The sequence below is a fragment of the Choloepus didactylus genome, chromosome 12 (assembly GCF_015220235.1).
Source record: "Choloepus didactylus isolate mChoDid1 chromosome 12, mChoDid1.pri, whole genome shotgun sequence".
Taxonomy (NCBI): Eukaryota; Metazoa; Chordata; class Mammalia; order Pilosa; family Megalonychidae; genus Choloepus; species Choloepus didactylus.
In genome coordinates this window covers 9,054,246-9,115,193 of record NC_051318.1, presented here as the reverse complement: position 1 = coordinate 9,115,193, position 60,948 = coordinate 9,054,246, and the positions used below count along the sequence as shown (strand labels likewise).

The following is a 60,948-nucleotide window of genomic DNA, read 5'->3' as shown; positions in this document are numbered from 1 at the left end:
AGGCTGAGCCCTGGTGGGGAGACACTGCCCGAGCACTGTGTTGCTCAAGGTTCTGAGGCATTTCTGGGCCTGCAGGGAAAGGGCTGTGGTCAGGATCAGGGTGCCTGCCCTAGGGAGGACAAGGGGTTGTAAAGATGCATGGAGGTTCCCCGTGCTCCTTCCAAGAGTCAGACTTAGGGGTTCAAATCAGGTTAAAGGAGGCCTTCTTTGAAGTGTGTCCCTCTGCACGATTTTTTGTTGCTTACTTGTCCATACTTGAATTTCTCTTAACAAGAAACATGTTGTGCTGCTACGGAAGTGAAGCACTTTTCTGCATAATGAGGTTCTCATTAAAGTAGAAGCATCACAGGATCCCGACAGAGGCTTTGCCATTTTCCAGCAGTTTGGGATTAGACAAAGGTAAAGAGACAGATGATGCGGGGCTAGGGCTGTAGTGCTCAGGCTGGGGAAGCTTCTAGGTGGATGGGAAACTAGAACCGGTGTCAAGGCAGCAGGTAAATGGTCACGGCTGGGGCGATCGAGCTGCCTGGCTGGCCCCAGGGTCTGTGATTTAGAAACGAGATGTGGCTGGCAGGGATGGGCTGAGGGGCAGGGAGAAAGCAGTGACAGAAACTGCGCATGTTTGGCCAGGCCCCTCTGTGCCAGGCAGTGGCTCTGAGATTTCAAGAACACTGGGACCTCGCAGAAGTGCCTGGGAAAGATATCTCACAGCAATTGTACACAGGATGCTCGAGTGGAGCAAATACAGGCCAAGAGATGGCTACAGTATTCTAAGGGGGAGGTGACAGATCGCAGGTAGCACAGTTCACTCAAAAATTAAAGAAAGCATTTCCACCTGGGTTCAAGTGAAATGTAAGAAGCAACAGGTGACTGCCTAGATAGGAAGAGAGAGAGAGGAGGCCCAAATTAAATTTAAAATTAGATTTCTAAGCAATGGGGGCTACCGTTGTTGATAATGGGATATTGGGGCTGGTTAACTGTGCCATCGCTAGCGTCTTCCCAAAGGGTAATTCGCAGACCTTGTTAATTCGTGATCCCTCCCCCTTTCTGGAAATATTTTCTTCCTTTGGCTTCCAGGACGCCACGGCCTTCACCTCCCTGGCTGCCCCCTCTCAGCCCCCGTTACTTGTGCACCCTCATCCCCCAACCACACCGCAACCTTTAGGGGCTTCCTGTCTTCTCCAGCTATCCTCCCTTCCACCCTTTGTTGATCCCATCCTCTCTCACAGCATTAAGTAACATCTATACTGCAGAATTTTGCACAGCCATGAAAAAGAATGACCGAGAGCTCCGCAGATGAGTCGGAGGGTGTTTCTACAAGGCTTTGTTGACCGACAGATAAAAGAATGTTTTGTGTAATATGATCCCATTTTGTAAAACAAAATGATGAGAACGAAAACCCAACATGGGTATGTATTTATCTATGTATATGCATATCAATCTGTATGTGACGATGGCAGCATGTGTAAACATATGGAAAGAAACAGGCACAATTGTTAACATGGGCTCCTCAGGAAGGGGGTGGGAGGAGGGCGAGGCTGGAGCAAGGAAGGAGTTGGACAAAACTTGACATGTACAATATGATCCCCTTTGTGTAAAAGCATTTCTTATGTGTGTATGTGCATCTAATGTGATGCCTGACAAGTTGGTCAAGATGATAACATTTCAAACAAACTTTACTTTGCTCTTTATAATTTTATGCATTGCTTGAATTATTTAAAATAGCATGTATGGAGGCTCAGGAAAAATAATAGACCTATTTATATTTGGGGAGGAGGACACTAAGTTGACCTTCCCTCTTTCCAATGAAGGGCTGCAAGTGGCCCTTTATTCTTTAGACTCTAAAGCATAGAGTAAAATCACTATTCAAAATGTTTTCCTCTTGCAAAATTATTTTGGTTTTTCAAGCAGCATTTGATCAAAATATTCTGGGTTGCCACGTGCGAGACTGCGTTCTTGTCCTCTCAGCAGGTGATAGCGACTGGGATCCCTATGCCACGACGATGAAGACCGCGTTCACGGGCAAAACGGGGGCAGCGCCTGTGTCGACTCAGTGAGCGCCTCGGGCCAGTCACTTTGATTCGTTGATTTGGGTTCTATTGTTTAGTATTCAAAGTGAATTTAGAACATCATCAGGGAAGGCTTATAAAAATGTCTTGGGAGAAGAATGCCTTGGGTAGGATGTAGTGGGTGCATAGATCAAATGCCAGAGAGAATTCCTCCCCTCGGACAGTACCCAAAACTCCTACAGGAAAACCCAGAAAAAGGACATATTGATCTTCAGAAAGAAACTGTGTATGATAGTTTATAACAGACCCAGTGTATAGGTTTCCTAAATATTGAGTGTGAATCAAATCTATTCCTTAACATACAGTAGACAGCCAGTGGCTGCTGAATGAGCAGATGAGATCACTACCGTCACCAACCCCTCTTGCTCCTACCTCACTCCTCCGGTTAGTACTTCCTGAAGCAACACTGGCTTGCAGCTCCTCCAATTCCACCTGAACTGAGGGCAGTGGGAATTTGTGTCCAGCAGCCGCCTCTCTAAGCCTGTTTGTCATGAGTGAGAGTGGGACCAGGGGCCCTATCAAATTTCATTGCTTCAATAGTAGGTGGGAACTCGGCACAAAGAGCCTTCAAGTGCCTGTATTTCCTCTGCAAATAGTCTCCAGTAAAGAGGACCTTCACCTTAAAAGTTCCAGTTGTTGGGAAGGTGATGGAGTATTGGCAGCACCCAGCCGTGGAGCCGGGCAGCCGCGGATCCTCCCTCAGCTCCCTGGTTGTCTGTGTGGCGTGGGGCGAGAACACGTGAGCTGCAGCTCAGCTTTAATGCTGGCAAAATGGGAATGATGACTCCCGCCTAAGGCAGTTATTCTGAGGATGCAAAGCGCTAGGACAGTGACTAGCACAAGAAGTCGCTCAATCATTTCAATTCTATTCCTCAGCGTAATAAATGGTAGATTTCCAAAGAGCGCAGGGCTGCATGACGCCTAAATTCCGAGTTATTGGCCATCCCACTGTCACATTATCTATCTTAACCGGGAGACTTATCATCTACTGTCACGATTTTTAAGTTTGTATTAACTACATTTTTTCATCTTGAATAGTTGCAAAGGATAAATTTTCTAGCACTTCCTAAATATTGACATTCTAAAATAAAGCTGTTATGTCACTTCTTTAATGTAAATACCTTAGCAAATTAATATCCATTATGATTCTTTATATATATATAAATACATAACAAGCTCTTTAATTTATTTCATGCCTTTTCCTCCATAGAATTTTACCATGTCATAATGTACTTTATGTTTGAAAATAACTTATTGATCACTCTAATATAACTTTCTTTGCAACTATTGTAGTGCATTAAAATTAATTTTTAAACTGTTGTGTGACCCTAAGTATGGGTTTTTAGTACACAAATGCTCAAAACAACAAATACCCTTACAAATATAATAATTGTACTAAATGCAAAAATAATCTTTCAGCACTGTATTTACTGAGATAAATGGGTCTAATTTGTTTTCAAATGATCTTTTGTGGTCCAGTTTTGAGTCTCACTTATTTTTAGGATGTGACCACATACAGCACATTTTTTCTGTTACTTTTTCCAATTTATATTGCAAGTATGAGAATCTGTTCATAGAAATAAGTATGCAAATGAAGCATTTTATATGGCAATGTCATTCAACACTCTCAACTCTGAGTTATGTGCCAAAAATCACAAGGTGATTTTTATGATTGATCAGCTGACAACTTGGTTGGGTACTCTCCTTCAGTTTTTACTTACGAAGTGAAGAATTAGATGATTTAGTCATCCAGTTATTGAGCCTTTCCTATCTCATATCTGAGAAGTACCACCAAAAAGGCAAGTCTCAACAAATGACTATTAATTATATTTACTCTCTCACTGGAAGCAACATGGTTTAATATTACACTACTCAAATGGACTTGGAAAATAGAAACATAATTTCAGTAATGGCTCCCATACAAATCTCTTTTTAATAAAAGACTTTTTTCATTAAGGCTTCAAATATATTTTTATCAAAATTTTGGAGCTGAAGATTTAGCTCATACATTTACACACTCTATGCCTATTTGTAAAATCCATTCTTGTTTTCAACTCAATCAGCCAAAACAGGTTTACTTCCTGTCAAAATAAAGTCTGAATACATTTTTAGTTTCACTAAATGTTAATATGTGTTTTTGGCGGATACTATGAAAATTACTGATCATAAATTTGGCAGGATTTTTTAACAAAGATTATTAAGGCAACATTATTTTAAAAGATACAGGTCTAACGTGATTATTAATTCAGTAACAAAAACAATGCATAAAGTGAGCTTAATTTGGGACATTATTTGCAAAGTGTGAAACATGACAAATCATAATTCTCCTTGGTTATATTGAACTTGTGTGTTTAGAACTCTGGTGCTTGACTTTTGGGGATAATTAAATAATAATCGTGTATAAAAATCAAATAATTCCATTGATTTCATTAGACATTATAACTAAATACCTACTAAGCATTTAATGAAAGAGAAAGTTGTATATGTTAAAAACTAATTGGTCTGGCAGGGTAGCGTATGCTTTCATTTATTGCTAAATATTTTATAATGTGAAATAAATTGAGGGTTGACTGTATTTTACAGTTTTCATAATATGATTCAATTTAAAAATAAGATTTAAATAACATTGAATGATGAATACAAAATCTGAACAAAATCACTTACGATTTTTATCTACTGGTTTTATCCAGTGAAAATATTTGGTGGTCCCAGAAAAGATTCCAGTTGTACTTAAAAAAAATCAACATCTCCAGCCTGTATTGCTTCACCGTATTTGAAGATGCTTTTCTTTCTGGCTAATGACATGTTCTAGGGATTAAAAAAAAAAAAAAAAAAAAGCTGAAAAGATGCTTACCCTTGTAAACATATGGCGAAAAAGAAATTTTAAGCATCCCATGTTCTCTGCTATCCTCAGAGGTGTCTCTCTAAGGAGGTCTGAACATTTTATAATGGTTTGGAGATGCAAAACCTGGTGTTACTGTGACATGCCACTCTCTAAAATACCTGAGTTCAGAACATTCCCCCTTAGGCCACTATCTCTGGTTATAACACCTCCACTCTCTGCACAAATAACTTGTATGACTGAGAAAGACAAGTCCTCGGCAAGTATATGGCACCTGGATGACGAGGACATTACTATGACAAATTTTCCCTTCATTTGGTGGGGGTTCACATCTGAGACAAAGCACCATAGGAAGATTCCATGGCAACGTGGGAAAAGGAGAATTCTGAAACGGTGTGGGAAAGAAAGGACATGCATAAATTGTGCAGGCTTGTCCTTCAGGTAGACACACTTTAGGAAAGAATATCTAGAAACTGAGATCTGCCCATTGATTCCTTAAAAGCTATTTGTGCTGTGTTCCTTTTGGAAAATTTTCATGTGCCTTTGATTACTCCAGTTTGATTTAAGACCACTGTCTGGCATGACCCCAAATATCTGAAAGACAAAGTAGACAATCACCCAGGTGAATACAACTTTTCAGATGTTTGATTTCTTACAGATATAAACTGTACCTCCCAGTCCTCTCTTTTGAAAAAAGTTGTCATACAAAAAAAACTTTAAACGTATACAAAGGAATATACATTGAATCTCCAGCTATCACCCAGGAATCATAGGCAAATGGAAACTTTTTATCTATGCCCTCCACCCACCCTTCCCACTGGGTAATTTTGAAGCAAATTCTAGGCATTATATCATTTCAATTGTAAAATATTTTGTATATATATACACACACACACCATTATCTCTACTTAAAAAAAAAAATTCCCTAATATTAAATACTTCATCAGCAAATTTCCCCAATTTTCTCACAATTAAAAAATAAAGAACATTTCAAATTGAATCCAAGCAAGGTCTGCACATTGCACTGGTTATTATGTTCCTTGTCTCACTGAATCTACAGGTTCTCCCTCTTTTTTTTTTTTTTTTTTTTTAACCCCTGACAATTTCTTTGCTGAAAAAACAGGATCATTGTTCTGGATTTTTTCTGATCTCATTCCCAAAAGGTCATTACAAATATTTCTCTTTTTACTATATTTTCTGTAATCTGATCATAAAGACTTCATCTGAAGCATGAGGCACGTCCACTATTTGGGCAAAATGACTCAACAAGTGGTGTTGAGTACATCCACTCAGAGGCACCGAGTATCTGGAAGTGGGCCCTCTTTTTGAGCTGTGAGTGGCCACTGCTGACCACTGCCTAGATGCATTATTTCATCAGGGGTTTGCAAACCAGTGATATCCCAATTCATATTGCACCAACTCTTTGGTTATAATGAGGTACCATTTGTACAGGAGAGTACCCAGTTCTTTAAAAAAATTAATAAAATGAATTTCAGATTGTTATTCTTCTTAATTTCATCCCAGGCCTCCCATACTTTTGTTAAGAGCCATCTTAAGATACAGGGTTGTTTCTTTTTAGGTGGATCCAGAAATTAAATTATGTCTGACATCAAATCTTAAGCCAGCCAATCTTTTAAAAATGTAATGAGTAAAATTACTTGGCATGTATAGTGTTGTGAGATTTGGCATTTGATCCCTTATTCTAATTTCTACTGTCTTTACTTTTCTTGTAGTCAAAAAGGTATTAGAAGATTAGGATATGCATATTCACTTAGTGACCCTATTTACAATCAGACTCAATACAACGATGAATATGTTTGGAAATCACATTCCAAAGAAGATTTGCTTAAATCTGGGACCTCAAGAGGACTTGGGGGCCACAGACATCACCCCGGTCAAGTAAGAGAATATCTACATATCTGTTACATTTGATGCCATATCAACAACCTATAAGAATGTGAGTTTGAATACGTTAAAAAGACCCTTCATCTTCCGTAATGTTGGGATACGCTGTCCTTCCCGGACTCCTTCCTGCCTGCTTTCTCGAATTATTTCCAGTCACTTCTCCCCATCTCCTAGACCCCACATACTATGTTTTGTGCACCCTCAAACCTCATGCCTTTGGTTGTTCTCTTTCCTCCATCTAGAATGCCCTTCACCTGTCCACCGAGAGAACACCTGTAGTTCTTCAAAGACCAGCTTAAGGGGAGCCGTCCCTAATGCCCTTCTCCCCCGGGTAGGAGGAATTACTGCTGCCTCTGAGTTTTCTTGGCACTGCGTACCCTTCTTCATCATAAAAGGCAAAGCTCAGTTGTGTGTTAAAGGGTTTCATTTACCCAGCAGCCCCCTGGGAAGGAGCCAACTGGATGCCCTCCATAGATGTTAAGGCAGCCAAAATGGAGAGAGCTGACTGAAAGCTATGAAACAGCAGGAAGTGGAGAGCCAGGGGTGCCTTGGGTGACTGGGCTATGCTTCTGCTGTTACTGAGCTGAAACATGGCGGAGATCAGGTTTGTGGGGAAGGACAAAGAGAAAATGAGCAGTTCAGTTTAGGACAATGGTTGAGGTTATGTCCAACAGGCAGTTAGGGGTGAGCTGGAGCTGGAAGCTTGGGAATTACCAGAACACACACACACACACACACACACACACACACACACACACACACACCATTTAATCTGATTCCTCATGGCAATGATTCATTATAACTTTACTTTTGTCTTTAATCTTCCTTAATAGTTTAAAATTAAGGTAAAATAATCTATTACAATTTCATACTGTAGATGTGAGCATACACACAGGATATTCTTCCCCTTCTTCTAAGTGTTATTGGAAATTCTCAGCCAATGAGAGCAGCGTGGCGGGCTGGCTGTGTGTTCTCAGCCAATGAGAACCAGCATGGGAGCGCTGCAGCGGGATTTCAGCCAATGAGAGCCAGAGCGACGGGCCGGGCTGAGCTCTCAGCCAATGAGTGTCCTCATGCGGACCCCAGGCCCGCCCAGGTGGTGGACGCGCTCCTTATCAACCCAAGTGGAGGGTGTGCCGCGTGGTTTGCTCTGCGGAGGCCTCTTTTCCCGCCATTTATTTTGTTATATGCTAAGCAGTGTTGCTGTGGCTCGGGCCTGGGCTAGGATGAGGCCGCCGAGCGCCCGGGGCCCTCCCTGTCTGCCGGCAGGCGATGTGCACGGGATCGTGATGGCGCCGCCCCAGGGAAACCAAGGAAGAGCGTCAGGCTGCTCACATGCAGCCCCAGTGCTGGCCGCGGGCTCCCTCGAGGAGGTGGCCGTGGGAACCCGGCCGGGAGGCTCCGGCGTGCGCCGCGTGTGTGGGCAGGGCGCTCGCGGGGAACTTGGCCCCTGAAACAGGCCTGGGACCACCACCCCACACACAGGGATCCCAGCGGGGACCTCCGACCCGCGCGGGCTGACGGCGACCCTGGGGCGAGGCGGCCTGGGGGAGGGTGGGGGAGAGACGGAGCCCGAGGGTGGACGCGGCCACCGAGGGGAGCGTGCGGTCCCCGCCTGCCAGGTGCCCAGGAGGAGAGAAGATTGACCATCACGTCAGATATCATCAGCTTTGTGTTGGACTTCCGGTCACGAGGTCGCTGTGAAGGCAGCTTCTGCCGAAGACAGTCGGGTTGTGGAGGAGCGCCTGAGAGGGAGAAGCCTTCCTCACTGGCGGCGTGTGCCACTCTTCTTCATTCATTGAAACAACCTGCATTCACTGAGAGCCTCCTGAGGGCCAGGGTCTGGGTCAGGGGATGTAGCCGCAAACAAAACTGGAAAACAAATCCCGGTCCCAGTGCAGCTTACATTCTAGCGCAGGGAGGCAGATGAATGAGAATCAGTACAGGGCGCAGGCAAACTGCAACATTCCATAAAAGGTTAGGAGGTGATAATTGTCACGGGAAAAAACTAGATGAGGGAAAGTGGGATACGAGTGGAGTGGGTGAGGGAAGGGTTTGCAAGTTTAACCGGGGTGGTTAGGGGAAGTGTCATTTAGGTGGTGATGCCCGAAGCAAGACTCGAAGGAGTTGAGGAAGCAGAGCCGGCATCTGAGGTGGGAGCCTTTCAGGGGAGCGACCAGCCCCACCGTGAAGGAACAGCAGGGGAGTCATGCGGCTGCGGTGGGATGCGTGAGGGGGAAGATAACAGAAGGGGAGGTCAGAGAGGAAAGAGGACGTGGAGTTGTGAGGAGGTGAGGGATAGATATGGAGGGGAGTGGGGCGTGATAAATCGTGTAGGGCCTCGTAGGCCATTGCAAGGCCTATGGCTTCACTATGAAGGAAATGAGCCACTGCAGAGATTTGAGAAGAGGACTCACGATCTGCTCCTTTCACCAGTATCACCTTGCCAAGAAAAAACTGAAAGAGCATGGGTGGAAGCAGGGAGACCAGTTAGGAGGCTACTGTGGTCTCCTGGAGATGGGTGATGGTGGCTTGGATTAGAGTGGTAGCAGTGGTTGGGGGAAGTGGTCAGATTCTGACTATATTTTGTAGATAAGTAAGCTTCCTGATATGCATGTGGGCTGTGGAACAAAGAGATGAGATGGGCCAAGGATGACTCCAAGGGTTCAGGATGGAGTGGTCATGAACTGAAACATGGGTTACTCTGGGTGAGCAGGCTTAGGGGGAAGTTCAGTTTTTAACATGTGAAGTTTGAGATGTCTAGTAAACTTCCAAGAGGAGATATTAAAAAGGCAGTTGGCTGTCTGGGCCTGAATTCAGGGAAGTGGTCTCAGCTGAAGATAAATTTGGGAGTCATCACATAAACTTGGAATTAGTGAGACTGGGTGAGATTATCAAGCGAGAAAAGAGAAGCAATCCAATGACTGAACCCTATTGTACAACAGCATTAAGAGGCCAAAGATACACAGAAGAAAGGCCACAGGGGACTGAGAAGTGGCAGCCAGCTCTGAAGGAGAAAACCTGAGAGTCTGTTGTCCTGGAAGCCAAGCCAGAAAGTGATTGAAGGAGAAAGGACTGACCATAGTGTGAAATGCTGCTGGTAAGTCAAGTAAGATGAGAAGAGAGAATTGACCATTGGATTTAGCATAATGGAGTTCATCTAGCAGAAGTGGTGACCTTGACAAGGAGGTTGTGATGGAGTGGTGGCAAGGACACCTGATTAGAGTGAATGGGAAGACAGAACTTCTTGGTGAAATAGCTGATTCCATATCTGGGGCAGGAAATGAACAAGGTGAGCCTGGAATACCTTTTCATGCCAGGTAGCAAGGAAGCTATCAAAAACCACTAGAGTCATGTCAGAACAACTCAGGAGTCAACTTTAAAAGGCTGCCACTGGTTGAAGATAGGACAATTTGAGCTTCAATAAGGATGATATTTGCAGTGGGTTGCAACACATCAAATATGTTTGAATCCATGAGTTCTGTTAGAAAAATTTGGGGACATTTAGAGCATGGTAGGGAACCAGTTCATTACCTTGAAAACTGATAAAGGAAAGGATCAGTGTTGTTGTTTTTCTGCTTTACCTATATAAATTATGCCACTGGCTAACCAAATGGTAGATAAGGGAAAATGTCTCTTTATGAAGATATTCTAACTAATAAATGAAAATATTAGAATATCACCTCTTTGCATCTGTTAATCTAGGCTTGAGCATCAGTGGCGGCTAACATCACACAAAGAGAGACAACTGTACATTATATGTCTCCTGTAGTTTTGCCAAACACCATTTGTAGTCTTGTCAAAGTGATCTAACCCGAGTCTGAGTCAGGTTTTCAATCCAGCTACCAATTTGCAGAAAATGCAAATTGTAAAACTGCACAATTAATATGCCATCAACAACATCCAGATTGTGGAAACCCTTCATGTCAAATGGCTTAGTTCCTTCAATTGATAAATTACAAGGGACAAAAGAGATGGAGAGGGGACCTGAATATTAAAAGAGTCTTACAAGACAAATTCGGGACAGTGAATATACATAACCATTTTGAGGAATTTCAGTGTAAAGGGAAGCTGAGAAATGTGTTAATAACTGAAGGGCATTGTAGGGTGAAGAGAGGGTTTTCTTCTTAAGATAGAAGAAATAAAGATACTTGTACACTGATGGCAATGACCCAGTAAAGAGGAAGATGTTGAAGTTGCAAAAGAGAACTGAGAATCGTTGGAGCACTTGCTGGAGTAGACAAATGAAATGGCATCTAGCGCCCCGAAAGGGCGTGGCCCCCCCAGGAGGACCCCCGGCTCCCCTGCCACTGCTGGAGGGATGGCGGCGTGTGTGCTTGCAGTGCGGGGCTGGAAGACATGGCACGGACTGTGGACCTTCTCTTCTGATGACTTTGATTTCCTCAGGGAAATAAAAAGCAAGGTTTGTGAGAGAAGGGGGTAGATGGAAGGAGATGGTGGAGGTTTAAAGTTTTATGATCATAAAAACTTTCTAGAGGTGAAGGGGAAGAGACTGGCTGCCCCTCCACTCTCTTCCCAGATGTTGCTGAGGCCCCTCCATGAGAGGCAAAGTGTTTTCCAGAGATCCAGGCTTCCAGGGGAAAGCAGCCTGGCCGGCTCTGCTCCTTGGGCACACACGGTCCGGGCTAGACTTAGTGTGGGTTTCTCCTCTGCTCTTGTCTTTGGGAGAATCCTGGTTGGAGGCATAATTCTTGGGACTTATTGATCACATTTTTTTGTTGTTGTCCATTTGAGAAGTCAACTGTGGCTGGGGAAACCAATAACTCCAGTTGCTAGGCCCCTACTGGATGTCATGGATTCAAATCCAAATAAGAGGAAAAGGGGAAAGTTTACAAAGTGACATATGAACTTTGAGGGAAAAAAGTATGTGCACACAGAAACATATTCTTATAGTCCGTTAGGTGAAAAATGACAGATTTCCCTGAAACTTGTGTTTGTATTCATAGGATGTCTTGCTGCGGACACTACCTCATGGTCCGTCACCAGCATCATAAATGGCTGCCTCCTTCGGAAAAGTGCTGCTTCAGCAGAAGAAGTCAGGAATGCACTGTCAAATCAGTTTATTTCTGTCACTAAGGAAGACTTTGTGGACAGAGCAGAAGGTAAACGTGTTAGAAGCATGTTAGGTTTTCTGTTTTCCCTGTTGCTGTGCTGGGTTGCAGCGTTGGGTGGGGTGGAGGAGCACAGTGTAGACGTGAAAGCTGGCAACTTAGCAAACAAAAAACAGTCCCGGTACAAAGGCCCACGTTGTGTGCAAGGCAGGGGGCTGTGGGTGCCCACAGTGGGACATCCAGTCTAACATGGGGATGCCAGTCAGGAAAGGCTCCCAGGAGAAGTGATGGGTAAACTGAGGCCTGAAGGAGGAGGAGGAATTAACCAGGCAGGGATGAGGGGAAGAGTGTCCTAGTGTTGTGCAGACCTAGCGGCTCAAGTCGAGGAGCAAAAAGAACTTCAGCATGAGCAGAGCAGAGTATGGGCCAAGGAGGGGAGGGAAGAGACCACTGTGGGCACAGAGGACCCAGTCTTGAAGGGTCTTGCAAGGCATCATAGGGAGTTTCAAGTCTATCCTAGGAGCAATTGGGAGCCACTGAAGTTATAGTTAAGTAGTGACCCAATTCAGGGCTAAGGTTTAGAAGAATCACACTGGCTGTAGGGTGAAGAATGGCGGTGGGCAAGCCTAGAGGAAGGAGCAGACAGGAGATGGTCAGACAGCTCAGGGAGAGGATGCTGGCTTGGACCAGGGCTGTTCAAGGCCATAGGGAGGGAGGTTGAGTCACAGGATTGTAGTCTACGCCCTTTGGCTCTTTGGCTGACCATCGTATCACCATCATCCACTCTAGGGGCTGGTTCATCATGAGCAATGAAAATAAATTTTGATTGAAGAAATGAATGAATGAATGATAGGAATAAGTGACAGACAACAGGAATGAGGGAGTAAAAGGAGCCCGGTGTCTGACTTGGGGATCTGGATGGATGGGAGGGTGGTACCTTTTGCAGATGATAAAGAAGCTAGAGCCATTTTATTCTCTCCCTAGGTGGAAGGGAAAGTATAGCACTTTATTCATTTTGCCTCCCACAATTGCATGTCTTCTCTGGGATGGGAGCCTCGCTTTACAGATTTTCCCTTGCACAAGTCTAGATTCTTCCCTCATTCACCTTGGCTCTGCTCTTAGGGTTTGGTAGCTGAGAAAGCTGCTGACTGGTTCTCTGTGAGGGTAGCTGGAGGTGATGCTGTAACTTACCCTACTTCTCAGGGGCCCAAAATGAGTTCAATTCCTGCAGACACATATTCCAGAAATTACGTATTTGCTGATACAATGCCATTTTGTTATTGCATATCAGCAGGAAATTAGCTTCATGGAGAATTCATGAAAATTGACTGCAGATGTTTTTAAACTCAAGCAAGGAAACCTTTCCCTGACTCACTGAGAAAACAGTGCATTCTGGTTTACTACCCCAAGGCTTGTGACAAGGTGGTTTTTGGAGCATTAGTGTTCCACTTCTTTGACTGGCAACAAAATAACACCCAACAACAGCCAAGGAAGGCTGGATGCCCGGTGGGTTCTGTACCCCATCCATGGAGCCCTGAGGGGCCCCTAGTCCTCCTGGGGATCTTCGTGGGTCAAGAGAGGATGCTGACGAGGCTCCCAAAGGCTCGCAGCTCCACCTTCTTCCTGTCTCAGCAGGCCCTTCCGCCTGCGCGGGCTGTGGGCAACCTCCCCTTCCCCTTATTGAGGTCATCCCCTCCTCCTGTTCTCTGTGTCTTCCTCTCCAGCATCAATCTCCATCCTCACTGATTAGCCCACCCCACCCGCATACACCTGGCTCTCATAACTCCACTAAAAATTAAAACAAAAACTAAAGCCCGATCTTGACCCACATGTCTCTGTAGCAACTGCCTCATTTTCTGCTTCCCTTCACGACCTGCTGACGTTTACTAAGCTCTTACAATACACTTTCAAAAATTAACAAATTTAAACGTCACAACAACCAATGAAGTTATCATCCCCAATCAAAGATGAGGGATCTGAGGCTCAGAGAGGGTGAGCAACCTGCCCAGGGTCACCCAGCTAATCATCGGGGCCTCTAGGGCTCCCTCCCAGACAATCGGCTCCCCTCCCCTTTCCAGGCTGCCTCCTTCAGAGTTAAATATCTTTAGAAGAGTCAAGTTACACATGCTGTTTCCAATTCCTAACTTCTCGTTTTCTATTTTTTAAAATTGAAATGTACTCTTATTAGACTACTGCATGACTATTCGTAAATCAAAAGGTTATTAAAGGCTTATAATGAAATACCAGTTCCTTAACCCACCCCTCTCCACCCCCAGTCTTACTCCCCATAGGCAATCAATTTCAGTCCTTTTAACTGTTTCTTTTCACGTGTCCCTCCATAGTTTTAAATAATATGCTTACACTGCTGGTTCTTGACTCATCAGTTTCAGACATTCTCCTCTTCCTGTTATGGTAGTTGAGGATTTGGTTCCTCTGTACCTCTTTCTCTCTCTCTCACTCCTTCTCCACCCAGCCTCTCAGTATAATTATATCATAACTTCTTGGTTAATTCCGTTGCTAGTGCTTATATTACTATGGTTATATAAACATTTACTGCTGAGTCAGGAATATTTTATGATTGTGTTTCCTTTTCCTTTGTTTTGTTTGACCGGTTAATAACTATTTTGCATGTGCTTAGATTTGTCCTACATGCCCATCACTAATTTTTCCCAGGACTTTGTCACACACACACTTATCACTATTTTTCCCAAGCACAGTTTCTAACTTTCTCTCCGCTTCGGTATTTTTCCAGGCGATCTTCCTTCTGATGCCCTCCATCACTGTCCTCTAATCTAGACTGGTGGCTTTGTCGGTTGACTGCCCAACTCTACCCAGAACTTCCTTCTTCCTCATCTTGGGCATTTCCTTTCCCTTTCTCCTAGGATGGGTCCCTGTTTCCTTAGTCCACACCATCCTCTCTGTCCCCCCGTCCCTTATTTTGCTGAAGCACTTCTTTCAGCAGCTTATGAAGAAAACATGCATAGGAGGTTCTTTTTTGAGTGTGTTCTTGCTACCTGGAAATGTCTTTTTCTTGTCATTCCACTTGTTTGATAGTTTGGGTGGATATAAAATTCTGGGTCTGTAATCATCTTCCATCAGAATGCATCCCTCTGGGTGTCTTCTAGCAGCTGGGATTGCTCCTGAGAAAACCAATGCCATTTTGATTCCCCATCCTGCTATATATTCTCCCCTTTCTTCCCATCCAAGAAGTGCTTAAGATTTTCTCTTCATTGCTGACATTCTCAAATTTCACAGTTGTATGCATTGATGAGAGACTTTTTTCATACTTTAGGTTGGTCATTCAAAGGCCCTTTCAATCTGGAGACTCATATCCTTCAGTTTTGGAAATTTTTTCCTCCATTAGTCCGTTCATATTTTCCTCCCATATGTTTCCTCTGTTCTCTTCTGGCGCTTCTCTCAGTTGGACTTTTTCTCTATTTTTCTTACTTTTTCTCTCCTAGTAGGCTTCTCTTTGTATTTTTGTTCTGTTTATTTTAAAATACTTTTTAATCCAATTCTTCTACTGAATTTTTATTTCAGCTCTCATATTTTGAACTTCCAACCTCTCTTTCTACCTCGCTAATGATTTCTTTTTTAAAAACAGCATTCTGTTCTTATTTTACAGTTGCAGTAATTGTCATCAATTTTAGGATATTATGATATTCATTTAACATTTTCGTCTGTTCCTTGCGTTGTTTCCATTTTCTTAGTCATTGCATGAAAATTTGGATCTCTGGTCATATTTATAAGGGATCAGTGGCAGATTTACTAAGAAGCTAATAAAAGTTCAGTCTCATTTCTGTGGACTCCTCTTTTTCTTAAAGAAATATTGCTTCAGGGCCCACAAAACAAGAAACTAACTGTACAGAGACGGGGCTTTGACTGGTGCCCAACATAGGTGACGTGGTGATGCACTGTCTGTCTGTTGAGAAACCCTCCAAGGCCAGGATTTGTAGATCACTTTCTCGAGAAGGGGACACACTTGGCTGTCGGCACTTGGAGAGCAGGTGAGTAAGCAGACCTTCACTGGACCCTTCTGTTTCCAATCCTGCACCTCGTCACCCACCTTCTCCCGTGCCCGGTGCAGAGCCTCTTTGGTGCAGTTTTGCAGAGAATGAACTTCTGGTGAGGAAGGGACAGTCCTGGAACTTCATGAGCACAGCAAGGATATCCAGGGAACTCTAACCGCTCCAAATTTTCACCTGCCCTGAGCCTCCCTATCAGCTCTCCACTGAACTGGCTGCCTTCAAGTTTGAGCTTGTTGGAGTCCGGAAATGTGCATTAGCTCTTGCCTTTCTTACCCTCTTTTGTGGGCACTTAGGTTTCAGCTTCCGCTACTTTGCTAAGTCAGTTGCCGCACCTCCATTAGATTTTTGTCTTCCAAAAATGTGTGTCTCTAAACTACTGTCATTCTGACAAAGTGTTGGGGGTAGGGTAATGAATGCATGGACTGTGGTGATGGGGACACTGCTGGCCCTTTCACTCTTCAACCCCTGCCAGTCTGGTTTCTGTCCCCGTCATGCCACTGAAACTGTTCTGGTCAAGGTCACCAGTGACTTTCCTTGGATACTTTTCCATCTGCATGTCACCCAACCTCTAGGCAGTATTGAAAGTTGTTGGCTGCTTGTTCTTTTTTGTAACTCTCCTCTTCTAGCTTCTGTGACACCACATGGGAAAGCTTCTGGGTTCCCTCTGCTTCTCTGGCATCTCTTTTTTTTTTTTTTTTTTCTTTCAATTTGACCCCTGTTAGAATTCCTTAGAGTACCCTTCTCCTTTAAAGAGCAACTATCCTGAGGACTTCCACATTTGTATCTCTGCCTCAGACCCCAGCTTCATATATCCAGGTACTGAGAAGTCTCATGAGGTTCCAATTCATGACCTTTCCCTTTTCTAGCAATTGACCTTCCTAAATTATCTCTAGATCCCCCCAATTCCTTCACCACATGACAGCCAGATGATCTTTTAAAGATCCAAATTGGATATTACTCTACTGCTTCTGCTCACTTGCTTTCCATTGCACTTCGATTAAACCCAAATTCCAGTTCTTTATCTTGGTTTATAAGGTCCTGTGAGGGTGGCTCTTCTTACCTCCTCACCATCATCTCCTTGCTCTTTCCCCTTTATTCACTAGGCTCTGGCCACATGGGACTTTTGTTCATTCCCCCCACCCTTTTTTTTTCTCATTTTGCCAGTGCACTTGCTGTCCCCATTGCCTGAATGCTTTACTCCCAGCTCTTTCCATAGCTTCACTTTGTCATTCTGTGAATTCCAATTTAAACATCGCTTCCTCTGTGAGACCACTGCTTACTGTTTTATCTGAAGAGCATGCTGCCACCCTGTTTATTTCTTTCTAGCACTTTGCATTTTGGAGTTATTTGTTTGCTAATTTTTGGCTTTTATGTTTTGTTTGTTTGCCTTACTGTTTCCCCTACTTTCCAGTGCTCTCCTCAAAGGCAGGGGCCTTGTCACCTTTAGGTACCCAGGGCCCAGTGCACTGCCTGCTGCATAGTTGAAGCCTAGGAAATACTTCCTGAATGATGGAGAAAGTGCAAGAGAAGTATAGTGTTTGAAGCAAGATGCATATGGGATCAAAGGGCACCTACAGATAAACATTAAGGGTCTTGGGAAAACATCTGAATAGTCAGCATACTTAAAAGATGTCCTTGAGCTCCCAATCAAAGTTGTCCATTAGGCATGAGCAAAATGACCATTTTCCCCTTGTGTAGGCAAATACCCAAGACCTGCCAAGCTGTCAAGTCTACTTTCCAGATCTCTCAACTCCATCTGCTTCCTTCATCCCAATGTCCACTGCCCTGGTTCCGGCTACCCACGTCTCTCCCTTGGATGGCTTCTAACCCAACTCCCTTTTCCAATTTCATCCTCTCTAATCCACTGTCCTGTCCATGCTACAGCCATAGTGAATTTCCGGATGTGCAGACTGATGTCACCTTCCAGCCTAAAACCCTTTCCTCACTCCCATTGCCCTGGGGATAAAAGCTAAATGCCTTAACCTGAGTCCCGCATGATCTGATTCCTGCCCACCCATCCGGCATGGTCTTTTGCCACCCCTCGCACTCTCTGAGACTTGACAGTTTTTAGTTCCTCACACTCACCATGTCCTCTGGCCTCATGTCCTTCACCCTCATTACCTCCTGCCTGTGGAACGCTGCTCCTTTTCTTCTTTTGGCCTATTTCTACCCATAATTTTAGTCTAAACATAGACTTCATTTCTCTCCCAGAAACCTCTAATTCCCCAGATTTGGATGTGCAGCTCTCCCATTTGTTTTGATAGCCCCCCCTTTTGCAGTCCTTATCACATGATATTGTAAGTATACTTTTTTTATGTGTCTGTTTCTTGGACTAATACTTTAAGCTGCTGAAACACAAGGACCGTGTCTTATTTTTATCTCCTTATCATTGAATTAAAGCCAATGAGTGAGAACTGCTAAAAGGTGCTTCTTTTCACGTGCAAACTTGGAGAACTTGGCTTTGCTGACTTAGAACAGCAGATAAAGACAGCCGAACTAGTTCCCACTTCACTGTAGATTACGAGCCAATGGTCCTAATAGTTTTGAGCAGTCCCTGCTGTAGATTTACTTTTGGACTGGGCATGCAGCCTTTTTGCAGATGCCATATCTAATCTTAAGTGGACTGGTTTCCCTCTTTGGGCACGAACGACTCTCACATGGTATCACGGGTATTGAGTGAAAAGGGAGCCAGAAGTTGCCTTGAGGGTGTGGTTGGCACTGGGTCACCTGTCTTTGCATCCTTTAGAGCCACCGTGGGTTCTTCCGATGTTGGTAGGTTTCCTTTGTTTCAGGAACCTCTCTTCTCAGTAGCGCCTGAAGGAAGTTTTACAAGGACAACGAAAGGCTTAGTCGAGAAGAACTAAACCCACACTATGGAAAGAACAAGATGCAGTTTACTAGCAGTTTCCTTAAGAATTTATCACCTGGGCAGTCACAATGGCTTGGTTCAGATATGAACTACTAATCCATAGCAATTGTCTTTCTAGTTTTGTTTTGTTTTGTTTTTTTGCTTTTATTCACTCATTTATTTAGAAAATATTTAATGAGGTCTGTTACTGTGATAAATACTGAGGATCAATGAAGAACAAGACTTTACCTTAGTCTTCAAAGGAACTCAAAAGTTTAGGTCCTGAGTTTTGCATTTACTCAGGTCTTCACCTCCAGTTGCTCTCAGCCATTCAAGACCCTTCGCAGTCCGGTTCCAACTCATCTCTCCCCTTCACTGGCAACTATCCCCCTTCCCCACCTTCCCCGCACTTTAGCCACGAGCACACTGCACTCTCTTTGCTTCCTTGTTGGCCCGTCCTCAAAGCGGGCCCTCCCCTGTGCCTGCCTGTGTAGCCGTTGTCTTCTTCTTGTTCCCTAGCAGAGCTCCTCACACTCTCTCTGGGCTTCCGTAGCACCTTATTCAACACCCTGTCAGTGATTCTGAAGCATAAATGAAGCTTTCTTACCTTAGGGGTGTCTGGAGCCACTTCTGGAGATTCTGAATGGTGTGGGATGAGAGCCAGCAGATGTATTCTCCATGTGAGAACCATAGTTCCAAGTGTTATGGTTCCAAGATATCACATTCTATATCTGTTTGTTCTGTGTTTGTCTTTCAAATCACACTAGCTTGAGGTTGCCTTAAGGTAGAACAATGACTTCATTGTCTTTCATCTTGGCATATCACCCAGAACGTACACAGGAACTGAAAACATTATTGAATGGTAACTCTAGGGGAGGGACAAGGGCATGTGCAAGCATTTCAACAGAAATATTCCCCTATGAAGTTATTTGTTATTTACAAAATCCTGGTTATGAATGGCGGTTACTAGGTATCAGATCAGATGACTTGCCATACTGTGTTAAGCCCTAGAGTTCTCTCTTTTCTACAACCTTGTCTTCTCCTTGGGCAGTTTCTGAAGTAATTTTTAAGAGCCATTGGGCACCCTTGTGCTCTCTTCTCTACTATTTTAACTCAGAGGTGGCTGAAAGAGGAGCCCTGTCCTCCTGAGCTGTCTAGACAGATAACGTTTTTAAAAATCAACATTAAAATGCTCTTAGGTGCCAACAGATGTAATTATGTATCATGTGATAGACAATGTATATTACAGTTTATTTTGAAAAGACCTATTGGAAAATGAATCTGGAACAAAAATTGAGTTCAGTGTCAACAGTAATTTGCACTGCTTGGACACTGCTCATGAAATCCATGTTTTAACGTCTTTGTCCTTCATGAGAAAGATGGTATGATATGAGATGTTTCTGAACTAACACTTCGTAGCCAGAATTAGGGGAGAGCTTATTCAAAGTGTGATGACGTGGGACCCTCTCCTCTGTAATCTGGTAGTGCTTGTGGGAACTGGCGTTTATTCTGCACTTCATAAATATTTAATGAATATTGATTAGCAGAGATATGTCAAAGAAATAATAGTGTTAGTATCCACCAATAAAAATGATGTTACCCAACCCTCCATCAGTAAGGTATAGGCTTTGAGTGGTTCTTTCCCAGGTAATGGGGGTGATTTGCACTGCCCTAACTAGGGTTACCGGATTTTGCAAAAAAAAAACAGGATGCCCAGTTAAATTTGAAAGATGATATATAATAGATAAGTAAGACATAGTTTTACATATTTATATGTAAAAGATTCTCATTATTTATCTGAAATTCATTTTTAATTGGAGGTCCTGTACTTTATACAGCACCTCTAGCCCTATGAAAATCCCTCACTGTGCCCCCCAATCCTACCCAAAGGGCTGGTCAGGACTACTGGAGTGAGAAATGCGTTCTGTGGCCACCCAGCAGGACAAAAGTGTACTCTTAACTGACATGCAGATATACTCATTAGAAATACTTCTAATCATTTGTACATACACTTCCTGTGCCTGATAAAGCAGCAGATTATTTCTTGGTTGTAGTGTCCATAACGAGTAAATAGACTGTACCTCTCAATACAAGAAGTGTGGGTTTCAGTCTGATAAAGTGGAAGCTACTGCTAGAAGCAAATGGAATGAAAATGTGATGCTATTTAGAAATAGTTTACCAGGAGTAATTACTGCTTTCTCCTTCTGTCCCTGCCTCCACCCTCAGCTCAGAAGATTAGGAAAAGTTTTCAAGAGCCTCTTGAATGGAAAAAGTCACTTCCCCGACCTCAAGACACTGAATTTCGACGGAATTACCAAGTTCCAGCTAAAATTCCTGAGTTACAGGATTTTAGTTTCAGATATGGATGCTACTCAAACCTGCCTGTTGCTTCTCAGGGGCTAGGTAAGGATGCCTGGGGCTTTCACAACAACTTCAGAGACCCTGTCCCCTGGCTCCAAGATTGCTCAGTCACAGGGTAGAGCAGGTGACCTCGGTAAGTCTTAGTGCAGGCGACGCTCGCCTGGAATTGGAACTCTGCCTCTCCGGTGCCTCAGACTCGGAGGGACTCTGAGTCCCAGGAGAGAATTGACCACTCATGCTGTGGAACAAGGAGGTTCCGTGCCCGGGAGGCACAGCTGTTGGGCCTAGGAGACAGTTTCCTAAGATAAAAGGGAGAAACACAGTTGCTATGAAGTTGGAAAAAGAGGCCTGGTGGGAATCAAATTAGACTTATCAGTTATCCCCTGGAAGTTTATCCACATGGCCCGTCTGTACAAGCATTTTCCATTTTATCACCCCTTCTATTTTGAGTGAGTGTTCTTTTATGATCCTGATTCTCATTGTTTTCGACAGAAAAGGTTTTTAAAGTTACATGAGCAAACCGTCTCCAAGCCACCGATGGAGAAGTTAGCCTGTTGTCAGTCTGAGACAGGGATTTTTTCCTGGCTTGAAGTTGGGATCAAGTAGTGAGACAAAAGGCATAGAACAGAAGCTTAGTATCTTGGGGTTAGAAGGTAGCCTAGAAGTTACGTAGTCTAGATCCTCATGTGATGTGTAATCTCCACTACTCCATCCTTGCCAAGGGGTGATAGAATCCCTGTTAAACCCTTCAAGGCAGTGCCCCATCTCCCAAGACAGCTCCGTCTGCTGTCAGTGGTTCCAAGTGTTTGACAGTTCTCAATGGCTGGGATCTTCCTTGCAGAGGGAAGCCATTGGTTCTGTCATTGGTTCTGCTTCTTCCCATGGAGGTTAAATATTAGAAATCTATTTTCCTATGAAAATCTTATAATGTGCCTTCTAAGTCAGTTAAAGAGCTTTAAGACACTACAAACACTCCTCTCAGGATGTAGTATCAAGTCACCTCACCAGCCCAGTCCCTCCATTTGGCCAGTGTCCCCTTGAAATGGGACACCTGGAACTGAAAACAATATTTAAGGTATCCTTAAGGTTTACCAAGTCTGGGCAAGTTATAGAAATTAGGTTCTCACATCATGTCTTCATTATTTTGTTCCATGAAAGTCCCATGGATATCAGAATCCACATTAAATTTAGAAAAATATTCAGAAACAATTTATTGACTATAAACGAATTGGGGTTGTCTACACCTCACACGTGCATTAGTCAGAATGGACAATGAGTGTTGACTGTCGATGTCAACATTCTTCGAAGCTGCACACTAGAAGCAGCCTGGGAGCGAAGCTCTCACTGTGTGAATCCAAGTCTATGCAGGAGGTGTCATGACAACAAAAGGAGCTTCTTGAAGGCCTTTGTGTACTGAGCAGGTGGTGAAAGTCAGCATCCTATCAGGCTGACAGGCAAGAAGTTGTGTTCGGGAAGAACTTGTTTCTGAGAACGGCAGTCAGATTCCACCTCTGGCCACTGTGTCTCTCAGTGCCCCCATTTCCACCAGGACAGCTCTGACGTCCCAGCAGCACACGTATCGCCCTACAGGGCCTCGAGTCAGTGGAGGCATCAGTTCAGCACTGTGCTTTAGTTTTCAGTATCATTCAGGATAAAGATTAAGCTCCGAGTTGAACTCAGGGCTGTCGGGGCCATGTTCAGAAAATGAGGGCAGGGATTCTCTGCCTTGGTAACTGCCTCCCCATCCCTTCTTCCCTGTGTGTTTCCACAGTTCCTGCTGTGCTCTGCAGCCACCTGCGGAACCAAGAGTGCACCAAGAAACAGACTGTATACCAAAGTGATTATGGGAGGAACTACTTGGATTTCTTAATGATTCTGAAATCGTTTGATCCCTCTCAAATCAAGGAGTACCTGAGCAACGTTTCCCATAAAGGTAAGTTGAGGTCCTGGGTTGCAATTTAATGCATTTTCAGATCATTGTAAGTTGCTTCACGCCAAATAGAAATTGTCCCAATTTTGAGTCACTGAAGTTTAACATCTTCAAAAAGAAAAATGTTGCCTCAGGAAAAAAAAAATATATATATATATATATCCCCTAGGGTTGTGCAAACCTCAAGCCACTGAAAAGCAGTTTTTCTTAAAAGAAGCCCTGGTGGCACTATTCCCACTCACTAAAAAGGAGCCACACAGCTTTTCCCTCATTTTTGATCTCGTTCTGCCTGTTGTTGGACTGCTCTGTGACGTATTCGCTTTTCCTTGCAGCTGATTGATTTCTCCTCTGGGTGCCTGTACTGTCTCATAGTTTTGTTTTGTTTAATCTTTATTTCCTGTTCAGCAGTACTTTTTTTGGTGACAGGCTTTTTTAAGGTACATAAGCAGATGCCATTCCCAGGGCAGTTTTCATTTCACGCCACGTGACAAAGATATACCCTGTTCGGGGCCAAGTGACTGGAATCCATCGGGGAGCATTTCAGGGGCAACTGGACAGTCGACTGAATGTGTATAAAATGTCAGCTCAGCTGAAAAGAGCCTGAGGAGAGGAAACTCAGATCTTCCAGTGGAACCACACAGCAACGAGCCTAAATCCTGATCGCTATCACTTCTGAGCACATACCGCCCATGCAGATTTATGTACTTATATAAACCATATTCATAGGCCAGTCAAATAACATGCATACATTTGAAAATATTCAAAAGGTGAAAGGATGAAACGAAAAATAACTGCAGAGGTTCTAATATTTCCTCCTGCCCCCAGTGGGCCATCGTAGGGGCCCTACTTTCCCCTCTGGGCCGTGGTGGGAGGGATCACTCACATGTTTTGTGTGCTGTGGTCAGACTGAAGCTTAGGATCCCCTCAGCTACTCAGTGACCCTCCAGTGCTCTCTGCCTCCTCCTTTCTCTCTCGGGGTCTCTGTCCTTGGCTTGTCCCTGGCCACGACCAGCAGAGCCTGCTCCTCTGAAATCCTCCCTGAAACCCTTGTCTTCTGGGATTTGCTGCCTCAAACACAACTGTCCCTCCACTGTGGGCAAGACCAAATGGGGTAGTGGCTGTGCAGGCAGGGGGCAGGGAGGGGGCATTTTCCACCCACAAACACTGAGGGCTGAGGGTCTAAAGACCCTTAAAAGAATCTGAATGTTGGGGTTCAGGAAAGTACAAGCAGCAGACATTTTCCCTCATCTGAGCCAGGAGTAGGCATTCTCTGACTGGAAGCCTCGTTCCTCTGAACAGACACTTCTGGACCAGTGGACAGTTCAGAAGGAAACTAAGAGGCTCCTTGAGCTCTGCAGTCACATCTTCCCAAAAGACACAGCTGACATTGTATAGCAAGCTCATGCTTTCCTTCCATTTGTTTTTTCCAGCTTTGGTATAGATACATATATATAATCATCTGCATTTTTAAGGCACTTCTTTCCCCTTTAGTAGCCACAGCCGTTTGACCCTGTAGAAAGAATGTTTCTGTCTTCCCTAAGCACATCCTCCCGTCTGCCTGGGGACTCTCAACATGGATGAGGCTGTGGCTTCTCTGTGTCACTTCTCTGCCCACAGGAAACCAAGGGAGTGCTGAGTGCCTCAGGCTCTGGCTGTTGCGTGGTGTTTGCGATCAGAGCCTTTGCGGTGCCCCTTAGGGAGAACCAAGGACTCCTCAAAGTGTCTGGCAGCTTCTGCTCCACTGATCCCTCCTGGAAACAGTATCTGTCCACCGGAGGGGCGAGACCTACCTACTAGCTAACAACGTCAGGACCAGTCTAGGTCGTGTTTCCTCCTGGCTCTCCCTCCTTGGTTCCACGAGGACGGCACTGGCGGCAGGCACCAAAAGGCTCAGGCCCCGCAGGTTGCTGTTTTGCTCTGACTTGGTAGGGCGAAACAGGATCTGCTTCCAACAGGGTTTAGTTTCTCTTTTCTAACCTTGCTTTAGAATGGCCCCCTCCTCGATGCCAGCTGTGCTGGAGGTGGACAAAAACAGGAGGCTCCCTTTGAGTTCTTATGCCCCAAACCTCTCCTCATTTCCCAGTGTCAGTGACAATCTAAAGCACCGATGCTTTAAATTCAGCTGGTGAACATCTCAGCAGAGCTCATCTGCGGCCGGGCTGAGGTGAGTCTGCAAGAACATGAAGGTGTTACTTGGCAGATGTATGAGTTGGGACATGATCAACTCAGCTTAAACTAGTTTACTTGATTAGCCCGACTAGGGAAGGTCCTGATGGGACAGGAACCCAGAACAGGTGCATTTTTAAAAGGAGGGTGAGGGAGAGGAAGGGTCAGTTCAATGGCCGAAATGGGGCTGCTGGAGGTTGGCAGGCAGGTGGGATGGAGGGAAGTCTAGGGAGGCAAAAATAAAGCTGGGGAAGAGGAGAGAAGGAAAGGGGCAGCTGATGGCAAACCTTTTGTTTCCTTTAACTCTGTCCATCACTATTTGGTATTGATAACTTTCTCTGTAGCTTGAGGAACTTGAACGAGATGCCTTGAGTGGCCATTCCATTTTCAAAATTATTTTGATCTCTGAGACTGACTCAGAACACCTGAAATCTTACTCTTTGGGCCTCTGTTATCTATTTACATAAAACTGTGGACTCCACCCTCATTCCTCCACCATCCAAAAAAAAAAAAAAGATAAACATTATCTGAAATCTCATTTTTCAGCTGTTACTTCCTCCCCATCTCTTCCTCCAACTAAAAAGGTGTTCCTTCCAAAGGGATGATTCAATAGTATTAAGTATTCATTTATTCACTCCCTCAGTAAACTTCATTGAGTGAAGATCTGTTATGCTCACCTGATATAAGGTTAATAAAAAATAAATCCCTCTTCTCAGGGAACTCAGGGTCTGGTGTGGGGAACAGACAGACAGAGTTACAATGTCTTAAATTCTGAGTGGACGTAGTCCTTGGGTGAAAGGGAGTCTGCCAGCTGGACTCGCAGGGTGGGTGGTAAATGAGGTAAAGCTGCTCAGAGGCGGTGGGTCAGCCTGACAAGGAGGGGCAGGCATCTCCTGCAGAAGGAATAGCACGAGCAAAATCCTGGGCACAAATCTGCACCTGTACATGATAGAGATGGGCGGCATCTGAATGACAGCTGGTAGCCTTTGTGGCTGTTGTGTAAGTTGACATAAAATTTGACAATCTCATCTTTTTTATTAAGCTGAACTTGATTCATCTTGCATGTTTATCTTTAGTATTAGAAGGAAGATTTTGTTGGTTTTAAAATAAAGTCCTTGGCATAAGGTTTAAAAATAAAGACAATACTTAAAATTGAAATGGTGGACCATACCTGCGGGACACTGATTACGTGCTTCAACTTGGCGGGCCTGGGCTGGGGGACCTGATCAGCCCCTGGGGAGGGTGGTGGGCACGGGTGACAGCGCCCTCCGCAGCCCCCCGGGCCTGGGAAAGTGAGGCCGGAGGCAGGCCCCATTTTCTCACCCAAAATACCACCGTTAGGGGAGGCTTGCCGGAGGGAACCGCCCTTTCCCCACCCCCTTATCTTGCCCGGACACTCCCCGTTGCCAGTGCAACTCCCATCACCACCAGTGCGCATACATTGTTGCCAGACACCGTTACCGGAGCAACTCTCGCCCCTTTTCAATCAACCTCCGCGCCCTCTCAGAACCAATCCAAGCCTTTAACCTCTACAGCTACCCCGCCCTCTAAACGCCCGATATAAGCTTGTACTCTCCCCTAATAAACTCTCTTGGCTTCTTCACCCTAAAAGAACCGTGTCCCGCTTGTTCCTTTCTTGCCGCCCTCCATACTTTGCACGCCTACGCCAGGGACCAGGCCCAGTCCCCCGCCTCGCCCTCGCCTCCGGGAAAGAGCCCCCGCCGCCGGTACCCTCCAAGCAATCCTGAGAGCCTAGGATTTGGTAACCGGCCGCCACCTCCCCCCCCCAGACGAGTCAACTGCGACCGCAACTGGCGCCCAACGTGGGGCCCCTGGAATTAAAAGTCCTCTCCACGCAGCGGTCCAGTAAAACCACCCGCTCGCCCGGACGCCTCTCCAGCTCCCCTTCTCCTCGCCTGCAAAGTAAGGGCCGCCTCTCCCTCGCCGCTCCACGTCCGGAGCCGCCTCTCCCACGCCGCTCCGCGCCCGGGCCGCTCTTCCTTTCCCGTGTTAACCTAACTCTTACCCCCGACTACCTTTCGTCTTCTCTTCCTATGTCCCCCCATTCCTCCTAACACTCTTCCTCCAGTAGCTTTCCCTCTTCCCCTCCATTACTTTGCTGTGGTCCTTTGTGTCTTTGTTTCTTTGTTTCGCGCGGTGTGCCTCTTTGCGACCGCCCCCCCCAAACTGCTCTCGCTACTAGAGGCTCCTGCCTTCTATTCTCGCCGTCTCCTTTGGCCTCGCGACCACGGTTTACCTCATTTTCTTTACTCAATAATCAACCCCCCTTTTTCTTTTCTCACTCCGCTATGGGTAATCGTCTATCTGCACGCCAAGCACCCCAAGTTCGTGCTCTGGCTGGTCTCCTAGACACACATCGCTGTAAGGTGTCTGTCCGGCAGCTGCAAGTATACTGGGACCTCCTGCTGCCCTTTAACCCATGGCTCACCACTTGCCATCTTTGGGACCCTGTTACTTATGATCGCCTTATTGATCGGGTCACCAACGCCATGGAACATGAGAGCAAGCGCTTCCCTCCCGGCTTGCTCCCCACCTTAATAACCGTCCGCTCCTGCCTTCAAGGCTCCCTCCCCCCTGATCGAGGCCCCATTAAATCCAAGGAGGCCCTATCAACCCAGTCAACAGATTCAGACAGCGATACTAATGTAGACCACGATTCGGACACAGAGTCCTTAGTCGAGCAGATTAACAACGCGCTCGAAGTGACTCCCAAAAAACAAAATAACACTGAGCCTCGCCAAGATGGCGAGCTTCCTCCTCCTCCTTCTTCTTCCATCGAGGGGAGGAAGTGCTCCGGCGATGACGTCAGCCCTAAGCTGGGCCGGAAACCGCAAGCGCTTTACCCCGCCCTTTCACAGGGCGGAGTTAGTCCGCCATCTTATGCCTTAGCCACTCCCACCGTGCCGCCGTCTTGCGACGCTTGGGGCCTCCCACTTCCGCCTCCCCCTCCGGCGATCTCCCCCTTGGAGCCGCTACCGGCAGCTGCCGCCGCTCCTCCCACCCTGCTGACTAACAACCCCTGGCTGCCTTCTACACCTCAAGGCAACCCTTGGGGCAACGCTCCCCCTACCCCCACTCCCGCGCCAAGCCCTCTGCAAGCGCGTCCTCCTTTCTCTCGTGCTTTTCACTGCTTTCCTCTTAACCTTACCCCCACACCACAGAAACCGTATGACTGGTATCCCATTGACTCAGATACTATTAAGCAGCTTCGCAGGGCCGTCAAGGAGGACGGGTTAGGTAGCCCATATGCTTCCCAAATACTGCAGGATCTCGCCATGGACTTTTGCCTCCCCCAAGACTGGGCCCCGCTTGCCCGTTCCATTCTTAACCCCGGCCAGTTCGTTGATTGGCGTGCCCACTTCCAGGCAGAAGCAGCTAGGCAAAGTGAGCAAGACGCAGCCACTGGAGTCTATCATCACCCCGAAGCTTACTTGGGCACGGGAGCGTTTATAAATGCATCTGCCTATATTAATGCACCTGCCACCTTTTGGCCTATCCTTTGGGGAATCGCCTTACGAGCGTTTGCAAACTGCTCTGCCTGTCGGCCTAATAAATTCACCAAGCTCTTCCAGGAGCCGAGTAAGCCTTTCGCCACCTTTGTCTCCAGAGTCGAAGAAACCTGCGCTCGAAAGCCCTCCAGCCGCACCTCAACTACAAGCAGCGCATCTGGAAACCGCACCTCAGCTACAAACAGCGCATCGCCAACCCCACCACCCCGACCTTTTCTGCCCCCCTCTCATTACTCCTCTCCCCTCCTCGGCCTTATCCAAGCAGCCTTCACCTCGGTAAATTTCTCCAACCCCAATCTTACGTCCTCTTGTTGGCTTTGCCTCTCCACTTCCTCCCCCCTGTATGAGCCAGTTGCCTCCAACCTCTCCTTTTCAGAAAACACAGAGGACAGCCCCTCGGAATGCAATTGGAATACCTCTGCCGTCCCCCTAACCTTTCATTCAGTCTCCTTTACAGGAAAGTGCATCCGCCCTCGCTCAAGTAACTCTCCCAACCTCACAGCTTGTGCCGACTACTCATCTCCCAGCAGCTCTGCAAAATTTCTCATTCCTCATAACTCCTCCCAATGGCTCTGCTCCTCTACAGGGCTTACCCCCTGCCTTAACGTGCAAACCCTCAATACAACTAATGAAACTTGCCTCCTAATTGTCCTCATCCCTAGGGTCCTATACCATAGCGAGGAAGACTTCTTCCTCCGCCTGGAAACAACTGCAGCTTCTGCCCCACTGCAAAAGCGAGAGCCCATCACCGTCCTCACGATTGCCTCCCTCCTAGGTCTTGCAGGCGCTGGCACCGGAATCGCTGCATTAGCCAGTCAAGGCTCCGCCCTAACTCACCTCCGGGCTGCTGTTGACGAGGACATTCGTCACCTACAAGACGCTATTTCCCATCTTAAAAATTCTGTCAATTCCCTCTCTGAGGTAGTGCTCCAAAACCGCCGAGGTCTCGACCTTCTCCTCCTCAAAGAAGGAGGCCTCTGCGCCGCCCTAGGAGAAGAGTGCTGTGTATATGCCAATTCCACAGGTCTCGCCGAGGACAGCCTAAAGAAGGTCCGAGAGGGACTGGAACAACGCAAAAGAGACCGTGAAGCCACCAGCTATTGGTCCCACATCTTTACCCCCCTCCTCCCTTACCTCCTCCCTCTCCTCGGCCCCCTACTAATGATTATTCTAGCTCTCACCTTAGGACCCTGCATTATCCGCAGAATTGTCCAGCTTGTAAGGAAACAAACGGATGCTATTTTCTCCTCGTTCGTGCAAGTCCAGTACCAGCGACTCGCCACCTCTGACACTCCCTACTCCGAGATGACAACCAACCCTCCGCGACCTCACCGCCACCGGTCAACCCGCCGACCGCGAGGCCCTTCTCGATCGCCTGAACATTGCACCAACCTCGAGCTCCAGCTTCTCTGAACCTCCAACTTTAAACCCCCCACCCTCGTCCATCCCGCAAGCAGCAAGGCCCCTGTCGAGCGCCCGGGCGCCACACCAACGCCAAGCTCCAGCCTCGCTGAGCCACCGTCAACCCCTTTTTCCCCTCCCCGGCCTCCCCCTTCCCTCATCCCTTAGCGGGCCTCTCCGGTAAGCTTCTTCCTTTAATTAGAAAAGAAAGGGGAAATGCGGGACACTGATTACGTGCTTCAACTTGGCGGGTCTGGGCCAGGGGACCAGATCCGCCCCTGGGGAGGGTGGTGGGCACGGGTGACAGCGCCCTCCACAGCCCCCCAGGCCTGGGAAAGTGAGGCCGGAGGTAGGCCCCATTTCCTCACCCAAAATACCACCGTTAGGGGAGGCTTGCCGGAGGGAACCGCCTTTTCCCCACCCCCTTATCTTGCCCGGACACTCCCCGTTGCCAGTGCAACTCCCATCACCACCAGTGCGCATACATTGTTGCCAGACACCGTTATCGGAGCAACTCTCGCCCCTTTTCAATCAACCTCCGCGCCCTCTCAGAACCAATCCAAGCCTTTAACCTCTACAGCTACCCCGCCCTCTAAACGCCCGATATAAGCTTGTACTCTCCCCTAATAAACTCTCTTGGCTTCTTCACCCTAAAAGAACCGTGTCCCGCTTGTTCCTTTCTCGCCGCCCTCCATACTTTGCACGCCTACGCCAGGGACCGGGCCCAGTCCCCCGCCTCGCCCTCGCCTCCGGGAAAGAGCCCCTGCCGCCGGTACCCTCCAAGCAATCCTGAGAGCCTAGGATTTGGTAACCGGCCGCCACCTCCCCCCCCCAGACGAGTCAACTGCGACCGCACATACCAAAAGTTGGTGGGAATAGCAAATAATATAAGCACTTTGGAAACAGGTCAGGCAGTTTCTCATAAAGTTAAACATATACCTGCCCCGTGACCCAGAAATTCCACTTCTCAATATTTATCCAAGAGGAATGAGGACATATGTCCCCAAAAAGACTCATACAAGAATATTTGTAACCACTTTATTGATAATGGCCCCAAATGTGCACCAACAGGAGACCAGATAGATAAACTGTGATATATTCATATAATGAAATACTACCTGGTGATAAAAAGGAGTGAATTACTGATGTATACAACAAAATATATGAACCTCAAAAACATTATGCTGATCAATAGAAGCCAGATACAAAAGAATACATTTTGTATGATTTCATTTGTTCGAAAGTGTACAACCAGCAAAACTTACGTATGATGAAAGAACTCAGAGCGGTGTCTCCCTTGGGGTGGGGGAGAGTGATTGGAAAGACCCACGAAGAATCTCTCTGGGCTGTTGAAAATGATTTATATCTTTCTGTGGTGTAGGTTCATGTACACAAGTGTCAAACTGTGTGCTAGAGATCTGTGCATTTCACATTATAGAAAGTATGCCAAAATAAAAAAAAAAATACTGGAGTCACAAAAAGAATTGGGTAGGGTGGGGCTGATTCAAATTAAAGGTAAGATCTCAAAAACTAACTGCAAACATGATTGGAGAGGAAACAGGAACACACACACACACACACACACACACACACACACACACCTGACCTTGGTTGGCTTTGGCAACACTAAGCAAATAGCATGTTATCATTTTCATTCTCCTTCCCTTTCGGTTTCGGCTGCTAAGGTGACACTCGCTGGAAGTAAGTGAAGTTTTCACAGCACCACTCTGTATTATTAAAAAAGTACATAACTAGAAGTGGGTGAACCATAAGACCCCCCTTATTTTAGAGACAAGAGACTGGAGACCAGGGAGTTAAAGCACCTTCCCATGGTCAAACCGTTATCACTCAAGGCAAGGAAAGCCTGCCAACGTTGGTGGGTAACGGTGTCTGTGAAACTTTGGAAACAAGAACCTCGATTGTTTACTTCTCATCACTATCACTGAATACCCAGAAATAAAGCTACTAAGGCTACTATTTATTGTCTCTTATGGGCCGGGCCCTGCCTAGGTGCTTTGCACATAGTGTTTCTAATCCATCCAGATAACTGTGCAAGGTAAATACCACGACCTGTTTCCGGGTGAAGAAACATAGAAGCAGAGAGGCTAAATAAAGTGATAATACGTGGCAGCATAGAACTGGAACCTAAATCTGTTTCATTTCAAAATCCATACCCTTTTAGTTAAGCCTTCCCAAGCTCTTAAATATTGTTTACTCTTTTTAATCAATAATTACACAATCGTGCCCTTTTTTAGGTATTAGACATAATATCCTTTGATTATTTGGATCTGCTATCCAATTTGTATAGATAGGGCTCAGCAGATATTTGCCTCCTTCCTAGAATTTCTTTATTTAGCATTTAAACAGTTAAACAGAAATTTTCATCCTGTTTTTCTTTACAATTTTCAGACAGACAAATTCTTGATCGCTTTATTCGTTCTCACTACAATATTGCCAAAGGAAGAAGTGAAAAAGGAAAATAGATCAAATGAAGAAAATCTGAAAATCAGCAAAAGCCCTAGTGCTTGCCTCGTTATTTTCTCAACAATCAAGGAAAAATAAGATGCAAGTTGCTCCATCTATGTTACGATATTCACGACTTTGCATTTTATTTTGTCTTATTTTTTAACAATGAAATCCTTTAAGGCTAATAAATCTTTTCTGAATGTAGCTTTAGCTGCATCCAATAGGTTTTGATAAATGTGTTTTCCTCTTCCCTTTTGGATAATTGGTGGTTTCAATTTTGATTTTCTCTTTGAACCAGGAATTATGTGGAAATCATTTCTTAAATTTCCCAATAATCATAGGATTAAAAAAAATCTTTTTATTGTTGATTTCTTGCTTGACTGAATTAAAGTTTAAAAAAAAAAATCTCTGGGAAATTTATCAAAGTTTTCTTTAATGCCCAGTATATGTTTAATTGCTGTATAACATGACTATAGAGATAATCTATATCATTTGTTTATTGTATTTTTCAAATCCCTTCTGTCTGTGCCTTAATTGTGTACTTCAGCTGTCAAATTCTGAAAGAACAGTATTGTAAACATCCCACAATAAATATGTTTTTGTCAATTTCTCCTGTTTTTTCAGGATTTTTGCCAATTTTCTCATTATTACTTTTCTTCTCTGGGTTACTTTTCTCCTTCTCAGCTTACTATGTGGTGTGGGGCCTCCTGTCTGCCCTCAGACCCCCACTGCAAAGGAGAGCCCAGACTCCACTGGGGCCCGCACACTAATAAGAAAAGATGAGGAGTAAAATTAGTAGCTTCTTCATTCAATAAATATTTATTGAGCCCCTGGTAGGTGCCAGGCCATGAAAAGATGGGCATGGTGCTTACATTCCAGAGGAAGAGACAGACCATCAGCAGGTAAAAATGGACATTTTAATTGCAGTGTATGAATTGCACAAGGACATTCCTGGTGCTGTGATGGAGAGTGGTGGGAGGCTCCTGCCCGGGGGCCTTTGAAGGTGACACTGAAGGGAAGGGCTGGGCGACTACTCTCCAGGCGTGGGGAGCAGCAGGCCTAGGGGCCTCGATGTGGCCGGGACCTGGCGGGGGGGCAGAGTGGCTGCAGCAGGGTGAGTGGGTGGGGCGGGGCGGAAGGACAGACAGACAGACGGAGGTTGGAGGGCAGGGTCAGAGCAGCCAACCCACTCATGTATTTGTCATAGCTGTCAGGCAACCTAAGACACTGTGTGTTTTGTTGATATCACCTTGTATGAGGTATGGTAGGGTCAGATGCAGATCAAGAGAGAGAGCGCAGAAGAGTTTGGGCACGGAGCCTTTATTGTAGCTGCCAGGTGTGGCAAGTTGGATCATGTGCCCCAACAAAGACGCATTCTTGATCTTAATCAGAGTTCCTGCAGGTGTGAACCCAGTGTAAGTAGGACCTTCTGAAGGATGTTATTTTTAGTTATGGTTGGACCCAACTGAATCACAGTGGAGTCCTTTATAAGCAGAAGAAATTCAGACACGGTAAAAGAAAGCCACAGGAGGAGACCGAGGGCATCACTCCCTGATGGGAAGCAGAGATTTGAACCAAGGAACCCCAAGGATGGGGCAAGCCAGCACCAGAATGCTGGAGTCCTCAGGGAGAAAGCACGGACATGCCGACACCTTAATTTTGGACTTGCCGGCTTCAAAACCACAGGACAATACTCACTTGTTTTTTAAGCCAGCCCACTCATGTATTTGTCATAACTGTCAGGCAACCTAAGACACTATGTGTTTTGTTGATATCACCTTGTATGAGGTATGGTAAGGTCAGATGCAGATCAAGAGAGATTGCCCAGAAGAGTTTGGAAGATTTATTTTAGTCACAGAGGGCAACAGGGCCATGTGGGAAAACACCAGGGTAGGTCACAGGGCCCAAAGAGTGAGGGAGAATGGGGTGGAGCATGTGCCTTTCTGTGGTTTCCATGGGATGCATTGAAGGGTGAGATGGGTACACTAGCCTGGGATTAACGGCGATATTTGACAGTGGAGCCCCCACCAGTTTGAGGCTGTTTATTTGGCTGGTGTCAGAATTATCTAGGAGGGAGTAGGAGATGTACAGGTGAGGCTTGGCCACCTGGGGACACCTGCAGATGTCAAAGCATCTGTTTACAGAAGCTAGAAAATGTGGTTAAGATGCCGTGTTCCCAATAGCCAATAACTTTCTATTGATTGAGGTTGTGGATCATGGTTGGGTTTATGCTAACCCTCTTAAAGATTTGTCCAGGAGTAGAGCGTTTAGCCTCTGCAGATGCGTCTCCAGGTGCATCTTAAGTCTCCTCTGTACCTCCACAGAGACAGAGCTCCATCTCCTGGGAGGCCCAAATAGGATCTTCCAACCTCCTAAATTACTTTAGAAAATTTGCATACATTAAGGTTAATTCTTTGTGCTGCAGGTTCTATGGCTTTCGACAAAAGCCTGGAGTCAAATACCCACCATACAGTATCAAGCAGAGTATTTTCCCTGCCCTAAAAATCCCCTGTGCTCTGTGAATTCAACCCCCCACCTCCCCCCAAGCACTGACAACTCGTTAGGAGATGGTTTTGGTGTTCTGGGGGTAGGACAGCCAAGAAAAGCCAACATTACCCCCCCCCCCAAGAATGCCTGTGTCAGCTCACAGATGAGTGTCCCCACACAGTAAGATGCCCTCCACCCAGAGTTTCAGAGCCTGGCTGTGACTCCAGACCAGAACTCACCTTTTGTAAACACCGTATTGGGGTGCACCATCTGACGGGCTGTGGCTTTAGGGGCTGTGCCAGCTAGACTGTCCCTGATCCCTCACCTCCCCCGGACCCATCCACTTGACTGCGTGGCCCTGCAGCGCCTTCCACGAGAGCAGATGCATTCCCCAGCCCTTGGCTTTGGGCTTGGCCGTGCGACTTGCCCTGGCGGAGGAAGGAACAGGCAGAAGCTTGCTCTCTTGGCATCGCCATGAAAAGAGCATGCCCACGTCCCCGGAGGAGGATGGGTGCGTGGAGGTGAGCCAACCCAGCCGACTCGCGCCGGTGGCAGCCGTCAAACCTGCCGCAGGCCACTGACGTTGCTGTGGCACTAGCCAGCTGATACAGGCCCAGAAATTCTTCAGAGAAAGCACCTCTGGAACCCTCCAAGTGAAATGAAATGAAAGGCTTAGCAGAATCGCTGCTCCCTCTTAAAAATAATAAGCCCTATCACCACTTACAAATGTGTGTTTAAGAAGTGATTGTGTTTTAAAATAGGGCAGTGTGGTTGTGGCTCTTTTGTATTTTAAAACCTGTCAAACAGTGAAGGAATTTTAAACATTGAGCACTTGAAAGGTTCTTAGGAGGCTCGGAGCCACTGCTGATTTTAATGTGCCAGAGGCTGGAACGATTGCTTTAATATGATTCCTTCTCAGATCAGATTGTCAAGTCCAAATCAGTCAACGCACCTGACGCGAGTCAATTAGGTAGTGCTATTACCGCTATTATATTTCAAAGAGAGCAGTTTTTCAACACGGATGATGAATCTGAAATTTTTTCTCCGATGACATCCCTTGATAGCTCTTCTATTTTCATTCTACCCTCTTTTGAAATCTACACCTACCTCTCTACCAAAAACAGAGGACGTATAGCGGTATTTCTACGCTTTTCAGAAACATCTGCTCTTTGTTTTTAACCTCTCGAAGAAACCGTTACATAAATTGTTTCAACTTTTTCTACTTTGTTAAAAAAATGATTTTCTGAATGGAAGAGTAGAAAAGCTCTGCCACTTCAAAGGACAGCATAGAAGACTGCAGAAATTCGGAAACAAAAGGGGGTCGTAGTTGACCTTCCATCCTGTGCTGAAAATCCACTCTCTGAGCAGGTGTTGGAGCTGGAGGCAACACCAGTAGAAAGGTCTGGAGAGACTGTTTAAGTCCCAATGCCTAGGACACTCCCCAGACCAGTTATATCCGAGATTCTGGGGATGGAACCTCAGCATCCAGATGTTCTAAAGTTCTCCAGGTGATTTCAGCACACAGCAACGAGTAAGAGCCACGCAACTAGAGAAATGATTGATTTGGCAAGTTGCCTCTGCTAAAGTTAGGCTAAGGTGCAGTCAGAAACAGAATCTACCCATTTGTTTCAACCCATGGAGCTCAGATGAAGGATTACTTGGTAAGGAAGTAAATGGGCTGTGCAGCTCCCGGAGGCTTGCAGCAGCAGGACGCTCTTAGCACCCCAGGCCTGAAGGGATGATGCACCTGGAGCCTGAGGGCCGGAGCTGAGGGGGCCGTGGGCCACTGGGAGCTGTGGTCGCGGAGGGACAAGGCCTCCAAGAGACTCGAACCCGGGAGGGAGTGGAGGAGGAGCACCCTCTCCCTTCCCTCTGACCTCCTGTCACTGGCTCCCAATGGCCCGTGGAGCCCCCAGCCAGGCAGGGACGGGGGTGCAGACCCAAGGGTCACCCTCTGGGGGCACAGAGCGGCCCAGACGGGCGTGAGGGGCTGGGGTCCAGGCAGCACACGCCCAGCCCAGCCGGCCAGGCCCTCTGAACCAACACCAAAAGCAGAGCGTTCAGCCAAGTCCTGAATATGATTTCTGAAAGTAAGTTTATGGAACATTTTATAAAATATAAAAAACATGAAATAATTTACTCATTTAAAGAATCACCTTAATAAAAACTACTCACATTTCATGAATTGTCCCAGAAAATCCAAGGTCTGTGGCTGTGACAATTTAAACTTGAACCTCCTGTTGGCATTCATTTAAAAATATTTTTCAAGTCTAAAGTGCATGAGGCTGTGATATACTAGATAAGGAAATGAAAGACAGTATCTGTTCTTAAAGACATAAAAGTCTAGTGGAAAATACAGATGAGTTAGCAAATGTAATAGAAAAATTTTTTGGCAGCCCAGGGCAGGGAGCCTGGCTTTGGGGATACCCCCCAAGCTCCCTGTGGTTCTGACGTTGGTTGGAAAATCGCTGTGCCCTGCCCAGGCAGGGTCCTTCCCTCAGGCCACAGTGGGGCTCTGCCCAGGATTTCCATCGGGGAATATGGGCAGCCCCTCTCTCCTCTCTTGCTAAAAGGCTCTAGGGAGACAAGTCTGGAGCCACCTGTGGTCTGTAGGTCCAGCGTCCTGGGGACAGACAACCCCAGAGAGGACAGAGGAAGGACAGTGGGAACCCTGCCGAGATCCGCGCCTGTCTCAGAGGCCAGCCCTGCCCTTGCCATTTCTGGGGTTTGGTTACATGAACAGGTTCATTTCCCCACTCGATGAAAGCTGGGTTGAGCTGGATGCCTGTCACTTGTCATCAGCAGAGATCTGATTGACACAGAAATTCAGGACTCTGAAGAGAGATGTGTGCAGGGTTATGGGATAGCTGAGGAGGCTGCCTAACCCAGCTGGAGAGCCAGGGGAGGCTTCTGGAGCCCGGGAAGGTCCAGACCTGTGTTGGAGGGAATGCACTGAAACAGGGCTATTTTCAAAAGCAAGAGTTTCAAGCTAAAATGTCCACAGGGGCCAAGCAGGTGAGCTACATGAGGGAAGAGGGGCAAAATATAAGTTCGTAGGGAGCGGTGAGGGCTGTGGTAAACTGGAGAGCACCTGCCCTGTCTGCAAGAGCTGCTGCCAGTTGTTGCCCTGCTAGAAAACATCAGTTATGCAGCGTTTCAGGAAATCTGCATGTGGAAAAACCCCTGTGTGGTGTACAGTGCTATAGGTTTTAACGAATGTATAGAATCCTATACCCATCACCAGTCATGACACAGAAAAGGGACATCATCCCACAGAGCCGTTCCGCTGTCTGGATATGGCTTCTCCTCCACTGCAAACCCTGGCTGCAGCAGAACTGATTTCTATCCCTATAATTTTGACTTTCCTCTGTCATAGAAACAGAATTATGCAACATGTAACCCTCTGTGCAAGGCTTCTTTCATTTAGCAAAATGAAGTTGCAATTCATTCTCTTGTTGTGTAATCTATAATAATTCATTCCTTTTTAATGGTAAGTAGGGACATAACATAGTTTGGTTTTTTAAATCAATTTATGGTGCTTTCCACTTTTTAGTGATTATGCATAAAGCTGCTGTAAACATTCACATACAGGTTTTCTCATGAACCTAAGTTTTCATTTCTCTTGGGTAAACACCTGGGCTTGGGGTTGCTATATCATGCATATGTTTAACTTTGTAAGAAACTGCCAAACCGTCTTCAAAATGGCGGTACCATTTTGCATTCCACCAGCAACTTGAAAAGAATGTGTGCATGCTTTTGAGTGGAATCATGTTGTTCTGGTTTGCTAATGCTGTCATCATGCAAAATACTAGAAATGGAATGGCTTTTATAAAGGGGGATTATTTGGTTACAAATTTACAATCTGAAGGCCACAAAAATGTCCAAATTAAGGCATCAACATGAGTATACCTTCACTGAAGGAAGGCCAATGGTATACAGAAACCCTCTGTTAGCTGGAAAGGCACATGGCTGGTGGTTGCTGATTGTGGGTTGTGTTCCAGCTCCTCTCTCAGCTCCTGTGCATTCTTCAAAATGTTCCTCTTGGGGTGTTTTGTCCTCCTTAGCTTCTCTGGAGCAAACTGTGGGCTAGCATTGCCAAAGTGTCAGCAAAAGTCTGCTTTCAAAAGCCATTTCCAAAATGTTTCTCTCAGCTGCTCTCCAAAATGTCACTCTCAGCTTCTCTGAGGCTCATTTATTTGTGAGCTCTTTTATAGGATTCCGGTGATTAAATCAAGACCCACCCTGAATGAGCAGAGCCCATATCTCCATGGAAATAGTCTAATCAAAGGTATTACCCACAGTTGGATGGGTCACATCTCCATGGAAACATTCAATCAAGAGGCCACACCCTAATCAAAAAGATTAATCAATCTGCCCCCACAAGATTGTATCAAAGAACAAGGCGTTTTGGGGGATATAATACATCCAAACTGGCACAGATATCAAGTTAGTTGACAATGTTCAAAGCTTCTACACCCTTTATTTTCTATTTATTTGACTTATCAATTTCAGAGGGAGGAGTGTTCAATCCTCCAACTCCAATTGTGGATTTATCTATTTCTCCTTTTGGTTCCACCATTTTTTTCCTCATGTGTATCGAAGTTCTGTTATTATGTGCAGACACATTAGTATTGCTATGTCTTCTTGGAGAATTGGCCACTTTATCAATATGTAACGTCCCTTTTTATCCCTGATTATATTCCTTGTTCTGAAGTTGACTTTGCCTGATAGTAACGTGGACATATCAACTTTCTTTGATTAGTATTAGTGTGGTATATCTTTTCTTGTCCTTTTACTTTTAACCCATCTATGTCTTCATAATTAAAGTGGGTTTCTTGTAGATAGCATATAGACAGACTTGCTTTATTATTTTTTTAATCAAATCTATCTGTATTTTTAACTGGTTGTTTAGGCCATTCACACTTAATGTGATTATTGATATGGTTAGATTAAAATATACCATCTTACTAGCTGTTTTCCATTTGTTCCAACTGTTCCTTGTTTCCTTTTTTTTTCTTCTTTTTCAATCTTCTCTTGTGTTAATTCAGTTTTTATCATTCCATTTTATCTCCACTACTGATGTATTATTTATGCCTCTTTTCTGAATTTTTTTTAGTGGTCACTCTAGTTTTTCAAATACACATCTTTAATTAATCAGAGTCCATTGTTAAATATTTTACCACTTCACATACAGTTTAAGGACCTTACCAGTGTATCTTCTTAATTCTTCCTTTCTTTGTGCTATTGCCATCATACAGTTTACTTCTCCATATGTTATAAGCACGCAATGCATTGCTATGCTACAAACATAAAATACGTTGATACTATTTTTTATTTAGACAATCAGTTATCTTTTAGAACAAATAAAAACAAGAAAAAATTAAATTTTATATTACCTTCATTTGTTGTTTCTAGCACTGTTCATTTGTGTACATCTAAGTTTCTATCCGGTATTATTTTCCTTTTGCTTAAAGAATTCCCTTTGACATTTCTAGAGCTTCCTCTGTAGACCTGTAGAGATGGGGTCAGTGTTAATCTAGTCAGGGGGTGGGCTGAGTTTGAAGTTGATTGTTGCTATGGTTACCCTCTGTGTACCACAGGCTTCAAATTCCTCTACCATTACCTCGTGTTAAGGTAGCCACTGGTTTTCCAGACGGTTCCCTCAATTTCTGCTCTGTCACCAGCTTTAGGTCTTCTTTTCTACACTGTGCCCAGGAGTGGTTATGTCTCCAGGCTCTGGCAACCCTTCCAGCTCCTGCAGCCCTCCCCTGCCACTCGTCAGTCCAGGCCCCCTGGCTTGTGGGGGCGGGACTTGGTTTAGCCTCATTCTTAAGCAGGCTCCATATTCCTGGGTGTGGGTGTGGCCTTCTCAGGGCTCCTCCCCCACCCCCACCCCCACAGCTACAGTTCTGGGCCCAGCACTGTAGAGGGTGTTTTCTGTTCCCCTCTCCCAGCCATGCAGGTTTCCCCTATGCCCTGAGGGTGATGGGGCTCCCTGCCCTTCCCCTGCAGATGAAGGCTTAATTCCAAGGGGAGAGGCTGGGCAGGGAGGGCTCCATATCCTCCTGCTGCAGCTGCTGCCCCCAGGCCTGTGCCCAGAAGGTTGTTTTCTCCAGAAGCTCACTGTGGCAGATTGAGTCATGTGCCCCAATTTAGACAGGTTCTTGGTCTTGGTTGCTTTCCTTTGGGTGTGAACCCCTGGTAAATAGGACCTCTTGAAGGTGATATTTGAGTTAAGGTGTGGCCCAACTGAATGGGTGTCTTAGTGCCAATTACTGAGTCCTTTAGAAGCAGAAGAAATTCAGACAGGGAGAGAAAACCACAGAAAGGAGCCAGAAGGTGGGAGTGTGTGCAAACCCAGAAGAGAAAGGAGAGGACATGGCCACGGATCAAAGGCCAAGGAACCCCAAGGACTGCTGGCAGAAAGCACCGAGTGCCAGGAGAAAGCAAACCTCACCAGTATCTTGAGGTTGGATTGCCAGCCTCTGAAACTGTAAGCCAATAAACACTTGTTGTTTGTCACAGCCACTTGGGCACAGCTGAGATGCTCACCAGGCCTTCCTGTGAGCTCCTGCTGGGTCCATGGAGAAAAGTCTGCAAGGGGTGTGAACACCCCCTATCCCTGCACCCAGGGGCACCACACGCTCCCCAGCCCACACTCAGCCTCTATAAAATCTAACAATTCTTGCTGAATTCTTCTTTCTATCCCAGGTCAGCAGGTGTGAGGGTCTCATCTCTCCCTTCAGCTACTGGATTTCCTTAGATTTGGGGCCAGGTAGTTACCCTGTGACCACAGCTCTCTGACGGACATGAAACACTGTGAGCTCACAGTTTGTCCAGCTTGTTTTTGTTGTTGAAAAGGTGGGAATTATGCCCTTCCAGCTCTCTAGAGCTTTCACCAGCCTTCTCTTTCCAAGTAGAAATCAGAAATATGGTTCTAATTTGAAGAATTCTCTCTAACTCAAATTTGTAAAGATGTACAAGCCAAAATGCATTTTGGATATGCTGTAGCCCTGGCTATGTTCCAGTTTGTGCAGTTTGGGGCTCTCACAATTCTCTAGACCTGTTTATCCAAGTATAGGTGTAAGTCTTGCGTAGGAAGTCTTTTCCTATTTACTTAATTTTTCTAGTTAATGGATGAATGTAATTAATCAATTAACTGATTTTAATTAGATTTATTTTACTATGTTTTCATTATTATAAATATTTGTGTTATGTTATAGTAATGATAAACCCCTTAAAATACTTAATTAGGAATGTATAGAACCTATATAAGGAAAACCCATAAAACTCACCAAGGGACAGAAAACAAGTCAAGTAAATGAAGAGGTATTGTAATCTTTTCAGGAAGATCTAATATTGTAAAAGTGTCATTTCTTCCTAAATTGACTATAAATCTAATATCAATAAAAATTCCAACAGTCTGTCTCTGTGTGTGTATGTGTGTATATGTAATGCAAAAAATTTTAAAACTCATTTAGAGAGAAAAAATATCAAGAATAATTAGGAAATTTTTGATACAGAAGACAAGTAATTAGAAATTACCACTTACAAATATTTATATGTACTATAAAATTATTGTATTAAACTATGTTACAGGTGCAGGGAAAGATGGACAGATTAATGGAACAAAATTAAGTACCACAAATAGACTCAAATATATATGGGAATTGGGTACTATGATAGGGATCCCATTACAAAACTAGGGGAAGAAATGGCTTATTGGATAAATGTTATTGAAAAACCAACCATTGGGAAAAGAAATAAAGATATATCTGCATGTCACTCCTTTGATAAAAATAAATTTCAGGTGGATAGAATAAATAAATGCAACATGTCAAAAATGAAATAATCTAAGTATGAGAAGAATTTTTAAAATTTCTTGGTAGAGAAGCCCTTTCCAAGTATGTTGCAAGAACCAAAAACTCAAAGAGACTGGTAAGTTTGTCTTCCTAAAAAGTAAAGCCTTTCCTAGGACCAAAGCAAACAAACTCCAAACAATCCCCACCTCCTGAAAAAAATCCTACCATAAAAATATCTGAAAGACAAAGAAGTGGAAAAGCATTTGCATCACATAGAACCCATATTATTATTATACTCAGAGTATAAATATTACATAATTATATCCAAATATTACATTATTATACTATATTCAGAATTATTTGAAAATATCGCATTCAAATTATTATTATATTCTGATTATAAATCAACAAGAAATTAATGAACATCTCAATGGAAAAATGGGCAAGATTTGCCATATTAGCAAAGATGAACCAAAAGGTGTTGGCAAGGGTGAGAAAGGGCAGTCTCATGCCTGGACTGGGCGTGAGCTGGTACAGTCTCTCCAGGAGGGTTTAGCAATACTTTCAGAGTTTCCACATTGATGAATTTACTCTGAGACCTTTGCACAAAACGGAAAACTGGCATGCTCACTTTATAAAATCAAAGTGCTTTATTAAGTCACGGAAAAACATGGGTGAACTTTATGTCCATCAGTAAGGGGTTGTTAGGTAAATGCAAATGAAAGTGATGCATGCATTTGTGGTCTCTATTTGTTGAAATGGAAAGATAGTCTTGAAAACCAGCTAAGTGAAAAAAACGAGGTTACAAAATGGTGTGATCCCATTTATATAAAATTGTACATCTAGCTGGGTGGCTCCAATCAAGATGGCACAGTGAGATGCTGCAGGACGTCGTTTCCTACAGAAGCTTTGGACAACCAGCAAGAACCAGCAGAAACATCTCTCTCAAAGCTCCAGAAGACAGACGAAGGCCTGCAGGAACAGGGCGAGCACCGAGTGGAGAGAGAAGCTACCTGAGCGCGTCAGGCTCTCCTGGGGCCCTGGCTGCCCCTGCCCACTGCCTGGCTCTGCGAGGAGGCCCCGGCGCTCCCAGGGTGACTCCCTGGCCCGGTTCCGAAGGCTGGTGGCCAGGGGAGGCCTCTCCAGAAGAGCATCGCACTCCTTCCCAAGGGAAGTTGGGGGAGGAGGGAGAATCTCGTGGGTGTCTTGGGGGAGCAACTTCGGGGCCAAGGGAACAAGTGCAAAGGCCCTGCGTGTCCTAAGGGGGCCAGCGCGGCCCCAGAAAAGCGAGGCGGGTGGGACGGGGAGACAGGAGGTGCGGGCACAGCTCGCTGAGCCTCGGGCCAGGGCAGTGCCCTTGGGTCTCGTTTAGAGTAAGAGGAGAAGCATGTCCCGGCTTGGGGTAGAGGATTGACATCATCCAGCTTCTGTTTAAAAGGCTCCTTCTCTGCATAGACTTCACTGTACAGAGGCCAAGACTGGACCAGGGAGACCAGTTAGGAGGGAGTCCAGGTGAGAGCAGGGGAAGGCCTGGGGTGGGAGGGATAGGCGGAGAAGGTGAGCAGTGGTTGGGTTCCGGATGGGCTTCCAAGGGCTAACCAATGGGATTTGCTGGTGGACGGAACAACATGTGTTGGGAGAGAAGGAGAGGAGTCAGAGGGGACTCCAAGGATGTTGTCCTAAGCCATCTAAGATGGAGAAGACAAGGCAGGGGCTGGAGGGGGCAATCAGAGTTTCAGTTCGGGGTGTGGGATGCCACCAGAGGTAAGTCGTGATGATGGCTGGGCAAGATGATAGAGTATTTCTGTTTAATACCGAAGCTGTTTTCCTCTTTGTTCGTTCCCTGGCATTGCTCCCCACAACCCCAGCTTCCCTTAGCATCGATTTCCTCCACGTGTGGTGGGATTAAGGTGCCTGGGGAGGTGCAGTGATGGGGGAAGCAGCCTTGGTGCTCCAGTTACAAACCCTGGCGCTGAAAGGGAAGACAAGCCACCTCCGTGGATACAGCTCGGCGGCATTAGCTGCTCCCAGCCAGACCACCGTGAGATTACTTAGGATCCTCTCGCTGATCCTTGGTAACTGCTCCAGGGGACCGAGTGGTTCTGATCAGTAAAGGTGTTAACTGGGAGATTTGTTTCCCTGTCTTCTACCATGAATTGGAGAGGGAGAAGAGCAAGTTCTGCTCTGGGAAGGTTAGAGACATTGCATGGTAACAGGTAAGACAAAATTTTCTTAATTATTTGCCTTTTTTTTTTTTTTTTTTTTTTTTTTTTGCCCCTTGCAGAATTCTCTAGAATTCTGTTAGCTTGGGATACAAGCAGAGAGCTGTTTGCTGTAAAAAAAATTATAATCATAAAAAATTTTAAAAGGGATGGGGTATTATAAGGTAACTGTTTATGTTGTCAAGGAAGCATTTCTCCTGGGGACGAAGGCAGCGGGATGTTTGTCCCATCCACGCCCCTCAGCCTGGCACAGCCAAGGGTGCACCGCAAAGCATCCGATGTTCAGTGTGTTTCACCAGCTGTTGCTATGGAATCTTGTCCTTGTAATCAGAGCCTCTGCCGATAACTTAATTGCACTTAAAAAAAAAAAAAAAAAGAAAGAAACCTTGAATTTGAGTTACTCCCAAGAATATCATGAGGGCTTTTGATTAATGTAAGATTAAAGCTCTTTCAGAGGCATTAATTGAATAAAGAAACACCATAGGAAGAGCTGTGAGGACTTCCCAAACCATTCGAATGTACAGACTCTACAGTCATCATCTTAAAATCTGGTTAATTATGGCATCAAGTGTCATTTCAAAGAACATTTTGACTTCAGGGTTCTTTATTATATTTACGTTTCTAATTTTCTGGCTGCCTTAACTACTAGGCATCTATGTTTTCCTCTCACTTTGCCCTACTGTGAATCTTCTTTTCTATTTTAGCAGAAAGGAAGCCCTAGAGAATTTCCAACTCAGTCTTCCAACCATCCTTCTTACTGGTCAGGGACTGATGAAATGCCATAATTACATGTGATCCCCTTCTTCTGAAATGTCTAACATAAAACATGCTTTTAGCATTGCGGAAAATGTGCTTTTTGACTATCTCAAGAAAAAAATTGTAAGCATAATATTGTCAGTGTTAAGACTGACAAACAATACATTGAAAAGACTGAGTAATTAATCACCCCAAATGAGCTAAACAAGCCATGGACTTAGGGCCCTGCTGGGTGTGTGTCCCCTTCCTCTGTCTCTCCTGTTAACCCGCCTGTACCTGTCAGGACTTCTGGCCGCGAGTCATAGAAGGACCCCCCCAACCACCTGAAACATTCAGAAAGGTGATTGTCTCACCAAATAAATTTGTTGGTAGGGAGTTTTCCAAAGTTGGTTAATTCAGGGATTCCCAGGTATAATTAAAAACAAATTTACTTCCCATCTTCCTCGTTTGTGATTTTGTCCCCACATTTGTCATGGTTGCCAGAGGCTGCCGCATCTCCATCCGGAGGCCACCGCTGAGACGGGAGAGGAGCCGGGGTTTCTCCTTTCTTTCACTTTTTAAAAGCCTAGAAACCTGTCCCCAAAGCCACCCAGTGGCCGTCCGAGCACATCTGAGTGGTCACAGTTCCGCCTGCTCGTGACCAGCCCGTCCCAGCAAGGAGCATGGGTTGCGTGGTTGGCTTAGACCCCAGGATGCACCCCTCGGGAAGGGCTCGGCCACCCAGCACCCACACAAGGGAGGAGCGGGGTGGAACCCACAGCGACTTGCCCACACGGCCGCCTGGTTTCCCCTTCCCCCTGAGCTTCACAGTTGCTGCTGCTCACTTCACTCCCGCTGCCTGTCCCCTGAACCCTGGAATCCCACAGGACCTCTGCACTCCTCCGCACTTCTCTACGTGTGATCTCTGCTAAGAAACCTCAGCTAGCCCTGAGGTTTCAAATGCCATCTCCATGTGGGCAGCCTTCCAAACTGATGGCTTCAGCCCAGGCTTCTGAGTTCCAGATCTGCACATCTAAGGGCCCACTTGTCATCTCCACTTTCATGCCCCACAGGACTCGTCCAAAACAGAATGTTTCCTTTCCCCCAAACCAGCTCCTTCCCAGGCTTCAAATCTTTATAAATGGCACCTCTGTCCAGTTATTGAGCAGAGAGGACTGGGAGTCAATCTTGACTCTTCTCTAACTACCTATCACAACCATTTTTCTTTTGTGCAACATGGCATCTAGCGTGCCATCCCAAGGGGCCCAGCCCATAGTAGGTGCTCATGTAATATGTGCTGAAAATTGACTAATGTACTTGCGTAATGCATACCTGGACTGAGAGGTGGAAACGTGGAGGTTAGAAAGAACTTGAGGGTTATAATGTGTGGCATTCTGATGAGGATGTTTATTCTGGGATGGATTGAAGGAGAGGTTTGCAAGGCTTCTAGATGGCTGGTGCCACACTTCCTCTCCAAATCAAACACAATCAACCATTTTTTGACAGAACATCTACAAGCACTAAAGGAGGGGGGGAGATGGAATCTTAAAATTTACTTGGAGCTTCTCACAGCTGCATTGGTCTCCAGCTGGTAAAGCCACATTTGATGGGGCAGTGTACACTGAGGGCAACAGGACATGCAATTGTAATATGTGATCTGGGTTTCTCTCTCAATAAATCTTGTGATCACAAGTGATAAAGCTGAAATGGAGAGCCAAGGAATGTTCTAATTGTCTTTTCCATTGTCAATGACACTGAGTGCCATGATGTTGAAAGGATAGAGGAGTGCATCAGTCAGCTACTGCTGCGTAACAATCACCTATAAAATCTTGGTGGCATGCCAGAGCATTTATTTCAGGTGCACCAGCAGATTGGCTGGAGTGGCTCAAACATGATAGCCACTGCTTCAAGCCGCAGGTCTGGCTGTGTTTGGCTGGTGCCTATTCCTCATCTATGCATCTGGGGCCCCAGCTGAGGGGGCAGCAGCTACCCAAGGGAGGGTATCCTAATTGCAGTGACAGAAGCACAAGAGGGCAGGTTAAATACTTGAAGCTTCTTAAAGCCCAGGCTCAGAACAGGCACACTGCCACATCCTCCAATTAATCAAAGCAAATTAGGTGGCCAAGCTCAAAGTCAAGGGCTGTACATGATGCCTTTTGTGGGAGAATCTATAGCATTGTACAACAAAGAACATGGGCACAGGGAGGGGTGATGTCTTCAATCAGCCCAAGGATATGCTGTGCCTCAAAGACAACAGAAGAGAAAGCCCAGGGCCCCTTCGTTGGGGTGAACTGATTGGGCCCAGGCTGGAGCTGCAGCTCCCTCTCTCCCCGTCTGCTTTTTGCTCTCATTCAAACCACGCCTTATGGTCCCTCTGGAACAGACTACCAGATACAGGCTTCATCCCTCCCAACACGACTCCAGTTCTCATGTACTCTGTAATGCCTGACTACTTCCCAGGCTGGTGTCCTGGATGTTGATTCCTCAAGCACAGTTGTTATGGGGAACATTTCATTTCACATCTGCTGACACCATTTGCTGTCTCTCTAAAATAAAAAAAAAATTAAAAAAAATTAAAAAAGAGAAAGAGAGTCTCGTACTTGGATGACTGTAAAGGATAATGAGTAATTTATTCAGAGCTATATACAAATCAGACTGCCGCCTTCCAGACAGAATCAATGATATAATTTTAGGCCCATGCACATTTACAAATGCTCACATGCCAGTGCAGCTGGGTTGCCACGGGCAACCAGGGCATGCCAGCCAGTGATCTGAAACAGGCCGACGTCTCCTGGCCTGTGAGCACATTCTACAATGGAACTCAGGGGGGCTGAGACGAGGGTGCAGGCTCTGATCTGGCCACCACACAAACGCACCCCTGTGATGGTTTGGATTAGCTCTTGTCTGAACTGCTCGGCTCTATTTCAGCTCTCCTATTTGCACAGGAGTTCTTCACCCTCCCTTCCACACTGTGTTGGCGCAGGCTGGGGGCTGGAGGGTGAAGGTTGTGGAGATGTCTGGGGGGCTGCAGCAGGTAATGCAAGCCATGAGGTAATGCACAGTTGCTGGGGTCTGAGGCTCCAGTCCTGCAGTGCATAGAAAGGCTGGTGGTAATGCAGAGTGGGCCAGAGGGTCTTCAGAAAAAGAGGGCTTGACTGGGGTGTTGGGAAAACATGAGCAAGAAGCAGGAAGCCTGGAGAGGGTGTTTGTTGCCCAAGGCTGAACTGTTAGCTTCTGCCTGCAGTGGGGGAGTGGGGGGTACACAGGAATGATGTTAATACAAACCTACATTCATTCTCAAAGGAGCCTGGATTACGGGATGCTCATGGTGGGGAAGCCACTGGTATTCATAAGAATCACGAAAACATTTATTAAAAAAATAAAGTGATTGTTTTGAAAAGTTGTATGATCTGATACCATGAGCTACCCCCACCCTTCCTGGACCTCATCTCAGTCGGGTATTGAGAAGAGCGGGCTGATGGGGAGGCCTGGGTGACAGCCTCCCACCCGCCAGCGAGCCAGCCCATGCCTTGACTGGCAACTGAGGGTTCCCCTTCTGGGGATCTGCTGCTGCCGCGGGAGGGGCTGCAGGTGGGAACAAGGAGGGCAGGGAGTCTCAGGTGAGAAGGAGCACAGTCTGCTCATTGGCCGGCCAGAGACTGGACACCTGGGCTGGAGGCCGCCTTGTCCAACCATCTCATTTTACAGACAAGGAAATGAAAGTCCGAGCAGTTAATGATTTGCCCAAGAGTGGCAGGTGGAGGCCGTGGCAGCAGGAGCAGGTACGGGTCAGTGGGGAGCCCCCTGGACTCCGAGCCCCAGAAAGGCATGAGGGGAGGAGGCTTCAGGAAAGTAGATCCGGGGTCAAGAAGGATCAGGGATGAGAGACAAAAGTCAGGCAGACACAGAAACCCGCCATCTCAGGGGTCTCCAGGCCAAGAGCAGAGAAGAACGGAAGGACTGGTGGCTGGGTGGATAAAGGAGGTGGAGAGAGAGCCAGTCAAATAAAGGTTGAAGATGTGAGTTTGGGCAGCTCATCAAATGGTGGTTCAATTTCCAGGAAAGTGGGGAGTGAAAAGAGTAAAACATGACCTGAGCAGCTGGTTGAATGGTGGAGTCCCTTTCCAAGGAAATAACCGAGTAGCCTTCAGCATACTGAGATTGAGGAGCCAGCAAGATAACAGAGTGAAGGTTTCCAACCCCCACACATCAAGCAAGGGTGAGCACCAGGCCTTTGGGTCCAGATTAGCCTCTTCTCTGATCTCCCTGGTTCCTGAGATCTTCCCCGAGCTCTTTTCTTTTTGGCATTACCCTGTGTGCAGTGTCCTCTGAAATGCTAACTCTGACCATTGCCAGTCGATGCAACTTGACTCCTGGTGCCTCTGGACTTCATGACACTGACAGCTCTGGGTGGGAACAAGACGCTCCCACCCAAGCCTCAGGCCCGAGGGACCCCTTCCCCAAGGGAGTCACTCTACTGTCACCTCTGTGTGACATCTGCCATGCCTCCCTCCTGTGCTCCAGCCCTCTATTTCCAAATGCCTGGCAGACTCCTCCACCTGGATAGCTCAGAAGGAGCGTCAACGCAGTACGCCCCCAGTGGAATGAATTATCTTAAACTGCACGTCTTTTTTCTTTTCCCCATGTTTTCATTCTGGCCTCTCCTGGCTTCTGTTCTCCAGACCCCATCCTTCCTCTCCCCCAGCCTCCACAGTCCCGGAAGCCCGTTCCCTCGTACATCTAGCCCACATCTCCATTCCCACGGCCCTGTCTCAGTTCAGGCCCTCTGCAGTTCTGCTGCAACAAGTCTCCCTGTCTTTACCCTCTGTCTCCTCCACCTCTCCTTCATGCTGCAGAGAGAACAGTCTTTCCAAGACATCTTGCTGAGATGGCTCTTCATTTTTGCAAGGATAAAATCTGACGTACTTATTATGACACACACAGTCCTTCAGGATCTGACCCCGCTAACAGTTTGCCCTTATCACGTTCCTCTCCCCACGCCTACCTACCCACAGCCCCAAGACTGCTACGTGCAGCTCCTTCTTGCTTCTGCACTGTTTTACTTGCTGCGTCTCTTACTGGAAGGCACTGCTCCCTTGTCTGCCTGGAAAGCTAATCCTTATCCTTCCGATGGCTCCCCCTTTGGGAAGAGCCCTCTCCTCTGACCTCTCCAGCCAGGGGTAAGTGCCTCCTCTGTGTTCTGCTGGGGGCCCACGGACAAACCTCCAATGTGGCACTTGTCGCTATGTTAAAATTATTGGCTCACCTGTCTGTCCCTACAAGATCATGAGTTGCAGGAGGACAAGGACCATATTTTATTTGTCTTCATGGTCTGGGCATCCGGCCTGGAGTATGCGCTTCATAAATATCGATCAAGTAAAAGAATAAATGCAGAAATGGGTGAAGAGCCTCAGCGTGGCTCTGTCACCATCTACCCCCAGTCTGAAGGCTTTCTGCTTCCAAGGTTGAACAGGGGGCCTGAGACAGGGGTTTCCCACCCTTCTCACACTAGCTTCAGGTTTGAGCAACAGATTCTGCTAGGCTGGATAGTACTGGAATAGCAAAAGTTTTTTAGCCAAAATGGACCTTAAAGATTCTTTAGCCCACCTGATCATTTTATGGATGGGCTCAGAGGGTCACCTGAACACAGACCTCCTGACAAAGTTCATTGTTCTTTCCCATACAAACCCTCTGCTTGCTGCAAATGAGTGAACTAATTCTTTTCTTCTAGTATTTTTTTCTGGTTACAAAATAAGTGTTCATTATAGAAAATCACATGTTGATTGTATAGGTTATTCATAGAAAATATAGAATAGAGAGAAAACAAAAAGAAGAAAATAGGAACTTCCTGTGGACCCACTACCAGAGAAAACTACTTCCTTCAATTTGGCTTTTTTGGATTACAAGGAACAGAAACCCTCTCAGAGTGCCCAAGCCAAGGGGCTTTGGGTAGGGACACATGTGGAGCAACAGGGACTCTAGACCAGAAAGCTGTCTCAGGGCCTGACCTCAGTGAGGCTGGAGCGGGTATGGCTTTGAACTCAAGGGGATCCAACGACGTAAAGAAGTAAGAGCTCAAAAATCTGTTCACATAATTCAGCTCACTCCACGTGGCTGCTTCTTTCTGTTCTACCACCATTCCTTGAACCCTTTGCAAATTTCCTGGTTTAAACACTGAGAGAGAGACTTTCATTGGCCCAGCTCATCTTTTCAATAGTCCTCAGGTTGCTGGAAAGCTTTTCTACCTCCTCCAGTCGGCTGTGGGCAAGAGGGTCCAGGGCACTTGGTTCAGCCTCTTGCAGGATGGGAAGTGGCAGAGGTGGCCCCGGTCATGGTAAGAGCTAGCACGCATGGAGCACCTCCTATGTGCTCTGCCCTAAACCCTCCACACACCTTGTAACATTGAGTTGACTTTTCACCCTGTGAGGCGGGCACCTTGATTATCACTGTTGTTGAAAGCTGTGCATACTCGACTGCCCTAGGAAAAATGATGCGGGCCACTCCTCTCCTTTCCTGGGCCCCTGCAGTGCTTCCAGCTCCTCTCCCTTCTCCCCACTTTGGCCCTGCAGAGGTCCAGTCCTCTCTTTTAACTGCCCAAAGTATTTAATTGAACCTCCGCGTGCTCCACTGTCCCTGCTACTTCTCCTCTCTGCGACCATCCAATTCCTTCTCCACTCAGGTCACCTCGGCCTCCCCCTCCCCTACCTTCAGGTGACCCCAGAAAAGCCTCATTGGTCAGTTTATTGTGTAGGACCTGCCCTTCTTAGAGGGGCAGATCCTATTTTTCTTTTGGTCACAATGAAATAAAATTTTAGGACACCAAGAGTAAGAAACTCATCAAGTAGAGACCGTAGTCCATTCCTACCTGCAACGCCCAAGAAAAACTCAGACATTGCTCACACTGCTTCCAGCTGTCTACCCAAAGGGGGCACTCGTAGTCACCCAATAATCCTGAGCCTGAAGACCAAGGAGGATCAGCGTCCTCCCTACAGCCTAGAGCTGGGCCCTGAAGGGGATAACTGTCTACCAAAGTTAGAAGTAGACCCGAGAAGAGGAAGTGAGATTCCAAATTCTTTTGCCTTATTTGGCAATCAAAGGGACCAGTTTCTCCCTAATCTCTATATTTCAAAAAGATCTTGCAAAGCAAGATTTTTACACCAAGGAAATTTAAGCAAGAGACTAGCAGGTGTTACTCTCTCTGAAAAAAAGCACAGTGCTTAGGAACAAAAATTAAATCCACCACCGCCTGTTTCCTTATGAAGGAAACACTTAAATGGAAAAGCCAGCGATCTGAGCCACCTTTGGGTATTTTCCTGAGGAGCCTTCTCAAAACTGTTGTAAAATTAACAGTAATTAGGATTATTGCTTAAACAACCTGTCATTTATATCTAATTACCATGTACTACAATAAAAATGATCATGAAATCCATGTCTCATTCACTTTGTTGTAGGCTTTATTTAATTACAAGCCTTAACTTCCATGGATTTTGTCTTAATAGTTTCTGCTTACTTATGCTGTCATTCAGAACTGAACACATCTAGGAAGCTAGTGGTTCTGGGGTTGGTATTGGGGCTTCTTTCTTTTCTTCTTTTTCTTCCTTGTATTTTTTCTGAAAAGATGGAAAGGGCTCAGCTGGAGTATCTTCCACCTGGATCAAACAGGGCACAGTCCTGCTCCCAAAGACCCCAAAGTCCTCTGTATTCTTGGGTGCACCTCTGAGAAGGCTGAGGCTTTGGCTGCCCAGAGTGGAGCTGCATCTGGGGTCACCCGGCGGTGGGGTGGGCAAGCCGCCGTCTCCTTGCGGAGCCCCTCACGTGACCATCTCTTGGGCTGGGGTCTGGCCGCTTCCTGGGCGATCCGGGGGTGCTTCGAGCTCAAACCTGCCCCTCTGGGCCTCTGCCTCGGGACCAGCGGGGGCTGCGCAGCGCCGGCGCCCTGGCCTGGCCGCTGAGGGCCGGCCTCCCACCCCGGAGGACGCGGAGCCGCTGCCGGGGGCTGGAGGAGCCGGCCCAAGGGAGGACGCCCCGCCGCGCGCACCCCGGGCCCGAAAAGGTAAGGTGGGCGCGCCCCGCGCCTCCGGGCACCAGGCGCTCTCCGCGTGGGTGCAGGTCAGCCTTCCGCCGGTTACCCGGTTAAAACCTGGGTGCACTTTAGGGGTGCTGGGCCTCCTCCCACGACGGCCCCGCCGCCACCTTTGCTCTATAGCCCCCTGACCCCCCATTTCCCCTCCGTCCCCCAATCCCTGCTCTCCGACTCCCCAGTCCCCGCCCGATGCGCACATCCCCACAGCATCTCCGGCACCCCTCCGTGGCCGACTCCTCCCAGATTTTTTCCTCCTCTTGTCTTCCCACATCTATCAGCATTTTCCTCTCTTAGGTCTGGTTCCTTTCCTCGCCCTTTCCTGGTTTTCCAAGCTGACAGTTGCCTTTGGATTAATCAGATCTGTGCGCACATGTTAAGGATAGGAATAAATTGCAACTAATCCATTTCAATTGACTTCAATTTGGCGAACATTTACTGAGCCATAATACCGTGTACTGAGCCCTAGAGAAAAATCAAACTTAAACAAAATATAGCCCCTCAAAACTTTGCACAGCTGGCACAGTTTTTCTTCAAAGATGATTTTTTAGGTGCTACCATGATGAGATTTTTTAATTTTAATATTATTATACTTACCTTAATGTGTACTAAACAAACATAACAAGAACATCAAACACATGATTTCACAACTGCTATTGTTTAGAATGAGACTAAGGAAGGTAGTATATAAAATAAGCAAGACTATTTAAAGAAAAAATATCAAATAAATACCACAGACATCACAAAATTTGTGCAGATGATGACATAGCTAATTTTTAGTAAGCATGCACTCAATAGAAGAGAAAGTCATGTATTCAAATATGTGTGTCAAGTGCTACAATCCAACTGTTGATGGGGAGACGAGGGGAAGTTACTTCAGGTTTGGGCAACAGGGAAGGCTTCCTGGAGGAGGTGGCATTTGAGATGGGCCTGGAAAGAAGGCTAGGAGTTTTTCCATGCAAAGTAGAAGCCATCCCATGTGTTCTTTGCTTGAAGTAAAGGGGGCTTAAGGAGCAGAGATTGGACTAAATGAGGTTGGAACTGGATTCTTAATGGAGTTGAGAATCAGGTTCAATTTTTTTTTTTTTTTTTGGCTTAGGGACCAGGGCAGATAATATATCAAAAGGGGTTTCCTAAGGGCAGTGGTCATACTGTAGGTGAGAACAGTTAATGGGTCAAGAAATTGATTTACTGGAATATGATTGGCATTTAAAATAATGACAGACAATAGTTAATAGCAGGGGGCATCTCAGAATAAACACAGGCATTGTATCGTGGAAATTTTGTCTTCTAAGTGTGTATTGAGTCACGATGTGAAACGATTTGCAGCGAAAAAAGCCTGAGACCCACTGGCCCCCGGGGTGAGCGTCTCAGGCACCGAGGGGTTTCTGGCTGGGAAACGCTTGGGCTGCTCCTCATAACAAATTTAGATCGTCTTAAAAGCGTCCACAGCTATAAAATACCCCCATGAAGGGAAGTCCCTAATACTCACTGGGGGAAGAGAGGATATGACTCTTCAAATGTCACCATTAACTTTAACCATTTAAAGAGAACCACAAACTAAGAATTCCTTCAAGTAAAGAGAGATTTGAGATTCACTCTGCAGGAGACTAGCGACTTGGGTTGAAACAATCCACTCCAACATCTGGGCTCTCGGGATGAGAAGGCGCGAGCCTGAAAGTGGACATTGGTGGCTCGAGCTTTCCCCTGCACACCTGCCAGCGTGCTCGGGGCTGGCCCGGTGCTGGGCACTGAGCACCTACGAGCTGCACACACGGACTGCGTGAGATGCTGGTTACCATTACTCACTAGCTTGGGAACCTGGGTAAGCTAATTAACCTCTCTGTGCCTTGGTTGCCCCATCTGTGAAATGGGACAATAGCTGTGCCTTCCTTCTGGGGCTGTTGTGAGATCAATGGAAAATGACACGTCTAAGTGCCTGGCACCTAACAAGCTCAGTTAAGGTTAGAGACGCGTAGCGGAGCTGCCTAAGGCTGGCTTGTTTACCGTGGCCTTGAGGCTGCTTTTCTGACGTGCCCACTCCTAATATGGCTCAAAAGACCACCTTGTGGGGGTTTAAAGTTACTGGCATAAGGTCCCAGGCCTTTGGTTGTTTTTATTCTTCCTTTGGCTGTGCTCTTGCCACTCTGTTGTCTGTTTGTTTGGTTTTGTTCTTGTTTGGTTTTTTGCACAAGTGCTACTCACGATTCAGGTTCATTGGAGAACCAAGGCCTGTAGACCCCCCATCTAAATTTCAGCCTGGAGGACCCCCCATTCCTTCTGAAGTTACTTTCTCTTTTAGAATCTTAAGACCACAGGATTGTAATCTATTTTCTGAAGCTGAAGCCATTCCAGAAACAGACTTTCAGAAGGATACTTGATTCGATTAATTACTCAATTCCCTTGTCATAGATGTGAAATTACCTCTAAACCATCCAGAGAGAGGGGACTCTGATGGTGGGAAGCAAAACGATGTTGGGTTGTGACAATAGGAGAGCTCATTTGCAATGCAAATGAGCAACCGGCAGGCAAATGAAGCCTTATGGGAAAAGCACTCAAATCATAAAAACTGCTGGCTTTGGGGAGACTGCAGTGTAAGGACAAACAGAATCCCAGCTTTCACGAATCCTCTCTAATGTAGCATATTAGAGAGTTCTCCAGGTAGTTCTCTGTGAGATTGCACTGAATAAAATAAAATGCATTGCTGGGCAGTAGGTACTAGCTTTAAAATTTTAATCCACAATGGTGGACACTAATTTATTTATGGCTGTCTTTGTAGCTATGATTGTTTGGATATAAAATAGTTAGGCTTTCCCCTCCATTTTTATTTGTAGGAAAACAACTCATTCAAGCCTTTTAGTGATACAGTATGACTTGCTTTCGATGGCAGTTACAGATTTTCAAGTACTGCCAAGCTCAGGAGTAACCAGAAGGGACATATGTTTTCCCTGCTTTGTGTTCCAAATTTGCCTTTAAAACATGCAATTATGTGAAGGCCTGATTTATATTTTCAAGGAAAAGCACAATAATGGCCCTGTTTTATAGCTGTGTTTCTCTAAAACGCATTTATAGAGCTGCCTTTTGAAAAGAATTTGGCAAATGATCATTTGGATTTTCTCTTTCTGTCATGACGGGAAAATTTGATGAGATCTGTGAGATTTGAAAACTGTTTTCTTAAGTGCAATGGAAATTTAGTTAACATAGTTTTGTACTGCGAGCTGACAGATCTTCAGTAGTTACCTTTCGTCTGTTTCCTTGTTTTTGTGGAGGCTGGGTGAAGAGAGCGGTGTGCAGGGTAGCCAGGAGAAGGCAGGGATGGGGTGGACTGAGCTAGAAGGCAAAGGAACACAATTTGAAGACTTCGGGTGTGAAGCATGTTCGAGGTGGGGCTGGGGGGGATATTTGTTGAGGATGGCTCTGGGCAGAAGACGTTTTGAAGAGATGAAGTGAGGCTTTTTGATGGCATTTTATGCTTTAAAGGAAAATTCCTGGAAAACCCTTTATAGATGATATCCTTACACTGGCTCTCCATCTGACTCCCTTCTTTGCTATTATCACTGATGACTTTTACTCTCTCAGTCCCATTGCCAGGCAATTTATTGAGAGAAGATGAGTTAGTCTCTTTCTGCACTGGGGAGCCCCCTCCTGGGAGGTAGGATGATTTTTTGTTGTTGTTTGCTCTTTTTCAGTCATGGAGGTAGGGAAGGGTGAAAGGACAAGTTCCCATCATAAGGTAGGTAGTGGACAAATTATGATCACAATGTAACATTTCAGGCAAACTTGAAGCTAAGAAAACAAAAGATCCTCAGGGGCGGTGGAAAGAGAGAAGTATTTGCGGTAGGGATGAAATATATGCAATATGTTTTGATTGCTCTGCACAAATCTAGAGTCACATTGTTTAGGAACATGGCTATCTTTCATAATTTAAGGACTCATAAGATATTTATTTACATCGTATATTTAGATGTATAAAGGCCCAGAAAAATACAGTGTGAAAAATTGAGACAATGGCATGTCTTTCCCAGAATTTTCCAATTTCAAGGGAATAATAATTTTTAAATCTTTAAAAAAATGTGTCCCATCCCCTGGAAGTCACATCTCCGATGCAGGCAGAGAAGTCGATACTTCCGGTTTGCCTTGGACCTAACAGGTACATTTATCTTATATGTGTTATGTGTAAACCTGGCAAGTGGTCATCTGCTTTTCTTGGATTCTGGAGGGCATTTGGACCTAGGGAAGTTTGAATGCTTTCAGTGGTAGTGTCTTTTGTCTGGTGAGGGAAAGGGCCCATCAGTCTGATGTGTGTGCATTGCAGTGAGATCCTTCTGCCAGAGAGCATCTTTGATGTCGCCTCCTGGGCTCAGGTCTTACCCAAAGAGCCCCAAGGGGAAATTTTAAGTAGGCTAAGAATATGAGTGTTTCTCCCTCTGAGAGCTGGGAACTTCAATCTTGTTCCTTCATGAAAGCAAATTAAAAAGTAATGATGGGATCTTTCAAGACAGAATTTGAAACGTGCTTCAATTTTATAGAACCGTGGATCTCCCGATAGCTTTGGGGTCGGTTTTATGGTGAAGGCCACTGTGTTGGAGGTTGATACACAGAGAAAATTTCAGATAATGATCCTATTGGGCAAATAGCCAACTCCCTCCATGGTTACCTTCATCAGCCCCGTGAGATGAGAAGAGAACATCAGACCTTAGCTTACTAGTAGGTGCTGGTGATAGTTTATTTTTTCACTCAGTGTCAGAAGGATGGGATTTTCATTTATAAAAGCCAGTGTGTTGAGACAGAAGCTTAGAGACCTGCGGGGAGGTGGAGGTGTCCTCTAGTGATCTGCTCATTACACTAAGACCAGGAGACTAAGAAAGAACCCGTTTCCCCAGCATCGAGAATAGCATGAGCCTCTGGCTTTGCCTTCAGAAAATTTACCCCAGAGAGAGATGGCAGGTCAGCTTCCCCAGAGTCTCATCCTGGTTCAGAGAATGCACCAGAAGGCAGCTCTAAGGAACAGCACCCCTGATGGGAAAAAGGGGAGTCTTCAGAGAAGGCCATGGCAAGATGCTTTCAGCCCCTCTTTTCTCATTTCAGCTAGGTCCTGATCCTTTTTCTGCTTCCTCTCTTCTCTCCCAAGTCAACACCTGGACCTCCCCTCTCCTCCCATCACCCTTCCACCCCATCCTTCCTTCCAGCCCCATCAGCCAACCCTACCCCAGGGGAGGACAGAATTTGGGGTTGGGGACTCAGCAGAATCAGAGTTTGGATTGGGAAGAGAGGGGTTGGACTCTGGAGGACTTATGGAGGCTCAGGTATCTCATCGGCCTCATAAAGAGAGAAACGTGGGTTTCCAGGAGTTGCATTTTATGGGCATTGCCATTGGCCTTATATGTTTTACATTTATTTTCTTTTTGTTTTGATGAGATCGAACATCAGCTGACCCTTGAAGAGCTACAAAACTTAAATACAGTCTTTCAGGTATGAACTGACCTGGTGAACTTTCCAAATATTCATCTGAGCACTTTGATTCTCTTTTGGAAGGTTTATTTTTTCAATGAAAAGTACAATCCTTTTAATTTCTATTAAATGGCAATGAAAAATAAGTTCTTTTTAATTGTCGCTTTTTAATGGAATTAGAAAGAATTGTTAATGCATCAGAGAAATGAGCTAAAGGGGTAACATTTCAAAAAGTTGATAGAATTTTGGTAAGTCTAATTAGGTATTTGTTGCTTTGGGCTCATGCTCCTAGACCAAACAAAATGCAACTGTAGTTATAGCTTCTTCTTTTTTTTAACCCTCTAGGAGTATGAAAAAAGAGGAAGACAGCTGCTGGATATGGCAACTTTTAAGTGCATAATGAAGTGGTGTCTGAAGTCCCAGAATAAAGTAAATGGCTTTCATATATGTTGGGTGGTTGAAACCGCAGTTAAAACTTCAATCACGTGGACCAGTTAGGCTGGATGGTCCATCTAGAAAGTCATTCTCCCCTCTAAACTGTGGTTTCTTCTAAGACCAGTCTGATTTACCGAACAGTTTATATGGGAAAGTATTTTTTAATTACATAGCACACTAGACCAACAAGATGTTCTTGGAATAGAGAAAAACTTTATTAGGTCACTGATTATTTGTATAGGTGTTATTTCCAAAGAGTTCGGTACTCCCCATGGCCCAAGTTTGCTGGAATTAAATATTTTAAACATTCTCTTTGCCATCTTGGTTAGTTCAGTTGTTTCTATACTCTTAATGAATAAGATTGTGTTCATAACATAAAGTGAGAGACTGTTTAAGCTCTACTCACTAAGATTTCATGATTATGTCCTAAATTATAGAAAAAAATTATTCAAGGTCCAGCGCTATGATCTTATCCCTGGAGTTGGAACCCAGGCACATCCTGGGCAAGCTGTAGGCTGAGGGATCTACCAGCTGCCCCTTCTGAGACCAAAGCCCAAGGTTTGACACGTGAGAGTTTAGGTGCTTTTAGGGTTTCTGCGGCTGGGGGAAGGGAACATGAAGTAGCACCTCTTTAAAAAGGTCTCCCCCCATTTGTGTAAAATTATGCAAATGATGTCTGTTGGGAAGAGAAAAGAGTATTTTTAAGAGGGCAATTATTAGGTGCTTTACCAATGTCCCAGCTCTTTGAAACCAAAGCAATCTGATTACCCATAATTTCAGAAACCCTGCCTGCCCAGTCATCCACTAACTCCCTCATTCATCCATTCATACAAAAGTTATTACTGGGTCAGATTTGTCTTAGCTCCTGTCCCCAGGGACCTCCGAACTGCCCTCTGCTTTGACAGAGATGGGGAGTGAGGTGTTGGCTTTTCTCCCATGTGGTCATAAGTCCTGGGGTGGGGTGTCCTTTTTGCTTCTTATTTCCACATCTTTGCACATGCCATTTCCCTAGCCTAGAATGTTCTCCCATTTTTTCTGTTTTTTTTTTTCTCGAGTAATAACTCTCTCTGGGTTTGGATTTTTAAAATACATATTCCAGTATTTAGCTCCTTTCTTGG

At 45.7% G+C, this 60,948-nt stretch overlaps 1 protein-coding gene across 1 annotated transcript; it reads left to right on the top strand.

Annotated features, from left to right (window-relative positions):
- The first annotated feature begins 1,405 nt into the window (after positions 1–1,405).
- Positions 1,406–32,792, top strand: TEX26 (testis expressed 26). The gene is given in 8 exon segments (XM_037799888.1): positions 1,406–1,409; positions 1,972–2,053; positions 6,645–6,810; positions 11,784–11,808; positions 11,811–11,939; positions 20,991–21,167; positions 22,897–23,058; positions 32,562–32,792. Coding segments are annotated over 8 exon segments (819 nt in total). The 3' UTR covers positions 32,636–32,792.
- Positions 32,793–60,948: the final 28,156 nt, after the last annotated feature.